The following is a 72,089-nucleotide window of genomic DNA, read 5'->3' on the forward strand; positions in this document are numbered from 1 at the left end:
CTATGTAAACTCGAATCGTAAACTCGACTCGTAAACTCGTACGAGTTACCTAAAATTAAAATTATATAAAATTTATTATATATATAGCATATGTAAGCTAATATTTAAACAAAACATAACCAATTAACCACATTTAAATAATAAACTCTAACAATAAAAAACAAAATTTACCAGTACATTTAAACTCTTTTTCATATTCAGTTGTAACTTTAACTTCAATTGTTTCATTTTCTCATTTAAATACTTGAGCAAGTAATATATTTGAATGATTTCAAAACAATCAATAATAACAAGCTTCTGAATGCATTCCCTAAAATTCAATGTATGTCATTCTCACGCATTGGCGTAGCTTCTGTACATAGTAAGCATGAAAAAACCGAGTTATGTTAACCGTAAAGGCAACATTTCAGCACCTTGGGATTAAAAAAAAATTTGAATTTTGAAAGAAAATGAGACAAAAAAAAAAAAAAAAAAATTCAAAGGTAAACTCGGACGAGTTTACTCCGAGTTTACACGAGTTTACCGAGTTTAACACGTGTTCACTCGGTCAAACTCGTCAAACTTTCCGATTTCACCAAAAATCGAGTTTACCTCCGAGTTAACACGTTTTTGCCACCTAAAAACGTAAACTCGGGCGAGTTTACGTGTTAACACTCGATTTGTGGAACAGTGATGCAAGCCATAAAACATAAACCATAGTCAGACTTTACAAAACAGTCTGTAAAAACAAGGTAAATGATTAATTCTCCAATACGAATAATAAAAAACGAACAAGATGTAATTAGCTTTCAACCACCAATATGTTTGAAGTTTGACTCTTTCAAGTAGAACCTCCAAAAGAGCACTTTGGTTTTGAAAAATCCTCCTGTTGCGATCTTCCCATATAGTATATAAGACCGAAATCCAAATGATAGTAAAAGCTTTCATAAAATTCTTTGAGAAACCACCTAAAGCGCAAAACTGATTAGCATGAGAATATAAATTGCCATTGAGAACCATAACAAAACCTAACCAATCCGATAGCATAAGCCATAAACGACCATAAAAGTCGCATTGGAAAAACAAATGATCCTTGTCCTCCTCCTTACCACATAAAGCACCACAAGAAACATTGGTAGCCTCAAGGACATTCCTCTTACGAAGATTATCCTTTGTAGCAAGTCTATTCAGAAAAAGCCGCCAAACATAAATATTGACTTTTAAGGGAACCGCTTTAAGCCATAAAAATTGATCAAAATCTGCAGTGATGTTAGTGTCCACCGCTGTTAAGTAAGAATAAGCAGAATGCACCGAGTATACTTGTGACGAGTGGAGTCTCCACACCCATCGATCAGACATGTCAACCTGAAAAACAAAATTAGTCAACCGCTCCACACACTCCGCCATCAACTCCTCCTCCCATGCAAATAATCTCCGTCTCCACCTCCAAGCACCCCCATCGACCCCCCATCCTAACAAAAACATCCCCCCCACCGTCACACCTTTATTTTCTGACAACTCATAAAGTCTAGAGAAAGCCACTGACAGAGGAACATTTAACAACCAAGAATCCTCCCAAAACAATGTGGTACTCCCATCACCTACCTTCCTGACTATGTTATCAACCAACCACGTAGACTCAACCAACCCCACACCATCTCTAACTTGGTTTAACTGACACCACCAAATCGATCCAACACCCTCACAAAACCGCACCCTCCCCCCAAACTCTCCGTATTTCGCACGCAACACCACGTTCCATAAACTTCCCCTATCCTCGAAAACCCTCCACACCCACTTTCCTAATAAAGACAAATTGAACTCCCGTAATCTTTTCACATCCAAACCTCCATTCTCCTTTTTCAAACAAATATTATCCCATTTAATCCAAGAAATTTTCCTAGAATCCTCACTACCACCCCAAAAAAAATTAATAAAAATAGAATCAAGGGAAGAAATGATACTGGAGGGAGCTTTGAAGAAAGAAAGGAAATAAATCGAAATCGACGACAGAACGGACTTTAGCAGAACTAACCGACCACCCAACGATAAATTTTTTGACTTCCACCCGAACAGCCGCCTACGAATTCTCTCAACCACATGGTACCAAAATAGAAGTTTACGAGGATCCCCACCAATAGGCAAGCCTAAATAAGTAAAAGGTAACCGACCATGCCTACAATGCATAACCACCGCTGCCTCATGTAACCAAGACTCATTAATATTCACTCCAAACAACATACTTTTGTGGAAATTTACTTTCAGTCCTGAAACAGCTTCAAATAACAATAAAACAGCCTTCATTGCTCTAACATTGGCCCAAGACTTAACACCAATCAAAAGAGTGTCGTCAGCAAACTAAAGATGAGACACAGACACAGAAACCTGCGTGCCAACTGTATAAGGTGTAAACAAACCGTTTGAACCAACCGCAGACATCATCACATCAAGGCCTTCAGCAGCTAACACAAACAAAAAAGGGGAAAGAGGATCCCCTTGACGGAGTTCTCTTTCAAAATGAAACTCATCGGTCGGACAACCATTCACTAACACTGATGCTGTTGCAGTTGTAACACACTCCATAATCCAACCACTTCTTCAGATTTAAAATGTGTGAGTTCTATATTACATAAAATAATGGTATGTGTTTCAGTTTTTTGTGTTGTTGTCTATTACTTTTAGTTGTGAAAATATTATTTTATTTTGTATTAAACATTCATGATAATAGTCTTTTTAATGATTAAAAATAAGAATATAGAAATCTTTATTAACAAGGCTAACAAAATTTGACGTAGTTTATCATATTTTCATATGAAAACAAATTACTCTCTCTATCGTAATGAGTAAGATTTTTTTTTAGTTACAAAAATATTGAATATTGTCTAGCTCCATCGATGTTAGTATGTAAAAAAAAGTAGAACAATGTTAGAGTATTAGAATTTGGGTAGTGTTAACTTGTGCCTTAAAGATATAAGGTAAAAATAAAAATGGAATGGAATTGAATTATAAATTATGTTTTGAAAAGATAAGATTTAAAATTTTCAGAATCTTGAATGCACAATTTCTAACAAAATATTTCTATCTTTAATTTTTTTAACTTATACTTCGAGGGCACATATTAGCACTTCCATCGTAATTTAAATATATAAAAGTGTCTACAAGTTTTTATGATGAAGTACAATTTGAGTTGGTACTTGGTAGTTATACACTTTTCACACTTAGGTAAGTTAGGTTATGCATATGAGTATAGTCATTAATGGTGTGTTTGATTTACGAGAGAAATTGTGAAGAGAGAAATAATTGAGAGAGAGTTTGAGAAGAGAGAAATAAGTGAGAAATAAGATGAATTTGATGGGTTGTTTGGTATAAGAGAGAAAGAAGAGAAATATAGAAAAGAGAAATATATTACTTTTTTGGATTGACAAATAAGCCCTAGTTTAAAAATATATTTACTTTACTTATATGTTTTCCGTTGAAATTTATTTTTTGTGTCACGTTAATTAACAACTTGTCACCATGAGTCCTTTTTCATGAAGAAAAAAAGTCAATCATTTTTCTTTTCTAAAAAGCTTGATAAGAAAATTCTAAACACGGAAACAGTAACCAACTCGCCGGAAAATCCATCGGAGTAGGTCGCCGGCCACCGGGAAACCCAACAAACTCGTCCAGGTTCATCTTTCTCCATTTTCGTAATTTCCTTTTCTTCTCCTGTATCACCCGCGGATACGATTCCTCCGCGATTCCCGTCCCCGACTTGCCGGAGAGCTCCATTCTCCGTACGGCGCTAAACTGACGCGACTGAGGATTCTAGCTTCGCACATTGCATTCAAATTTTGAAAATTGCGGTTTTACGTATAACTCTATATATGTGTATCTTAATTTAGGGGTTTTGAATGTTCAGGATTTTTGTCTCTTAAATTGAATTTTGGATTTTCTATGAATGGTTTACCTAGTTGTAATTTTTTTATTGATTGATTTTTCAAATTAAACATTGTATAAGTTCTTCGGCTTGTTGTTGCATTTGGATTCAATTCATAGAGGATTGTTCATAATGCATTGTTTGTATTCTTGACAAGTCATGGGTCTAAATTGCGATCACTTTACTCTGTGAATCATGATATTGCGGTCATGGTTACTCCTTGAATCATGATATTGTGGCAAATTGTGGCCGATGAGACCGAAGCTGCAATGCTATTGAGTAGATATCTAAAACTTTTAATATTGCTGTTGCTGATTGCAATTTAGAACCATTGCCTGAATGTTGAATATAAATCACTGTAACACCGACACTTCAGATGGAACTGGCAGGACATGGACATATGTGATACATTCGATTAATTCATTTTTTCAAATTTTAACATGTCAGTGTCGGGCCTGGTGTCTGTGCTACATATATAGAAATTGATATATTCTTAACAAGTTCTATAATGTCTTGTGATTGGTTCGAAGTTTCATGTAAACTTGAGCTTTGATCTGCGTTTTTTTACTGTTACAACGCATGTATAATTTTTTCTCTGGAACTCTTAGCAATGAACATGGGATTTTGTTCAAAATAAGTTCACTTCTCTGCATTTGGTATGATTCAGTCATTTCCACATTAGCTCAGAGTTATGAATTTGAGAGACATTATATTGTTTTACGTTTTATAAAATGGCTTGCGAGCTGTGAATACGGCGAATTATCTGTTTAAGACCTTAAGCTTTTGTGCATGCTAATGGCTTGTTTCTGGGATAACGGGGAAATGATTCTGATATCTGAACTTGTTTCTTTTATCCTGTTATCGATTAGGTCAAGAAACGATAGACCATTTACCTTTAAATTTCTCTCAATGGTTTGATCCGTAGTTTTATTTTGTCTTCATCTACCTCGAACTAGCTATTAGAATCATTGCTTGAATATTGAATAGAAACCATTGTAGCACCGACACTTCTAATGGAACCGGCAGGACACAGCCATATGTGATACATTCAATTAATTCATTTTTTCAAGTTTTAACTATGGTGTATGGTGTCGTGTCTGGTGTATGTGCTACATAGATAAAAATTGATATATTCTTAAAAAGTTCTATTGTGTCTTATGATTGGTTCGAAGTTTCATGTAAACTGTAGCTTTGATTCTGTGTTTTTTACTGTTACAAAGCATGTATAAATTTTTCTCTGGAACTCTTGGCAATGAACATGGGATTTTGTTCAAACTAAAGTTCATTTCTCTGCATTTGGTATGATTCAGTCATTTCTACATTAGCTCAGAAGTTATGAATTTCAGAGACATTATATTGTTTTACACTTTATAAAATGGCTTACGAGTTGTGAAGACGGCTAATTATCTTTTTAAGACCTTAAGCTTTTGTGCATGCTAATGACTTGTTTCTGGGATAATGGGGAAATGATTCTGATATCTGTTTTCTTTTATCCTGTTATCAATTAGATCAAGATAGACCATTTACCTTTAAATTTCTCTCAATGGTTTGACCCGTAGTTTTCTTTTGTCTTTATCTACTTCGAACTAGCTATTAGAATATAGTATATCTGGTCTATTCTCTCTACTGGTACTTTTATAGGTCTTCTCAATATATGTCCATGTTCCAAATCATCTAAGAGGAGATTCTACCATCTTCTCTACTATGAGGTTTATCTCAAATTTTTCTTTATAATTGTATTTCTAATCCTATATTGTCTTACGCAATCTCTCATCCATTGTATCATTCTCATCCCTTGCAACATTAAGTTTATTTTCCTTTTTGGACTCTTACCACATAATGTTTAGTTTCATTCACTTTAGCCCTAACATAAGAAATTTTTTATTCTTAGGTTTCATTCACTTGATACATGGAATCATCAGCTGAAGATTATGCTGCATTTGAAGAGAAAGTTCAAAGGACAGTGTACATTGACAACATGTCTCCACAAGTCACGGAATCCGTGATTAGAACTGCGCTTGACCAGTTTGCATCTGTGAAAAGTGTCAAGTTTATCCCCAACTCTCTAGGACCAAGCAGCATGCCACAATGTGCATTGGTGGAATTGGATTCTGCCAAGAAGGTCAAGGAAGTGATAGCAATGATTAAGCAGTATCCTTTCATGATGTCAGGGATGCCACGGCCTGTAAGAGCTCGTCCTGCTGTAATGGAAATGTTTGATGATCGGCCAATGAAGCCGAAGAGAAAGATGAAGTGTTGTTGGTTGGAGCAAAGTGACCCTGACTTTGAGGTGGCAGTGGAGCTGAAGAATCTTACACGTAAACATTCTTCAGAAATAGCACTCATGCACAGAGTAAGTTCATTCCTAATAATCATATTTTTCTTTCTCTTATTGCTATTACTATTCCAATAACTTATTCGATCTGCAGAGTAAGCCTCTAGAAGTAGATGTTGAACATATGAATGTCCAACTACATTTTTTTCTAACGGAATAGCAGTTAGTAGTAACCTTAAGCATGTTTATTGCAAGTATAAAACTTACTAGTAAGTTTGAGGGAGCAGCCGGTGGAAATGGTGATGTACCTAGTGATGCTGGATTTCTTTTAGACCATTAGCACATAGTCTTTATCACTTATACTGATGATAAGAGAGCTTAGGGTGAAATCAAAATAACAGAAAACTTTAGGTACAAAATTTTAAATAGGCAAAATGTCGAGATGGAAAAAAAATGGTCTTTTCATATCAAAAATATCAGAAACTATGGATTTCAAATTCTACGAGGAGGTGGAACTCAAAAAACTGTTTGGATCATCGGTTGATTTGTTAATACAGGATTGTGATAATTTATTTTATTTATTTTCAAGAAACTGGTTGTTACATCGGTTGATTTGTTTTATCACTACCATATGTCATGTGAAGCCAGTTTGCTCTATATAATCCATACCCTGACATTGTTCTGTGAGAGGAAATTACTGGAAGGAAACACTCATGTTTAAAATGTGTTTGTTGTGGGAGAGTTGAAGTAAAAAAAAAACCCTCCCTCTAAAAAAAAATTGTATGTTACTGATGCAAAAACTGAAATCAAAATGCATCCTTTTACTTCTTCTGGCTGAAGAACTCACTTTTTTCATATTTTTTAACAGTTGATAGTATATAAGTTTGAACTCTAAATGTTATTGCTTCGTAGTAGATTACACACACTCTTATTTTAATTTGTATGGAAGATCATCTAGTCACCTCTGTGGTGCCAAACTGACTTGTTAAATCATTAAAAGCATTGTTGTCAATCCGGATCGCAGATTATAACGGTTTATTCAAATTCCACTGCCCTATAGTGCTATATTGTAGCTAAAGCCACTATTTAGCAACACTTTATATTAACTCATGTACTGCCACGGATTAAAATTATGTTTGTTGATGTATTCTATGAGAGATTCTGTGTTAAGTTATTATTCTAAGTGTGTTTATTTGCATGCATTTTTTTTAGGTGCTGCTAAAAGAAGAAGAGAAGTTGGCAGCCCAGCAGGCTGAAACTCTTAAAGTACATTACAAAAAGTTTAGGATGATAGATGGCATTATGGGTGACAAAACTGCCCATACTTTGGCAAGAAAGTACAATCTGGCTGTTGCAGATGAGTGAAGGGTTCATTTGGATTAACTATTTGTGTAAATAGCATTTTCTTTATTTTTTTAGGATAAACTAATTTGCACCCTGTTACTGCTGCAAAAGAAATTCCATAGATACATGATAGGTATATAACATGCAATTTGATGCTTGACTAGTAATTGATTCTAATATTGTTTTCTTGTGATCAGATTCATTGTTAGTGTTTTGTGTAAATCGAATTTTTTTTCCATTGGAAAATACTAAAAATTGCCAAAAAATAAGACTCACACGAAATGCAATTATTGAAGTAGAGTTACTTTTCTATCCTTATGAACAGTTTTCTGGATTATCCTTTCTCTGTGCGTGGTAATCTATTCACTTAATTTGTAAAATTCTGCAGTGAAATTTTGGTACATAAAAAGATAGATGAGCTTTTAGAAGAACAATGTTATGAAATACACTAATTCATTTTGGAGAGTAAATCATCTTTCGGTTTTGCCATGGATGATCCATGCCCATTTTTTATATTTTTTATCACTGCTTAGTTTGACATCGAAATTTTTAATCTATACTAATAAATTACTCTGTTACGCACGTTCTAAAACATGGTTGAATATGGTCGAATTTAAGTGAAAGTGTTTTCCTCCTGGAACCTCATATCCCAAATTAAGGAACAACATAAAAGATTCATACCTTCCAATTACAAACATTTTGAAGAGCTGGAAAATATACAAACTTAAAAATAGTAGAATTTTATTTTGGTAGTCATATGTTTTGATGAAACTAATTTTTATGTGTGATTATTGCTAACAAAATTTAATGGCTTAGACCTTGACCTAGAGATGGCAATTCAACCCAAGTCCATCGGGCACCCGCAAAAAATACCCGCAATGGACGGGTAAATACCCGCACTTATGGGTATGGGGACGGGCTCGGGTAATTACCCGCAAACTTTAACGGGCATGGGCACTCTAATGCCCAGCCCGCATATATATATATATATATATATATATATATATATATCAAAAAGTCGCACCGCATATATGTATATACAAAAGTTAGTATGCAGTGGCAGAAATCAAGGATTAATTGGTTGAAGGAAGGCGACGCTAATTCTAAGTTTTTTCATGGTATCATGTCTTCCAGGAGAAGGTCGAACTCTATCATTTCTTTGGCATCTGATGGTGGTAGTATTGAAGGAGTGGAGCCTGTGCGTCAGTTGATCTTTCAACATTTTCAAAACAACTTCAAAAGGGGTGCACAGCCGCGGCCAGATATGGGAGGTTTGGTTTTTAAATTGTTGTCTATGTCGGAAGGGGCCGATCTCATCAAACCTTTCTTGTTGGAAGAAATTAAAGTAGCGGTGTGGGATTGTGATAGTTTCAAATGTCCCGGACCAGATGGTATTAATTTGGGGTTCTTCAAAGACTTTTGGGAAATATTAAAGATTGACTTATTGAATTTTTTTGCGGAGTTTTACCATCATGGTAAGTTAACTAAAGGCCTTAATTCTTCTTTCATAGCTTTGATTCCAAAGGTTGAAAGTCCTCAAAGGGTGGCAGATTTTCGTCCTATAGCCTTGGTGAGTAGTGTTTATAAAATTTTATCTAAAGTCTTGGCTAATCATTTGAGAATGGTGGTTGGAAGTGTGGTGTCTGCTTCTCAGTCTGCTTTTATAAAAGGTAGACAGATTTTGGATGGTATTCTGATAGCAAATGAATTAGTAGATGATGCGAAGCGTAATGATAAAGAGTTACTTATGTTTAAAGTGGATTTTGAAAAGGCGTATGACTCGGTGGATTGGGGTTACTTAGATGAGGTGATAATTAAAATGAATTTTCCAACTAAGTGGCGTGGTTGGATTATGGAGTGTGTTACAACTGCTACAGCATCAGTGTTAGTGAATGGTTGTCTGACCGATGAGTTTCATTTTAAAAAGTCGCACTCTAATGCCACATGATACATTGAACTCTAATGTTATTTCTGGATGACGGAGTTACCCACATAACTTTGGTGGTATGCTCTGCAATTTATGATATACATAATACATGACTATATTAAGTCAGAACAATATATTGTTGGTATTGAAAATAAATGTTTAAGATCTATGCAATTCATGTATATTTATATTATATCATGTAAACAACAAAATAAAATGTCCTATGTTTATTTTGTATCAAGTTCGCAATATTAGAGTTAATGTAATTTTTTTATCTCGCGATAAACCGCACCAACTGAACCAATCCAAGCCGTATTGGTTTGGTTTGGATGACTTTTTAAAAATCAACCTAACCAAATCAAGTCGCATGCTTAATTATCTCGTGGTTTGGATGACTTTTATGCTTAAAACCGAACCAAGCCGCACCGCGAACACCCCTACTATTAACGGTGCTGACGTAGAGTTCAATGTCAACTTCCACGCGTACAAGAACGATCATTACAAAAGTCATTACAAATTGATACACTGTCAAATCGATCCTTGAGTTATGTCACTCAAAATCAAATCGATCCCTGAATTATTTATCTTATATAACAATATAATCCCTGACAAAGTCAGATAAATGTTAAAAACTAAAATAATATGTTTAAGAGAGTAAATAAATTTTTTTTTTCCAACACTTAAGTTGCAACTAGTCACAATCAGAGTAAGTTGCATTTTTCACTTATTATCCTAGTTTATGCACATGAAACTGACAACTAGTTATACTACTATGGGTTAGAATGAATACATGCATACATACATACATACATAGATCATTATATCTTATTAATTTTCTGCAATTTAGACATGAAATTATTGTACACAGTATTTATGATATTTATTGATTTTTAGTGTGTTTTGGGGAACTTAGTAAATTCTAGGACTTCTGAATGGTGTTTTGGAAAAAAAGAAATGTGAGGTTAATATACATGAGCCTATGCATGTGTACTTAGATGTGTAAGCCCAGGATCATGCAAGCCCTAATTCTGAAACAAAAAGATATGAGTTATTTCAGTCATAAGAGCTGTAATGTAACGCTAAAAAGGAACCTCCTATTTCTACTAGAAGCCTAAAATAAAATAAGGGATTCCTCTAACCAGTTTCTTCACTACCTTATCGTTCCTTGTTTTCTATTGCCTTTTCATTGTCACTTCCTATTTAAAGTTTTACAATTCCACCAATATAACAAGGTTCCTTTGATTCCCCATGGCAGTCATTGTTTCTCATCTCATGTAGGATCACTTGATATTACGTAATTATACTTGATCATATATCAATATAAAAATTGCTTTGCAACGAGCAAAAACTTATCTTATAGAAAATTAATAAGATGCAATTATATATGCATTCTAACCCATAGTAGTAGAGCATGTTGTGAGTTCTATGTGCATAAACTATGATAATAAGTGGATGTTTAACCAAAATGAGTTTTGAACAATGTCCCTAAAGTTTTGATGATAACAATGTATAAAAGAACAATTAGATATGCTAATGTGTTCAAGTTTGCAGACCATATAATTAAATTCTAATCCTTAAGCCAAGTTTTGGTTATGAAACATCAAAACTCTAAATGTATAAGACAACATCTGAATCAAAAGAGAAGATTATAAGAATTTGAACAAGATCTAAAGAATGGTCAAGCAGAAAGTCAACATCTTGATCAAAAGAGGATTCTCTCTAAGAAGCGTCTAAAGATCAAATGTCTCTGATCAAGTTTCTCAACGACATTTAAATGATGCATTGACACTATCCATTTGAGGAAGCAGAAATTCAAATGACTACTCAACGACATTATCCATTTGAGGAAAAGTTTCTATGTCTCTGATCAAGTTTCTCAAGGACTCGTTTGATGCATTGACACTTCTTCAACAACAACTCTCTCATTCTCTCCTATATAAAGACCTGAACAATTTAAGAAAAACAACAGGACTTCCATCATTTAACAGGTGTCCTTACTCTGTCAAATTACACAACACACAAACACTTAGAGAAATTCTTACAAATTTCATATCTTAGAATTTCTTAAGTATTCAGAAGTCATTGAACTTAAATTTATTACACCTCTAATTGTATATCAAGTGTAAACACAATCTCTTTTCACATTAATCACACAAGATTATAATTTCTCAAACACACAGTAAGAAACTTCATTTTCTTAATCACACAAGAAATATACTTCTACAATCAGAGTTATTATGATTGTGTTTTTCTCACCTCTATGCTTCAATAGAAAATGCAACTTATTATGATTGTGCCCAGTTGCAACTTAAATGTTCGAAATTTACTATTTACTCTCTTAAACACATTTCTTTAGTGTTTAACATTTATTTGATAGTGTACCCTTCCTATTGGAGTATGACAAATAGTATTAGGGATCAAATTGATAAATAAGTTAAATAATTCAAGGATTGATTTGATAAAGAGTGTCATAATTTACAGACCAGCCTGATTTTTAATGAATAATTCAAGTATCGATTTGATAGTATAATAATTTGTAGTGACATTCGTTTTAAAAAAAAGTATAAAAAAACAATCATATTTTTTCGATCAAATTTGTCTCTGTACACATGGAAAGTGACTTGAAACTCCACAACAACGCATAATGTGACACATCAATATTATTAACGGCGAGACTTGACGAAGAGATTAATTCGATCGACATCTTTAAAATTCAAGGACCTATTAACTATTTCAAAAAATTCAAGAAAGAAATTAATCGATGCGTATATATTTTGGGATGAAATAAGATAGAGTAAATTATACTCCCTTCCCCTAAAAGAAGCTTGAATTACACTTTCATCCCCTCTTAAGTTAAAATATACACTCCCCTCCCTTGAAAAATAAAAGTTATACCCCCCCTCCCCCATGAGATGCTTGAATTACAACCTCATCCCTTAATAATTAAATATGCACTACAATATCTATTTTGACATAAATAAATATTTTTACGATATCTACTAATTTTAAAACACCATTCAAGGAAAACAAGCATTTATTTGTAATTTAAATGTCACTGATATTAAATTTAAATATTTTGTTATTAATTTTATAAGTGGATTCTCGGGTGAGGGTTCAATTAAGTCCCTCACCGGTGGACCATCTTAACAATAATTAAGAGTCATTTGATTAATCAAATACACAATTCTTATTATACACTGTATACACTGAATTACAATTCCATTCTCTGCTCTATTTCCTTCAGATCATATATGTTAAAAAAGGGGGAACAACTCCTTCCCCACCCAATTACTTCTTTACCTGTAACTTCTCTTTTATTTCTTTTTAATTTTGATGTTACTTATTCTGTTTTTTGGTTAGAAATTTGATTCTGCCAAAATAGAATGCAATATCAAATGATTCGTAGTTCACATTTTAGACCCTTGACTTTAACATGGGAAGTTGATATCAGACATTTGGGGTCTTCAGATTTTTCAGAAAATTAATCTTCCATTGGGTTGCATGCTTGATAGTGAAGATACAGTTTTCAATTTTACCATTGAAGCATAATGGGAAAAATCTGGAATTTGTAAAATTTTGCCATGGAATAAGGGACTGAATTTTCGTTTGTGTGGATGGACGAGAGATTGTGTTTCACATCAATTTTTAACCCAGAAATGGTTGTGAAAATAACCTGACCTTAGAGCCATGGTTTTTACTGGCAAGAGAGAAGATATTTGTGATATAGTGTAGATGGTGTACAACAAGATGTGTGTAATTTGATTAATCTGACGCCTCTTAATAGTGGTCCACCAGTGAGGGACTTAATTGGACCCTCACCCCAGAATCCACCAATTTTATAACTTAGAATATAAAATTCATTTTTAAATAATCATATTTTATCGACTTTGAGTAATTTTTCACTCGTTTTAGTTTTATTTTGTGTTGTTTTATATGTTATAATTTATAATATGGTTTAAAACTAAATGTTAATGAAAATGTGAATAAAAAATAGAAAAAAAAATATGAATATGAATATGAATTTGAATTTTGATTATATTAAAGTGGACCCACACTACTATTTTTCTTATGTGTACCTTTTTATTAGCTTAACTAATAATAGACCCGTGTTTTCGTATGAGTCACGTAACATTGAGGAAATCATATAAAAAATAATTACATTATTAATATTATCAAATATGTAAAAGATATTAAATGAAAATTATCAACATTATATTAATGTTCTATTAATTTTTTTTTTCTTATATATAAAAAGGTATGTTAAATATTTGAATCGTATGCAAGGAGTATAGTTTACTCACAACCCACAAAGAATAAAACATGTGGCAGTAGATAACTACCTCACCCACAAATCAGTTACACACATAGCATAGCCATAACCATAACCATAACCATGGCTACTCTAAGCTTCAACTCCACAAGAATCAAAACCCCATCTTTCAACTACACAAACCCCATCATCACCACCAAACTCTCCTCTTCAAAACCCATCATCAAATTCCCATTTTCCTCCAACAAAAACCACTTCCTTAAACTCCAAATATCTTCTGTCTCAGAAACATCATCAACAACAACAACACAGAAAGACATTGAAGAAGAAGAAGAAGAAGAAGAAGAGAAAGAAGACCCAACTGCTGAAACATGTTATCTTGACCCAGAAGCTGATCCTGACAGTATATTAAGCTGGGAGTTGGATTTTTGTTCTAGACCAATTCTTGATGCTAGAGGGAAGAAACTTTGGGAGCTTGTTGTTTGTGATAAATCTCTTTCACTTCAATATACTAAGTATTTTCCTAATAATGTTATTAATAGTATCACTCTCAAGGATTCTATTGTTGCTATTTGTGATGACTTGGATCTACCTGTGCCTAGAAACATTCGCTTCTTTAGGTAAATTCATTACTTTTACTACTTATTGTTTATGTTACTGGCTGTTTGGGTTGACTTATTTGAGCTTATGTACGTGCATAAGCACTCTGAGATTGTTTGTGAGAACTTATGTAAACAAGAAATGTTAAAACCCACTTGGGTTGGCCCGGTGGTATTGGCTTGGGACCTGGGAGTGCGGTTTCATGTTCGATTCCTTCTAGTGCCAATTTGGGTGGGGTAATTTAGCTTCCTAAAAAAAAATATACTTATGAAATGTCCATAAGTTGTTTTTAGCTTCTTTTCAGTAAACTGATTAGCTATGGACCTGTTTAGATTGACTTATTTGAGCTTATTTATTGACATAAGTTTTGTCAAACTGTTTGGGAGAACTTTTGAAAACAGCTTATGCCTTTTTTCATAAACTTTTTTCAACTTATATTTATAAGTTCTTCAAGACAGTTTATGAAAACAATTTAACTCTATTTTATAGTTTGCTGTAGAATAGCTAGCTTATGTTAGCTTATACAAAATAGTTTTTTTGTAGTTATTGTTTACTTATTCATTGGCAGTCGTGGTTTTAAATAGTGGTTGCGGTCCTTAATGTTACGGAGAATCACAGTCAAATGTGACTGATGAAGCTTCAATCGTGGTTGCGTTGCAGTTTCATAAATATAAAAAACCATTATGCCACGGCCTAGATTTTGGCTGCAAAACTTTATTTCAAACCCTGCAAGTGGTTACTTATTCTATTAGATACTTTTTGTTAGTTGTTACACTTGTAGGGTGAGAGTAAACCCTTAATTTAATTCCCAAAGTATATAAAAATAATTAGTCTTTAAAGTATATGAAGTTGTCACTGTATTCCTTGTTGTTGAGATGCCAGGGACTATCCCTAAAAAAAAAAAGATGCTACAAACTAATACGATGAGTTTTCATATACTTTAGGGACTAAAACGAATGATTTCATATATTTTAGCAGTTACTTACTATTTTTATATACGTTAGAGACTAAATTGGAAAAGCAATACTTCGTTAGAGCGACGATTACATGTGTGGTACTACTACTAAGCCCTCACCATAGGACACCATACGTCATCTACTCAACTACGTCTTTTGTATTTATTGGATAAAAAAACATGTCCCGTGTTGATTAGTGACGTGGCCTAAATAGAGTTTATAAAGTGTGTGCAATGCTCACCTTGCCAATCAGTTTTGTGGAGTTGAGTCAGGTCTAAAATCTAAGAATATTGTCTGAAAGCAATTTGGTTCAGTTTAAATAAGAATCATTCATTTATTTTCTCTGCATTTAGTTTCTTATGAAAAGGTATGTTCATGTGTGGTGTCTTTAAGACATGTAGGGATTTCACATGGGTAAAAAAGAATGAAAGTGTACTATAAGTTATTATGTTCTGCTCTATTTACTTTTAATATGCACCAAACATAACATGACTTACATGTTATATTTATAGTAAGGAATATTGATGAAGTGTATTTCTGTTGCATTGTAGGTCACAGATGCAAACAATTATTACAAAAGCATGTAAGGAGCTTGGCATAAGAGCTCTTCCCAGTAAACGGGTGAGTATGTTTCTGATTCTGCCGTGGATTTGACATTTCATTGCTCAGCAGAAAACTATATAGGTTTCCTTGCCGACAGAAATGAATTAGTTTGCTTCATGACTGACAATCTGAGACATTAATTGGCAATAAAACTAAGTGGTCTTGTAACGTGCATGCCAAACCTTGGATCAAAAAGCTTAGGGGATCAAAAAGCTTGGAAACAATGAAAATAATGTTTTGAAAGTTTGTGAATTTTCAAAAAGATTCAATCTATTTTTAAAACGTATTTTCAAAATCTTCAATATTGTCTTCTCTAATGTTTTATTTTATCAGTGGAAATGGAAACATGAAACACAAGAAGTAAACGGGCACTTAACTTGACCATTAGATGAAGGTTCCAATAATAGGTTCCATATGTACTTTTCTGTGGAATGTGGAATGTATGTATGCCCTCAAATTAACTTATGAAAGGGAAGGAGTTGATAAATATTGAACGAGATTAATGGCCATGCATTGTCAGAATAAATCAGTTCTACACTGACATCCAATGAGAAGCTTCCAATTTTCATGTCATACCATATACTCGAAAATACAGAGTGATGTCACTAAATAGTTGATTTTGATTTGATATCAGTATAAAACTTATTTACACTAACAATGTATAGCCTGAAAATCCATATTCAATTTAATCACTTTAACTATTTATATAAAGGAAAAATAAGGTTGGAGGGGTAGATATTTGATTGTGATGTGGCATCCTTGTAGAAAGGGGGAAATTTGTAATTGTAGTTGCATTGCAGCTGTTGTAGGTCGATGTTAGTTTGTTTGGATTGGCGTCGGAAAATGCCAAACGCTCAACAACTATTTTTTGTTTTGGCGCTGACATGCTTTGGAAAATTGCTAGTGCGCTAATAATAAAGCAACACACTGGTGATTTGTAGTCGCAATATAATGCAGTTTTTGTGACTGCTGTATTGTGGCTGATCACATTACGAGGTCTGCAATTTCAAACACTGTTTGGTAGACCGGTGCTAACTACAAAGTGTTGGTTAAGTTAGAGCATCCAAAAATCTGGTTTATTCCCCCCTTGTTTCTTTTTACATCTTAAATTGCCACATAATTTGTTGTTTGATTATGTGTCAGAATTCCCAAAAACAAAGAAGATCCATATTTGCCCCATCTTGTTGAAATCAGTAATTTTACATTTGAATTCATGTAACATATAGCTTAATGTTTCATCCAAAATATTGGAAAGCATACTCATCTAGACTGTTGGTTTTGATATTCTTAGACCAGAAATTCTAGTTGCTGTGTCAAACCAAGCTGCACATGGGTCATTTTTACAAAATCCAGAGTGCTTCACGAAATTCAAATTTACCAATAAAGTAATAAGAATATAGGTGGAATTTTCCCCACCTTCTAACATGACTTCGGATGTACACATTCGGAAAAAAACATAAATTTTGTGTAGTCCAGAAGTACACTTTCTGACAAAATATGTCGATCAGATGTACACTTCCAGAAACATGTGTAGATTTTTAGAAATGTGGGGGATTGGGGAAGGTCCTTCCTGACATCAGCTTTGAAATGTTTTTAAGTGACATTTGTTGCACAAAAGTAAAAGATAAAACATTTGAATCTTTTGGTGACTCTACTTCCTTTTCAGTGGTGCACCGGTGTATATTTTATACGCTTCATTTGATCATTTTCAGTGCTTGTCATTACTTTTATGGCTAGAGGAACGCTATGAGACTGTATACACGAAACATCCTGGATTTCAAAAGGGATCCAAGCCTCTTTTGCCATTAGACAATCCTTTTGCGACGAAACTTCCAGAAGATCTTTTTGGGGAAAGATGGGCATTTGTTCAGTTACCTTACTCAGGTAAAGTCATCAACTTTTATATCATCTCTTGCACATGTGTTTTCATTTTCATTTTCATTTTATTGATCATTTACTTTGCTTACACTGGTTTGAAGTTTAGACTGATAGCTACATTACATAGATTACAATTCTCTCATTTTTCGAAAGTCAAATGATATTCCTCTTGTTTTAGTACAAGGCTGTGCATGTTAATACTTTAAATTGTTTTCTTTAGATATATACATAGCTTAATTTCAATGACCTATTTTATAGCTGTTCGAGCGGAGGCCTCAGCTTCAGAGGAAAGATTTGGATACGGTTCTGGGCTAGATCTTGATTTATTGGGTATTGAAATCGACGAGAAGACCTTGATCCCAGGATTGGCTGTTGCATCTTCTCGTGCTAAAATATTATCAGGTAAGAAACTCCAGTTTTCATATTTTGTTCATATATATTATATTATTTTCTTCACAACAGATTCATTGTAACTATAATTAAAAATTACCTAGGTATTAAAAATGACTTTTATGCACTGAATTAATTAGTTATCATAGTCCTTCAACAAATTTATTGAAGAATTAAAACATTTCTTGAGCTCAAAAGTATTCAGCACAGAACTGCAAATACCTATGATGCTATCATACATTTTTAACATTAAAACTTTTAAATTTGTATATAAATGTTGACAAAAAAGCTGGACCAGTGTTCTCAATAAAATTTATAGACAATAAACACTTCAGTAAGTGCTTTATAGAGCTTTTTTCAACAAACCCTAAACTAACTTATGAAAACAATGAAAATAGATTATCCAAATGCCTCCTTTGATTGTAGAATTACATTATACATAAGCTCTAAATTAAGCTATTTACTCAAACACATTATTAATGTGTGCTATATCATGATCAAGTATGCTTCTTGTAGTTATCATTTACTTTTATTAACCCTCACCATTTACTGTCACAGCTTTTATGAATGGATTGGAGCTCTGTTCCATTGAAACGGACACTGCTCGCTCTAACCTGACTCTTTCAGTTGGAATTTCGACTCGGTATGTATATGCGACCTATAAGAAAAGTCCTACCTCAACTAAAGAAGCTGAAGCTTGGGAAGCAGCTAAGAAAGCTTCTGGAGGTTTACATTTCCTAGCAATCCAAGATGAGTTAGATTCTGAAGATTGTATTGGCTTCTGGCTTTTGCTAGACTTGCCACCTCCACCTGTATAATGATGATATCGTACAAATTATTATGACGGAATTTTGAAAGAACAAAATTATTACAATAGAATCACTAGATTTCAGAAGTTTTACCTAAGGCTACAAAGTTTTGTTGTATTATCATTTTCAACCTTTTACTACCTCTGCCCTTAAATATAAGCATCATTTGAGAAGGAAAAAAAATTTGTCCTTAAATATAAGTTCTATTTTAAATTTCGAAATTCATTATTATTTATAAGATAAATTATTCAACTTAGTAATATTCATATACAATGTGTGTACATTATTTATATTTCTAACTTTTCTTAATATTTGTGGAAAATGCTCAAAAGGGTTAGTATAAAAGACTTTTTTTACCAAATAAAATTTGTTATGGTACTCTTTTCCCAAATAACAACGGAGCCTCCTATGTTAAGTCGCTTTTGCAGTTTTGACCCCATGTTAATTTTGATCTAGTCAACGCACACGTGTGTAATTTTATGGATGTCAATATATGTTTTTGACTGTCTCTAGCAATTGTAGCCCGCCTGATTTCTACACATGCCTTTGACAGTCTCTCTTCTAATTTTTGCAAGACAAATGCTTCTATTATCCATTGTTACCATGCTCATCACCATCTCACTCAAAACTTTTTGTCAGTCAATAAAATGGTAGATTAGAGTCTCACTATCATCTTTCTTAGAAAGCTTCGATGAGTCCATTTTTCACGGCTAATCAAGGGTTTAAAAGCTTGTCTTTTTGCACAAAAGTTTTATCAACTTCTTTGAATCACATTCCTAAAGTAAAAATGTATATAAAGCATCTTCTTTTAAAAGATTCCGATGGCTTTAATTGAGTGTGCAACTTTTCCTTTTTCTTTGCATCAATTATTTTGTGGGATGTGGGTCCAATATTAAACAATGAAGCTTTGCTTTCCAGCTTTCAAATTTTGTTTCATACCTTTGCAATATATTTTAATTTTCACACAGGTGATTAGAAAACTGATAATATGATGGTAAAGGAGTAAACGTGTACATAAAGATTCCGATTATTTTAATTGAGTGTGCAACTTTTTCTTTTTCTTTGTATCAATTATTTTGAGGGATGTGGGTCCAATATTAAACAATGTTAAGCTTTGCTTTCCAGCTTTTCAAAACATTATATTGTCCATTCATTCACATGCTTAGTAGAGATACTTGCTTCAAAATTCTGCTATTAGCTACACATTTCATACTACCTGATTTGCTTTTACAAGATCAACAGAAGATGGCTGCAACTATGATTGGAGGCGCTTTTCTCTCTGCAACTGTTCAGACCTTAGTTGAGAAACTTGCTTCAACTGAGTTTCGTGATTACATCAAAAACACTAAGCTCAATGTCTCACTCTTGAGGCAGTTACAAGCAACCATGCTCAATCTTCAGGCTGTTCTAGATGATGCAGAGGAGAAGCAGATCAGCAATCCCCATGTCAAACAGTGGCTTGATAACTTGAAAGATGTTGTCTTTGATGCTGAGGATTTGCTCAACGAAATCAGTTACGATTCCCTGCGATGCAAGGTGGAGAATGCAAAAGCTCAAAACAAAACTAATCAGGTGTGGAACTTCCTTTCTTCTCCTTTTAATAGTTTTTACAAAGAGATCAATTCCCAGATGAAGATCATGTGTGATAGCTTGCAACTTTATGCACAGAATAAAGATATACTTGGTTTGCAAACTAAAAGTGCTAGAGTTTCTCGTAGAACACCTTCTAGTTCAGGGGTAAATGAATCTGTCGTGGTGGGTAGGAAGGGTGACAAAGAGACAATAATGAACATGTTGCTATCTCAAAGAGACACAACCCATAACAATATAGGTGTTGTTGCAATTTTGGGCATGGGAGGTTTAGGAAAAACTACCCTTGCCCAACTTGTTTACAATGATGAAGAAGTTCAACAACATTTTGATATGAGGGCGTGGGCTTGTGTGTCTGAGGATTTTGATATTTTGAGAGTAACCAAGTCTCTCCTTGAATCGGTCACTTCCATAACATGGGATAGCAATAATCTTGATGTCCTTCGAGTTGCGTTAAAGAAAAACTCAAGGGAGAAAAGATTTTTGTTTGTGTTGGATGATTTGTGGAATGACAATTATAATGATTGGGGTGAACTAGTAAGTCCCTTCATTGATGGAAAACCCGGAAGCATGGTGATTATAACAACGCGCCAACAAAAAGTTGCTGAGGTGGCACACACATTTCCAATACATAAATTAGATCTTCTATCAAATGAAGATTGTTGGTCTTTACTCTCAAAGCATGCATTGGGAAGTGATGAGTTTCACCATAGTTCAAACACAGCCCTTGAAGAAATAGGCAGGAAGATTGCAAGAAAGTGTGGAGGATTGCCAATAGCTGCTAAAACAATAGGAGGACTTCTACGTTCAAAGGTAGACATAAGTGAGTGGACTTCAATTTTGAACAGCGACATATGGAACTTATCAAATGATAATATTCTTCCTGCATTGCATTTGAGTTATCAATATCTTCCCTCTCATTTGAAAAGATGCTTTGCATATTGTTCAATTTTTCCAAAGGATTGCCCACTCGATAGGAAGGAATTGGTTTTGTTGTGGATGGCAGAAGGCTTCCTTGATTGTTCTCAACGGGGGAAAAAGATGGAGGAATTAGGTGATGATTGTTTTGCTGAATTGTTATCGAGATCGTTAATTCAACAATTAAGCGATGATGATCGTGGGGAAAAATTTGTCATGCATGACCTTGTCAATGATTTAGCTACATTCGTATCAGGAAAAAGTTGTTGCAGGCTTGAATGTGGTGACATCCCTGAAAATGTTCGTCACTTCTCATATAACCAAGAAAACTACGACATTTTCATGAAGTTTGAGAAATTACACAATTTTAAATGTTTGCGAAGCTTCCTATTTATTTGCTTGATGACGTGGAGGGACAATTACTTATCCTTCAAGGTGGTTAATGATTTGCTACCATCACAAAAAAGGTTGCGTGTGTTATCACTATCGAGGTATAAAAACATCATCAAGCTACCTGATTCAATTGGAAATTTGGTGCAGTTGCGGTATCTAGATATCTCCTTCACTAGAATCAAAAGCTTGCCTGATACAATATGTAACCTTTACAATTTGCAGACCTTGAATTTATCAAGGTGTAACAGTCTTACTGAATTGCCAGTACATATTGGAAATTTGGTCGGCTTACGTCACCTTGATATAAGCGGGACTAACATAAATGAGTTGCCTGTGGAAATTGGGGGACTAGAAAACCTTCAAACTCTCACCCTTTTTTTAGTGGGTAAGAGACATATAGGGTTAAGTATCAAAGAGCTCAGGAAATTCCCAAACCTACAGGGAAAACTTACCATCAAGAACCTGGATAATGTTGTTGATGCCCGAGACGCACACGATGCCAACCTGAAAAGCAAAGAGCAAATTGAGGAGTTAGAGCTGATATGGGGAAAACATAGTGAAGATTCGCAAGAAGTGAAAGTTGTGCTCGATATGTTGCAACCACCAATAAATCTGAAGGTGCTTAAAATTGACTTGTATGGTGGGACAAGTTTTCCGAGTTGGTTGGGAAGTTCTTCGTTTTATAACATCGTATCTCTCAGTATCAGTAATTGTGAAAATTGTGTGACACTTCCATCCCTAGGGCAGTTACCTTCTCTCAAGGACGTAGAAATACGTGGTATGGAGATGTTGGAGACAATTGGCCCGGAGTTCTATTATGCCCAGATTGAAGAAGGATCTAATTCTTCCTTCCAACCATTCCCATCCCTTGAGCGTATAAAGTTCGACAACATGCTCAATTGGAATGAATGGATTCCCTTTGAAGGCATAAATGCTTTTCCTCAACTTAAGGCTATAGAGTTACGCAATTGTCCAGAACTAAGGGGATATTTGCCCACCAACCTTCCTTCCATAGAAAAAATTGTAATATCAGGTTGTTCTCATCTATTGGAAACACCATCTACTCTGCATTGGTTGTCTTCAATAAAAAAAATGAATATCAATGGGCTTGGTGAAAGTTCCCAATTGTCATTGCTTGAGAGTGATTCTCCATGTATGATGCAAGATGTAGTGATTGAAAAGTGTGTTAAACTATTAGTTGTTCCAAAATTGATTCTGAGAAGCACTTGTCTTACACACTTGAGACTCGATTCTCTTTCTTCTCTCACTGCATTTCCCTCAAGTGGTCTACCCACTTCATTGCAATCACTTCATATTCGTAGTTGTGAGAATTTATCCTTCCTACCTCCTGAAACGTGGAGCAATTACACATCACTTGTGAGTCTTCAGTTATGGTGGAGCTGTGATACACTTACATCCTTCCCACTTGATGGTTTCCCTGCGCTCCAAACACTTACCATACTTGATTGTAGGAGTCTAGATTCCATTTATATTTCAGAAAGGTCTTCACCTCTGTCGTCGAGCCTCGAATCACTTATAATCGAATCCCATGATTCAATTGAATTATTTGAAGTCAAGCTTAAGATGGACATGCTCACAGCTCTTGAAATGTTGAATCTAAAATGTGCAGAGTTGTCATTTTGTGAAGGAGTTTGTCTACCTCCCAAATTACAATCAATTGCTATTTCTACCCAAAAAACAGCACCGCCGGTTACGGAATGGGGTCACCAATATTTGACGGCACTTTCCTACTTGCGAATTGATAAGGGTGATGATATATTTAACACCTTGATGAAGGAGTCGTTGCTACCCATCTCCCTTGTGTCTCTAAATATCAGGGATCTCTCTGAAATGAAGTCCTTTGATGGAAATGGGCTTCGACACCTCTCCTCTCTCCAATATCTCGATTTTTCGTTTTGTCCACAGCTTGAGTCATTGCCAGAAAACTGCCTCCCTTCCTCGCTGAAATCACTTATATTGTTTCAATGTGAAAAGCTTGAGTCATTACCAGAAGACAGCCTCCCTGACTCTCTTGAGCGTCTGAACATTTGGGGATGTCCATTGTTAGAAGAAAGGTATAAAAGGAAGGAACATTGCTCCAAAATTGCTCACATCCCTGTCATATGGATAAACCACCAAGTCAGAATATGATAGACAAGTTGTGTTCCCGTTTCAGGTATGTTCCACAGTTCCTACCAGAAAGCCAATAATCAATCCTCTGTATGAGATTTAATGATATCTCAGAAGTCAATTTTTTGTATACCTTTTGCTGCAACTTTTGATCTCTCATAATTCAGCTGGAATAACTCAATACATTTAGCTATGTAATGTGCTTGTGAATAAAACTAGAATTAATTTTTTGTTCTAATTTGTAATCTTAATTGAACTGTTTGAGGAGCCAAATGCATGGTTACCATTGATTGCCACAAGATTGGATTCACTTACCTAATATTCAGTCTTTATTTCATTATAATTTGAATGTATCTTTGTTACATTGCAGATGGGTTTGTAATATTCTTAATTTGTTGCTTTAAACTAAATGCTAATATGATACTGTTTGAAATCTTCTGTTCCGTTGCTTTGTTATCATGTGCAAAGATTGATGAAAGATTGTTGTAATTCCAAGAGTCATTTTCTGCAATTTTTTACAATACTTTTGAAGTCAAATACGATTACTTTTTTTCTTCTTCTTCTTGCGATTAGAAACCGACTATAGTATAAAAAAGAACAGTATGTTTTTATTCTTTATCTTTGTTAAAAATTCTTGTTCCTATAAACATTTGTTGAATAGTTACATACAGTACGTCCTTTCTCTTCAAAATGCATACATTGTTCTAATATTGGTGAAAGTTGTACTTGTATGTATCAAGCCATAACTCTAATATATTATTCTTTTCAATTGTCTTCGCATAATCTCCTGTATATTAATTATATTATCGTAAACCTTATGAGTAATATATCTCATCAGAATCTGTATGAAAGAGAAGATATATCTGCACTAAATCATGCTTTAATATTCAGGAGTTTAAACCCATTTGGGGTTGGTCTAGTGGTTGGTTTGGGATCTTGGAGTTTTCTCCTCCAGAGGTCTCGATTCGATTCCCACTGGTGTCAATTTCGTATGTTACAATTGTCGGAGCAAAAAACCTCCGCTCCATGAAATCCGTCACTGTCTTTATTTTATCATACATGCCTGCTTTGCCATAGGACTTTATCATCAAGTTGAATGTCTTCATGTTACACCCATTAGCTGAAATTTATCATATCATTATCGATTTTCCTACCGTTTCCATATGATCCTATCAAAGAGTTCAGCGTGAAAACATCTGGTTGGCAGTTTTCATTTTCAATCATATCTGTCAATGAATTCTCCATCTTCTCAAACATGTCAGCCTTACCATATCCATCAATTATGGAATTATATGTCACATTGTTACATTCAATGCCCAAATATGACATATCCGCAAGAACTCGTTCAATTAAATCAAATCGACGAAACTTTGCACAACAACTTATAAGAACAGAATATTTATATACATCTGATTTGCGATCAGCAACTGATTTCATATCTTCAATAGTAGAAAATGTGTGACGAAAGAGACCACTTTAACCGTAAGCACTTGCAAGAGCAATGAAGACATCAACAGTAGGTTTAAGCCCTTCAAACAACATGGTTTCATAGAGCTGACTAACCTCCTTAGGCTGCTTGCACTTGCTGTCAGACAACGAGGTGTTTTTTTTTTTAATATAATTGTGTATATAAGAATATAATTCCCTGATTTGTATCGATATAATTTGTGAAATATATACAACTATTCGGCTAATGAATGGCTAATCAATATTTACGAGTCCTTACAAAAAATATTTACAAGTCAAACAATGAATATAGACATATTCTAATAATGCTGTCACACAATCCAACGTGAAACGGTTCAACAAAGCTACATCGAAGTTTCCAACCCGAATCAGGAAGTATTCGTAGAAGCTATTCATAATGGGCTAAAGGCGGGGACACTTCAATGGATCCTTGGCTTAGAAATCAATTTATTTTTTAGATCTGAATTAATAAATAAAATTGAAAATTACCTCAAAAAAAATTTGAAATTAATAAAATGACATGAAAAATGGTTATTCCAAATCACAAATGTCATGTCTCTGCCACTTCATAAATGAAGTACCTCATCACTAAAACTGTTGGCGATCAAAAAGCTGATTTTATAAAAAGGGGACTAGAAGTTCAAAAAATATAAATAGGAGGATAAAAGTGCACTGAAGTCTATATTAAAAATGCAAAAAAATAATGTGAACTAATAAGCTTAAATTATCGAAAAAGTGGTACTACTACTAAGCCCTCACCATAGGACACCATACGTCATCTACTCAGCTATGTCTTATGTATTTATTGGATAAAAAAACATGTCCCGTGTTGAATAGTGATGTGGCCTAAATAGAGTTTATAAAGTGTGTGCAATGCTCACCTTGCCAATCAGTTTTGTGGAGTTGAGTCAGGTCTAAAATCTAAGAATATTGTCTGAAAGCAATTTGGTTCAGTTTGAATAAGAATCATTCATTTATTTTCTCTGCATTTAGTTTCTTATGAAAAGGTATGTTCATGTGTGGTGTCTTTAAGACATGTAGGGATTTCACATGGGTAAAAAAGAATGAAAGTGTACTATAAGTTATTAATGTCTGCTCTATTTACTTTTAATATGCACCAAACATAACATGACTTACATGTTATATTTATAGTAAGGAATATTGATGAAGTGTATTTCTGTTACATTGTAGGTCACAGATGCAAACAATTATTACAAAAGCATGTAAGGAGCTTGGCATAAGAGCTCTTCCCAGTAAACGGGTGAGTATGTTTCTGATTCTGCCGTGGATTTGATATTTCATTGCTCATCAGAAAACTATATAAGTTTCCTTGCCGACAGAAATGAATTAGTTTGCTTCATGACTGACAATCTGAGACACTAATTGGCAATAAAACTAAGTGGTCTTGTAACGTGCATGCCAAACCTTGGATCAAAAAGCTTAGGGGCCCATTTGCTTTCAAAGAACATTTTCAATTGTGATAGAGAGAAGATAGAAGTTAACTAGAGAGAATGCATTTTTGGAAACAATGAAAATAATGTTTTGAAAGTTTGTGAATTTTCAAAAAGATTCAATCTATTTTTAAAACGTATTTTCAAAATCTTCAATATTGTCTTCTCTAATGTTTTATTTTATCAGTGGAAATGGAAACATGAAACACAAGAAGTAAACGGGCACTTAACTTGACCATTAGATGAAGGTTCCAATAATAGGTTCCATATGTACTTTTCTGTGGAATGTGGAATGTATGTATGCCCTCAAATTAACTTATGAAAGGGAAGGAGTTGATAAATATTGAATGAGATTAATGGCCATGCATTGTCAGAATAAATCAGTTCTACACTGACATCCAATGAGAAGCTTCCATTTTTCATGTCATATACTCGAAAATACAGAGTGATGTCACTAAATAGTTGATTTTGATTTGATATCAGTATAAAACTTATTTACACTAACAATGTATAGCCTGAAAATCCATATTCAATTTAATCACTTTAACTATTTATAAAAAGGAAAAATAAGGTTGGAGGGGTAGATATTTGATTGTGATGTGGCATCCTTGTAGAAAGGGGGGAATTTGTAATTGTAGTTGCATTGCAGCTGTTGTAGGTCGATGTTAGTTTGTTTGGATTGGCGTCGGAAAATGCCAAACGCTCAACAACTATTTTTTGTTTTGGCGCTGACATGCTATGGAAAATTGCTAGTGCGCTAATAATAAAGCAACACACACTGGTGATTTGTAGTCGCAATATAATGCAGTTTTTGTGACTGCTGTATTGTGGCTGATCACATTACGAGGTCTGCAATTTCAAACACTGTTTGGTAGACCGGTGCTAACTACAAAGTGTTGGTTAAGTTAGAGCATCCAAAAATCTGGTTTATTCCCCCCTTGTTTCTTTTTTCATCTTAAATTGCCACATAATTTGTTGTTTGATTATGTGTCAGAATTCCCAAAAACAAAGAAGATCCATATTTGCCCCATCTTGTTGAAATCAGTAATTTTACATTTGAATTCATGTAACATATAGCTTAATGTTTCATCCAAAATATTGGAAAGCATACTCATCTAGACTGTTGGTTTTTATATTCTTAGACCAGAAATTCTAGTTGCTGTGTCAAACCAAGCTGCACATGGGTCATTTTTACAAATCCAGAGTGCTTCACGAAATTCAAATTTACCAATAAAGTAATAAGAATATAGGTGGAATTTTCCCCACCTTCTAACATGACTTCGGATGTACACATTCGGAAAAAAACATAAATTTTGTGTAGTCCAGAAGTACACTTTCTGACAAAATATGTCGATCAGATGTACACTTCCAGAAACATGTGTAGATTTTTAGAAATGTGGGGGATTGGGGAAGGTCCTTCCTGACATCAGCTTTGAAATGTTTTTAAGTGGCATTTGTTGCACAAAAGTAAAAGATAAAACATTTTGAATCTTTTGGTGACTCTACTTCCTTTTCAGTGGTGCACCTGTGTATATTTTATACGCTTCATTTGATCATTTTCAGTGCTTGTCATTACTTTTATGGCTAGAGGAACGCTATGAGACTGTATACACGAAACATCCTGGATTTCAAAAGGGATCCAAGCCTCTTTTGCCATTAGACAATCCTTTTGCGACGAAACTTCCAGAAGATCTTTTTGGGGAAAGATGGGCATTTGTTCAGTTACCTTACTCAGGTAAAGTCATCAACTTTTATATCATCTCTTGCACATGTGTTTTCATTTTCATTTTCATTTTATTGATCATTTACTTTGCTTACACTGGTTTGAAGTTTAGACTGATAGCTACATTACATAGATTACAATTCTCTCATTTTTCGAAAGTCAAATGATATTCCTCTTGTTTTAGTACAAGGCTGTGCATGTTAATACTTTAAATTGTTTTCTTTAGATATATACATAGCTTAATTTCAATGACCTATTTTATAGCTGTTCGAGCGGAGGCCTCAGCTTCAGAGGAAAGATTTGGATACGGTTCTGGGCTAGATCTTGATTTATTGGGTATTGAAATCGACGAGAAGACCTTGATCCCAGGATTGGCTGTTGCATCTTCTCGTGCTAAAATATTATCAGGTAAGAAACTCCAGTTTTCATATTTTGTTCATATATATTATATTATTTTCTTCACAACAGATTCATTGTAACTATAATTAAAAATTACCTAGGTATTAAAAATGACTTTTATGCACTGAATTAATTAGTTATCATAGTCCTTCAACAAATTTATTGAAGAATTAAAACATTTCTTGAGCTCAAAAGTATTCAGCACAGAACTGCAAATACCTATGATGCTATCATACATTTTTAACATTAAAACTTTTAAATTTGTATATAAATGTTGACAAAAAAGCTGGACCAGTGTTCTCAATAAAATTTATAGACAATAAACACTTCAGTAAGTGCTTTATAGAGCTTTTTTCAACAAACCCTAAACTAACTTATGAAAACAATGAAAATAGATTATCCAAATGCCTCCTTTGATTGTAGAATTACATTATACATAAGCTCTAAATTAAGCTATTTACTCAAACACATTATTAATGTGTGCTATATCATGATCAAGTATGCTTCTTGTAGTTATCATTTACTTTTATTAACCCTCACCATTTACTGTCACAGCTTTTATGAATGGATTGGAGCTCTGTTCCATTGAAACGGACACTGCTCGCTCTAACCTGACTCTTTCAGTTGGAATTTCGACTCGGTATGTATATGCGACCTATAAGAAAAGTCCTACCTCAACTAAAGAAGCTGAAGCTTGGGAAGCAGCTAAGAAAGCTTCTGGAGGTTTACATTTCCTAGCAATCCAAGATGAGTTAGATTCTGAAGATTGTATTGGCTTCTGGCTTTTGCTAGACTTGCCACCTCCACCTGTATAATGATGATATCGTACAAATTATTATGACGGAATTTTGAAAGAACAAAATTATTACAATAGAATCACTAGATTTCAGAAGTTTTACCTAAGGCTACAAAGTTTTGTTGTATTATCATTTTCAACCTTTTACTACCTCTGCCCTTAAATATAAGCATCATTTGAGAAGGAAAAAAAAATTTGTCCTTAAATATAAGTTCTATTTTAAATTTCGAAATTCATTATTATTTATAAGATAAATTATTCAACTTAGTAATATTCATATACAATGTGTGTACATTATTTATATTTCTAACTTTTCTTAATATTTGTGGAAAATGCTCAAAAGGGTTAGTATAAAAGACTTTTTTTACCAAATAAAATTTGTTATGGTACTCTTTTCCCAAATAACAACGGAGCCTCCTATGTTAAGTCGCTTTTGCAGTTTTGACCCCATGTTAATTTTGATCTAGTCAACGCACACGTGTGTAATTTTATGGATGTCAATATATGTTTTTGACTGTCTCTAGCAATTGTAGCCCGCCTGATTTCTACACATGCCTTTGACAGTCTCTCTTCTAATTTTTGCAAGACAAATGCTTCTATTATCCATTGTTACCATGCTCATCACCATCTCACTCAAAACTTTTTGTCAGTCAATAAAATGGTAGATTAGAGTCTCACTATCATCTTTCTTAGAAAGCTTCGATGAGTCCATTTTTCACGGCTAATCAAGGGTTTAAAAGCTTGTCTTTTTGCACAAAAGTTTTATCAACTTCTTTGAATCACATTCCTAAAGTAAAAATGTATATAAAGCATCTTCTTTTAAAAGATTCCGATGGCTTTAATTGAGTGTGCAACTTTTCCTTTTTCTTTGCATCAATTATTTTGTGGGATGTGGGTCCAATATTAAACAATGAAGCTTTGCTTTCCAGCTTTCAAATTTTGTTTCATACCTTTGCAATATATTTTAATTTTCACACAGGTGATTAGAAAACTGATAATATGATGGTAAAGGAGTAAACGTGTACATAAAGATTCCGATTATTTTAATTGAGTGTGCAACTTTTTCTTTTTCTTTGTATCAATTATTTTGAGGGATGTGGGTCCAATATTAAACAATGTTAAGCTTTGCTTTCCAGCTTTTCAAAACATTATATTGTCCATTCATTCACATGCTTAGTAGAGATACTTGCTTCAAAATTCTGCTATTAGCTACACATTTCATACTACCTGATTTGCTTTTACAAGATCAACAGAAGATGGCTGCAACTATGATTGGAGGCGCTTTTCTCTCTGCAACTGTTCAGACCTTAGTTGAGAAACTTGCTTCAACTGAGTTTCGTGATTACATCAAAAACACTAAGCTCAATGTCTCACTCTTGAGGCAGTTACAAGCAACCATGCTCAATCTTCAGGCTGTTCTAGATGATGCAGAGGAGAAGCAGATCAGCAATCCCCATGTCAAACAGTGGCTTGATAACTTGAAAGATGTTGTCTTTGATGCTGAGGATTTGCTCAACGAAATCAGTTACGATTCCCTGCGATGCAAGGTGGAGAATGCAAAAGCTCAAAACAAAACTAATCAGGTGTGGAACTTCCTTTCTTCTCCTTTTAATAGTTTTTACAAAGAGATCAATTCCCAGATGAAGATCATGTGTGATAGCTTGCAACTTTATGCACAGAATAAAGATATACTTGGTTTGCAAACTAAAAGTGCTAGAGTTTCTCGTAGAACACCTTCTAGTTCAGGGGTAAATGAATCTGTCGTGGTGGGTAGGAAGGGTGACAAAGAGACAATAATGAACATGTTGCTATCTCAAAGAGACACAACCCATAACAATATAGGTGTTGTTGCAATTTTGGGCATGGGAGGTTTAGGAAAAACTACCCTTGCCCAACTTGTTTACAATGATGAAGAAGTTCAACAACATTTTGATATGAGGGCGTGGGCTTGTGTGTCTGAGGATTTTGATATTTTGAGAGTAACCAAGTCTCTCCTTGAATCGGTCACTTCCATAACATGGGATAGCAATAATCTTGATGTCCTTCGAGTTGCGTTAAAGAAAAACTCAAGGGAGAAAAGATTTTTGTTTGTGTTGGATGATTTGTGGAATGACAATTATAATGATTGGGGTGAACTAGTAAGTCCCTTCATTGATGGAAAACCCGGAAGCATGGTGATTATAACAACACGCCAACAAAAAGTTGCTGAGGTGGCACACACATTTCCAATACATAAATTAGATCTTCTATCAAATGAAGATTGTTGGTCTTTACTCTCAAAGCATGCATTGGGAAGTGATGAGTTTCACCATAGTTCAAACACAGCCCTTGAAGAAATAGGCAGGAAGATTGCAAGAAAGTGTGGAGGATTGCCAATAGCTGCTAAAACAATAGGAGGACTTCTACGTTCAAAGGTAGACATAAGTGAGTGGACTTCAATTTTGAACAGTGACATATGGAACTTATCAAATGATAATATTCTTCCTGCATTGCATTTGAGTTATCAATATCTTCCCTCTCATTTGAAAAGATGCTTTGCATATTGTTCAATTTTTCCAAAGGATTGCCCACTCGATAGGAAGCAATTGGTTTTGTTGTGGATGGCAGAAGGCTTCCTTGATTGTTCTCAACGGGGGAAAAAGATGGAGGAATTAGGTGATGATTGTTTTGCTGAATTGTTATCGAGATCGTTAATTCAACAATTAAGCGATGATGATCGTGGGGAAAAATTTGTCATGCATGACCTTGTCAATGATTTAGCTACATTCGTATCAGGAAAAAGTTGTTGCAGGCTTGAATGTGGTGACATCCCTGAAAATGTTCGTCACTTCTCATATAACCAAGAAAACTACGACATTTTCATGAAGTTTGAGAAATTACACAATTTTAAATGTTTGCGAAGCTTCCTATTTATTTGCTTGATGAAGTGGAGGGACAATTACTTATCCTTCAAGGTGGTTAATGATTTGCTACCATCACAAAAAAGGTTGCGTGTGTTATCACTATCGAGGTATAAAAACATCATCAAGCTACCTGATTCAATTGGAAATTTGGTGCAGTTGCGGTATCTAGATATCTCATTCACTGGAATCAAAAGCTTGCCTGATACAATATGTAACCTTTACAATTTGCAGACCTTGAATTTATCAGGTTGTAGGAGTCTCACTGAATTGCCAGTGCATATTGGAAATTTAGTCAATTTACATCACCTTGATATAAGTGGGACTAACATAAATGAGTTGCCTGTGGAAATCGGGGGACTAGAAAACCTTCAAACTCTCACCCTCTTTTTAGTAGGTAAGTGCCACGTAGGGTTAAGTATCAAAGAGCTAAGGAAATTCCCAAACCTACACGGAAAACTTACCATCAAGAACCTGGATAATGTTGTTGATGCCCGAGAGGCACACGATGCCAACCTGAAAAGCAAAGAGCAAATTGAGGAGTTAGAGCTGATATGGGGAAAACATAGTGAAGATTCGCAAGAAGTGAAAGTTGTGCTCGATATGTTGCAACCACCAATAAATCTGAAGGTGCTTAAAATTGACTTGTATGGTGGGACAAGTTTTCCGAGTTGGTTGGGAAGTTCTTCGTTTTATAACATGGTATCTCTCAGTATCAGTAATTGTGAAAATTGTGTGACACTTCCATCCCTAGGGCAGTTACCTTCTCTCAAGGACATAGAAATACGTGGTATGGAGATGTTGGAGACAATTGGCCTGGAGTTCTATTATGCCCAGATTGAAGAAGGATCTAATTCTTCCTTCCAACCATTCCCATCCCTTGAGCGTATAAAGTTCGACAACATGCTCAATTGGAATGAATGGATTCCCTTTGAAGGCATAAAATTTGCTTTTCCTCAACTTAAGGCAATAGAGTTACGTGATTGTCCAAAACTAAGGGGATATTTGCCCACCAACCTTCCTTCCATAGAAGAAATTGTAATATCAGGTTGTTCTCATCTATTGGAAACACCATCTACTCTGCGTTGGTTGTCTTCAATAAAAAAAATGAATATCAATGGGCTTGGTGAAAGTTCCCAATTGTCATTGCTTGAGAGTGATTCTCCGTGTATGATGCAAGATGTAGAGATTGAAAAGTGTGTTAAGCTATTAGCTGTGCCAAAATTGATTATGAGAAGCACTTGTCTTACACACTTGAGACTCGATTCACTTTCTTCTCTCAATGCATTTCCATCAAGTGGTCTACCCACTTCATTGCAATCACTTGATATTGAAAATTGTGAGAATTTATCCTTCCTACCTCCTGAAACATGGAGCAACTACACATCACTTGTGAGTCTTCGGTTCTATCGTAGCTGTGATTCACTTAAATCCTTTCCACTCGATGGTTTCCCTGTGCTCCAAACACTTGACATTGATGATTGGAGAAGTCTGGATTCCATTTATATTTTAGAAAGGTCTTCACCTCGGTCGTCAAGCCTCCAATCACTTCGGATCAAATCCCATAATTCAATTGAATTATTTGAAGTCAAGCTTAAGATGGACATGCTCACCGCTCTTGAAGATTTGCATATGAAATGCCAAAAGTTGTCATTTTCTGAAGGAGTTTGTCTACCTCCCAAATTAAGAACAATTGTGATTTCTACCAAAAAAACAGCACCGCCGGTTACGGAATGGGGTCTCCAATATTTGACAGCTCTTTCATCATTGTGGATTGTAAAGGGTGATGATATATTTAACACCTTGATGAAGGAGTCATTGCTACCCATCTCCCTTGTGTCTCTAAATATCATGGTTCTCTCTGAAATGAAGTCCTTTGATGGAAATGGGCTTCGACACCTCTTCTCTCTCCAATATCTCTATTTTGCGGGTTGTCAACAGCTTGGGTCATTGCCAGAAAACTGCTTCCCTTCCTCACTGAAATCACTTAAATTTGTTGATTGTAAGAAGCTTGAGTTAATTCCAGTAAACTGCCTCCCATCATCGCTGAAATCACTTAAATTTGTTGATTGTAAGAAGCTTGAGTCATTACCAGAAAACTGCCTCCCATCATCGCTGAAATCACTTGAATTGTGGAAATGTGAAAAGCTAGAGTCATTACCAGAAGACAGCCTCCCTGACTCACTGAAGAGACTGGACATTTATGGATGTCCATTGTTAGAAGAAAGGTATAAAAGGAAGGAACATTGGTCCAAAATTGCTCACATCCCTGTCATAGAAATAAATGACCAGGTTACAATATGATAGACAAGTTGTGTTCCCATTTCAGGTATGTTCCACAGTTCCTACCAGAAAGCCAATAATCAATCCTCTGTATGAGATTTAATGATCTCTCAAAATTCAATTTTTTGTATACCTTTTGCTGCAACTTTTGATCTCTCATAATTCAGCTGGAATAACTCAATACATTTAGCTATGTAATGTGCTTGTGAATAAAACTAGAATTAATTTTTTGTTCTAATTTGTAATATTCAGTCTTTATTTCATTATAATTTGAATGTATCTTTGTTACATTGCAGATGGGTTTGTAATATTCTTAATTTGTTGCTTTAAACTGAATGCTAATATGATACTGTTTGAAATCTTCTGTTCCATTGCTTTGTTATCATCATGTGCAAAGATTGATGAAAGATTGTTGTAATTCCAAAAGTCATTTTCTGTAATTTTTTATAATACTTTTGAAGTCAAATCCGATTACTTTTTTTTCTTCTTCTTGCGATTAGAAACCGCAGAATCTGTATGAAAGAGAAGATATATCTGCACTGAATCATGCTTTAATATTCAGGAGTTTAAACCCATTTGGGGTTGGTTTGGTCTAGTGGTTAGTTTGGGATCTTGGAGTTTGCTCCTCCAAAGGTCTCAGGTTCGATTCCCACCGGTGCCAATTTCGTATGTTACAATTGTCGGAGCAAAAAACCTCCTCTCCATGAAATCCGTCAGTCTTTATTTTATCATACATGCCTGCTTTGCCCTAGGACTTTATCATCATGTCAATGAATTTATATGTCACATTGTTACATTCAATGCCCAAATATGACATATCCACAAGAACGCGTTCAATTAAATCAAATCGACGAAACTTTGGACAACAACTTATAAGAACAGAATATGTATATACATCTGGTTTGCGATCAGCAACTGATTTCATATCTTCAATAGTAGAAAATGTGTGACGAAAGAGACCACTTTAACCGTAAGCACTTGCAAGAGCAATGAAGACATCAACAGTAGGTTTAAGCCCTTCAAACAACATGGTTTCATAGAGCTGACTAACCTCCTTAGGCTGCTTGCACACAACAAGGTGTTTTTTTTTTTAATATAATTGTGTGTATAAGAATATAATTCCCTGATTTGTATGGATATAATTTGTGAAATATATACAACTATTCGGCTAATAAGAATTCTCATGAATGTAATTCGGCTAATTAATGAATGGCTGATCAATATTTACAGGTCCTTTCAAAAAATATTTACAAGTCAAACAATGAATATAGACATATTCTAATAATGCTGTCACACAATCCAACCTGAAACGGTTCAACGAAGCTATCGAAGTTTCCAACCCGAATCAGGAAGTATTCGTAGAAGCTATTCATAATGGGCTAAAGGCGGGGACACTTCAATGGATCCTTGGCTTTGAAATCAATTTATTTTTTAGATCTGAACCTGTTTTTTCGAAAGATTGATATGACTTGCTAGCTTGTTTAAAAGTCTATTTCATAGGAACATATTAAAATATTTAACAATGAGATTAAACCCCCTTTTAATAGGAATTAGAGGTCATGGTTTCAAATCTAGCCGAATTAGAAAGAAACAAAAAAAAAACTGATCTAACAACTAACATTTGCCATTTAAAAAAATCTCCCTTTTATTATTTAAACATGACATTTTTAAAGAATATATCCCCCCAATTATTGTAATTAATAAATAAAATTGAAATTAATAAAATGACATGAAAAATGGTTATTCCAAATAACAAATGACATGTTACTACCAGAGAGGCTACCGCATCACTAAAACTTTTGGGGACCAACAAAATTTGTTGACTTTGTTAACAGAGGATCAAAAAGCAAATTTTTAAAAAAAGGGGGCTAGAAGTTCAAAAATATATAAATATGAGGATTAAAAGTGCACTTATGTCTTTATTTAAATATACAAAAAAAAATTAATGTGGACTAATAAGTTTAGGTTGCGGGTTTTTTTTTTTTACAAAATTAATGTGAAGTACAAAATTTTATATACTAATAGTAATAAAAAAGTATTATTCACATTTGCTTAAATATGTTTGTTTGGTAAGTTTACAAAGCTTTTTTTTATTGGTCGTGACATGACATTTTTAACCAAATAGATTTATAAAAAAATAATGGCTAAAATATGATTTTGATCCCTGTAAATATAGCGAGTTTGGATTTTGGTCCCTAGTAAAAAAAAATTTGAAATTCATCCCTGCAAAATTTTAGCCAAAAATAATAGCCTTCATTATTTTAAAAAAGATAATTGTTTTGGTAGATCTGGGCCAATGTCTGAGTTGGCTAGATTGAATGCGTACTTTTGTAGACCGGTCTGACCTATTTTCAACCATAATGTTATCACACGTCACAATAATCATGATTACCATTTAGCGAGTGTAAAAAAATAAATAAAGAAAAAACCATAATTTTTCTTATAAAAAAATAAAATAAAGAAAAAAGTCGTCACATTTAAAAAGCAAAATTCAAATTGGTGAAGTTTGGACGGAATGTAACTTGGGTTTTCGAGGTATTATTTAAGGAAATAACTAGCGTATTTATCCGGCGTTGCCCAGATTACATATAAAGTACTATCACATTATTATTTAGGTTATGTATAATATTTATTTAAAATTCATATGTCTCATAGATAATAATAAAATGATTTTTTTTACAAAGTTAATTAAATGATTTTATTAACATCTATCTAAAATATAAAATACAAAAGGTCCTAATTGTATAAGCTAAAATGATAATCAAGAGTATGTGTTTTGAATGAATATATATAATGGACACATGTAAGAACAAAATTTCGTATATATAAAATTGATTAAATAAATAATTTAATTTTGACCAAATAATAATTTAAAGTTTTCTCTATCCATATATTATTTAAAATAAATAAATTATCTATTAAAAAATTTGGTTACAAAAAGTTTAGGTAACCTCTAGGTGTTCACCAGGGTCATGGCAAACCTCGAGTTAAAAGAGCATTAAAAAGCTACTTACGGATCACATCCACAATCTTTTGCGTGATTCAACTCCTTATCTTTGGTGGTGGTCAGGATTCGAACTCCGAACCTTGAATATATTATGCATTGTTCAAACCAACTAAGCTATGCTCACGAGGACAAATGTAGGATTATATTTAAAAAGAACAAAAAAATCTATATAAAGTCAGTTTTAAAAACAATAATAATAATAAAAGTTTACCCCCTTTTTTTTTATTATAGAGAAACATAGTTTAGGGTTTGCTATATATAGCCGAGTTTGCATGGAAATTAGGGTAGTCGAGTTTGTAAACGCATTCAATAAGAAGTGTACAACAACTTGTCAAAAAAAAAAAAAATCTAAAGAAACAATAGATATATACAAACGATGACACAACATGATATGAATGAAAAGCTCATCGGAGAAATATTAGGGATTTTTGCATTTTAGAGGAAATTTGTTAGATTAAATTGCTGTTAGAGGGAAATTATTAGGTTAAGTTGTTACAGATCTAATAAAATTAATAGATAAGGATACAAAATATTTTGAAATAATCCTTTAAAAAAAAACATAAAAGATTTTAATTCCTTTTCCCTAAAAAAAAAAAATTAAAAGATTTTTATTCCTAAAAAATCTAAAAATATTTTTAATATACTAGAAGCAAAAAAAAAATCCAATACAAAATCCTCATACTTGATTCCCAAGATTTACTCCGTACACCTCTGAAAAAAAAGATTTATTTTGTACCTATCACTTTAAAAGGTAATTTCTCAAAAAATCAATTTCTTGATTGCCAAGTTTTGCTCTATTTATATACGACTAACCCTATCTATCCCTCTTCTCTTTATTGCCAAGTCTTGCTCCGTTTATCCACACATCGATCAATTTCTCTTCTTTTTAAATACGACTAACCCTACCTCTCGATATTTGTTCCCAAACCCTCTCCTTTGTATTTTTGTACCAGGAACAAAAACTCTCTTTTCTACTCGCAAGTAAAATTCCAATTTATTCAACCCTCGTTATTTTTTCTTTTCAATTTCATCCATGGATGAAGAAGAATACCATTGCAGTGCACGCCCAAATATGCCTTCCACCGTTTTTGACACCAATAATATTTCTTCGCATCCCGGTGATAAGTACTTCAGGATAGAGTTTGATTACAAAAAAATATGGGTTCAGACAGATACAAATCATCAATCTTTAGAAAACATTGAACGTTACACCCTTCGTAAAGTTTCAGCAGATAAATTGATGGAAGAAACTACAATTCCATCGTGGCTTTCTCACATAAAATTCCCTAAAGAATATTTTGCCTTGATGGTAGAAGAAATCTTGCGATGTGCTCGCGATATGGTTAATGGGACGACTTATAATAACCTAAAGTTTCTTTGTATTCGAGTCGATTTTTCTCTTACAATTCCTTTGGAAGACGATAGCTGTGATGAAGGTGATTACGGAGATGAAGAGAACCTTTGTTTGGAAGAGGATAAAGAGGAAATTGAGGTTGGGGAGGAAGATAATGGGTTGGCTCTTCCTATTACAAGTGCTATTGAAAGTGAAACTTATGAAGAATTAGATTATGAAGTTTATTTTGAAGATGATTACCGAGGATATCAATGGAACAATGGTTTGGATGAATTTGAAGATGAAGAGGAAATGGAGGTTGAAGAAGATGATGAGTATGAAGTTTATTGTGAAGATGATTACGGAGGATATCAATGGGAAGAAGTTGAAGAGGAAATGGAGGTTGAAGAAGAAGATGATTATTATGAAGTTAATTATGAAGATGATTACGGAGGATATCAATGGAACGTTGGTTTGGAAGAATATGAAGATGAAGAGGAAATGGAGGTTGAAGAAGTAGATAATCGGTTCGTTCCAGCGGCTAAGTCATTTATTGAGGGATTGAAGATGGTAGAAGTTGAAGAAGTAGAGAAATGTGCTATTTGTTTTGAAGATTTTAATGTTGGTGTTAGAATACCATGTTCACACATGTTTCATATGACTTGTATCTGTGATTGGTTGGTGATAGGCAATTCATGCCCTTTGTGTAGGTTTCAATTGCCTACTTGATTTGTAATGTTTTTTTCATTCTGGTTTTTCAGAAAAACCACAAAAACTACAACGTTTTATTAAGGTTTATACTATGATGTTGCCATATACATTTTCATGCGATTTTCACTTTTTAACCTGATTTCGTGCCGGTACGCTGGTTCGGTGGATTGCACTTGTGATTAGTATTTTTTTGTTAGAATAAATTAGAGTTGATCCATTTTAGACTGTTTTCTCATGTTGTATTTTCAGTTGGGTTATTCCTGGATCTCAGATGCCCCCCAATCTTCCTAACTCTCTCCTTTTATTTTATATATTTTCTATTTGCCTAAAAAAAAACAGTAGTGAGTAAATTGTCTTAGCTTGCAGTTTTGATTTTTTAACTCAGGAAGTGATTTAAATGGCCTAGTGCAACTCCCACAAATCGTAAGTACACATCGAAGCACCCGAAAGGATGTAGTCAACTGTTGGTTGAAATTATAGCCAACACTCTTGAAGGATTAAATGCATTTTATAAACTCTAGTTATGTTCGTCAAAAAAAAAAAAAAAAAAACTCTAATTTTGAATTGATCAAATCTCTTTGCTTTAAGAATTAGAGAATTATAAAGCTATACATTATTTATAGTGTTTTATATATTAAAAAAACAAAAATTGATGAATTGTTCAGTAGCACCTGAATTCGACTGTAAAGTAAAACAATTATTGTTCAAGAAGAATTTGGTCCGTTAATATAAGCCATATGCAATAAAAAAAATAAAAAAAAAAGTGGAAACAATAAGCCCTATCCACAACACAACCCCTCAATAATACTACGATATCTTAGAATATTAAAAACACTAATCACAAGCGCAATACAGCGAACCGACGTACGGGCGCAATCCAGCGAATTGATTAAAATGCCCTGTTACATCATGAGGCAATGTCATGACTACTCCAAGCCATTAAAAAATGTAATTCCAAACCGAACCAAAAAGATTACAATGTAAAAATAAATGATTGGATGTTTGGATAAGTCCACATCCACCAACACAAATTTGAGCATCAAAGTCTAAAACATGACGCCTGTGAAGATTAACCTTTGTAGGAAGCCGATCCCGAAACAGACGCCACACAAAAAGCACCACTTTCAAAGGAACGTCCTTATGCCAAAAAGAAGGCGTTGCCACCACATTATCAACATAAACCTGAGCAATGAAAGTATTGTATGCACTTTGAACTGTGTAACAAGAAGAAGGATCCGCGTTCCACTTCCAAATATCCTTTTTGTAAATCTGTAAAGAAACATTTTGAAGTAAAAGTCTAAGTTCCCCTACCGACTCTTCCTCCCACGCAAACAACCTTAATATATGTGAAAAAAACTAAGGGCTTCTTGTAACTAGTGATAACTAGTGAGAGGGTGAATAGCAACGTATTCAATAAGGTAGAGACTTTTGGAGAACCAAAAAGATGAAATCACGCTCAATTAGCTCCATTAGATATTAACCACGTAGTGATTTAAATGGTCAAAGTTGTAGGATATTTGATTGACTTGCGGCTTAAATGCAATTTTAATCCTTTATTTTCTAAATTATCATTTTTGATACCTTTTTTTAAACAACCTTTCTCATCCCCTAGTTAGAAAGTCATTCATATATCCATCTTTCCGTTCTTTTTATTGCGATAACGTTTAAAAATCATGAACAATATTTTTTAATGAAATTTTGATTTTGATTAAAACAAAAAATATAAATGTTTGTTGTTTTCAAGTCATAACAAATCAAACTAACCATGATTATCTATTTGATTGACACCAACAATATAACAAAAAAATATAATCTAAATTCTTTTTTTTAACGACACTAACAACAATCTTTATTTTAGAAAAAATTGATTAAGGTTATAATTGAGATAATTAAAGTAGGTATAAATATATTCGTCTAGTTTGTTGCACTTTTTAAATGATAAAGGGAAATAAAACAGACATATATATATATATATATATATCGTGTTTGTTACATTTTTTTAATATTTAAATATATTCCTATCTATTTGTTACATGTCATATTTGATTTGAAAATTGAAGGCATTTTTGGAAAGAAAAATCCAGACCAAAAGAGCTGAAAGGGGTAATTTTCTTTAGATATATTAGGGAAAGAAATTTTGATTTTGATTAAAACTAAAAATATAAATGTTTGTTGCTTTCTAGTTTTTTTTTTTTTTTGACAAGGTTGCTTTATAGTTATAAGTTATAACAAACCAAATTAAACATGATTATCTATTTCAATAACACGAACAATATACCAAAAAAAATATAATCTAAATTATTTTTTTATGACACCAACAACAATCTTTATTATAGAAAAAGTCGTTTAAGGATATAATTTGGATCGTAAAAAAGTAAGTATAAATATATTCATCTAATTTGTTACACTTTTTAAATGACAAACTAAAAAAAAAAAAAAACAGATATATATAGTGTTCTGGACCGGTCAGAGACCTAGGCCCACAATGCTTAAGCCCAATAACAAATCAAGCCCAAATGCTGCATTTGGCAGTTGACTCGCAACAAATGTACTGAGCAACCAAGACCAGTTCAAACGGATTGTAACATCTCTTTCCCATGTTCCCGCGAATATCTCACCGGCAGTTACACTTCCCCCGATTTTGTAACCGTTGGACACACGTGTGTCATTACTACGACTCTGCATTCACCCACCTCTATAAATAGAAGACTCCCCGCAGCCTCCAAGGTATAATCTCTTTCACTTCAAAACCCTCATTCTGAACCTCTACTGACTTGAGCGTCGGAGTGTCTACACGTACTCACACCCTCGTCGTTCCAACACTCAACTGACTGATTTCCACCACCATCAACCACTGCATTGAAGAAGCACCGACAGCCACCTTCTGATCAGGTTCGATCATATATATTCATATCGTGTTTGTTACATTTTTTTAATATTTAAATTTATTCATATCTATTTGTTACATTTGTTATTTGTATTGAAAATTGAGGGCATTTTTGAAAAAAGAAAAACTCAACCCAAAAGTGCTGAAATGGATTGTTTTCTTTATATATAGAAGATATAGATAGCATAGATATTGTATGTAAAGAAAATAGGCCCTTTTAACCTTTTTGGGCTAACTTTTTCACTTTCCCAAATTACCCTTGATTTTAAATACAAATAACACATATAACAATTAGATAAGAATAAATTCAAATATTAACAAAAAAATTGTAACAAACTCAATCTTTATTGTCCATGATATATAAATATTTTCCTATCCTTTTTCCTTTAAAAATTATATTGGATGAGAGTGAATTTAATATAAAAAAAATGTAAAAAACACAATATGATTATATGTTGAGTTTTTTTTTCCTTTATGCTTTAAAAAGTATAACAAACTAGATTGAATATATCTATATTATATTATAAATCTTACTATATATAAAGAAAACAACCCCTTTCAGCTCTTTTTGGCTGGATTTTTCTTTTTCGAAAATGCCCTTAATTTTGAATACAAATAACTCATGTAACAAATAGATAAGAATAAATTTAAATATTAAAAAAAACGTAACAAGATATGAATATCTATATATGTCTATTTTTTTTTCTTTATCATTTAAAAAGTGTAACAAACTAGATGAGTATATTTATACTTGCTTTTCATTATGCCAATTATACCCTTAAACAACATTTTTCTGTAATAAAGATCCTTGTTGGTTAAAAAAGAGAATTTAGATTTTTTTTTTTTATATTGTTGGTGTCATTGAAATAAATAATCATGATTAGTTTAGTTTGTTATAACTTGAAAACAACAAACATTTATATTTTTAGTTTTAATCCAAATCAAAATTTCATATAAAAAACACCGTTAATGATTTTCAAACGTTAGCGTAATAAAAAAGAAAGCGGAAATATGGGCCCGTGAGAACCCTTCTTTTTGCTAGTAAAATATAACATTTTGGCCTGACTTTTTCATTATCTCAATTATACTCTAAAACAACTTTTTCTATTACAATGGTTGTTGTTGTCGTCACTAAAATGATAAGAATTTAGATTATAGATTTTTTTTTATATATATTGTTGTTTTCGTTGAAATTGATAAATAATATTAGTTTCATTTGTTATAACTTGAAATCAACAATTATTTATATTTATATATTTAATCAAAATCAAAATTTCATAGGAAAACACCGTTCATAATTTTCAAACGTTAGCGTAATAAAAAGATAGAAAAGATGGACATGTGAGTAACAATCTTTTCGACAGTATAATATAGATAAAATAGATGTCAAAAAATTAATTAAGATTAGATTGTGTCAAACAAAGTTAAGGTTTGAAAGAAGAGCGACAATTATCATCACGAAGGTATCGCGAGGCATTGAGGAGCATTGGATTAGTTTAGATCCAGAAAACAAGGGTGGGGTACAATGAATAAAGGGATCTAGTGTAGTTATAAGCAGAGAAATGATATTTGAACAACCATTTTTTGTCAACTTTTGTGACAACTTTCTCTCTCATATTAACATTGTCCTTTTATTTTTTCTCTCAATTACTTTGATTTTTGTGCCACTATCTAAACTATGTTGTATAATTTGGTTGCATAAGAGGTTGTCACAATAAAAGGTTGTTCAAATAAAAGAACAAACAATTAACATACTAACCTTTCTTGTTAAGAAAACAAATCTCCTTTACAAATCTCATACGATATCAATCCATATCTATTTTGAATTTGTTGATGAAAATAGTGAAAGCAGTGAAAACAGCGAAGATGAAGAAGATAATGGATTGGTTCCTGCGGCAAAGTCATGTGTTGAGGGATTGGAGGAAGTTGAAAAGGAGAGAAAATGTGCTATTTGTTTTGAAGATTTTAAAGTTTGTCTTAGTATGCCATGTTTGCACACATTTCATTCAAAACCCTCTATGTAAGTTTAAGTTGTCAACTAGAACAAGTGAATGAAGGGTACCTTTCGCTAGGTTAAAATATGGTTTTAGTCCCTGCAATATGCCTCGTTTTGGTTTTAGTCCCTATAAAAAAAAAATTGTTTTTGATCCCTGCAAAATTTTTTATTTTTGAAAATTGTCCAGGGACTATTTCCAAAAATAAAAAATTTTGCAGGGACCTTTTTTAAAAACAAAATATTTTGCATGGACCAAAAACTACAAAATTGGTTCAATTATAATGTGTCACGTATGCAAATCATCACAAAAAGTGGTGTCAGGGACTATTTTCAAAAACAAAAAATTTTGCAAGGACCAAAAACTATTTTTTTTTTTACAGGGACTAAAACCAAAACGAGGCATATTTGCAGAGACTAAAACCATATTTTAGCCCCTTTTGTTATTACTAGGCTTTGTTTTTTTGAACAAGATTACTAGGATTTGAGAATGAATTATCATATGTGCTTATCTTTATATTTGAATTGTCATTCGTTACTGTCTATTAGGATTTGGATATAAAACAGATTTGGTGTATTGAAATTTTATTTTATTTTATTTTTGGTGATGTGTTGAATTTTTTTTATAATATATAAAAAAGCTAGTTTCTTTTGTATATGAATACTTTTTGTATTGGCAATATCATTTTTTTTGTAATCAAACTTTATATTGATTTTGAAAGTTTTTACAAATTGGCGAATGGCCATATTGTTTAAGCCACGTGAATTTTTTCAACAATTTAATGACATATATATAAGTATGTAGTGAATTAGTGATAGGGATGAAACGTTACATTTGCGATGTATCCATGTTTTACGGTTCATTGCTTTCCACACAGTGTATGTCTCAAAGATCCACTATCATATCACCTTGTATGTCTTTGATGTCCTTAGAGTGCTCCTCTATTTTCTCCTTAAACAAAGCTAAGAAATAACAACCATTGGCTTTCACAAAAACATTTTTTTGACAATTATTCAATACCTAAACAAAAGTTACAAGGAAAAAGGAAAATGTTGTCCTTAGTGATTGAAACTTCAAAGAAAATGAAGAAGAAAAGAAACAAGATAATCTAGACAAAGAAATAAAAGAAAGAGAGGTTGATTTTGGATTGTCAATATGGCAGAAGAACCCTCTCAATGTCGTGAAAAGTTGACTAATCTCACTGTTGAAGTAGGAAAAAACTTTTTTCTATTTATGGTTATGGTGATTATGTGCAATGGTTTGCATTTTCTGACAAAGCCTTATTCACATCCTCGAATCACTTCTGACATACTTGTAAGTTTCTATATCTTAAATCGATTTTCATTATATGATTGTTTATGCTGCATATAATTGTTTCGAGTTTGAGATCTCAACATAGTCGAGACGAGATCTCTTTGTCCGATAATGATGTCTCTGCATGACTAATCTTCTCTATAAAGCTTACTTTATTAGACAAAAATGTAGGATTTGAAAATGAATTTTTTCTTATAATGATTATGATTTTTTTTTTCTCTCTTGTATATGAATGCAGGTAGGAATAGTTGTTGGAAACATAGGAATTGTACGCAATCTATTTGAGAAATTCAACAGGACATTTGGATTTATAATTGATTTTGGTATGATGTGTTACATGTTTGCATTAGGGATAGAAATGGACCCTTATATACTATTAAAAAAACCACCAAGACATGTTAGAGTTGCTTATCCAGGAATTTGCATAACAATCTTACTAGGAATTATTTTCTCCCCTTTTGTAACTTACTTCCCAAACAGAGATAAAATATTAGAATTCACAACAGCTCTTTCCCTTCTACTAGCTAGTACAGGTTCGCCTGTGTTGACGCGTTTACTAACACAGCTCAAAATCGGAAAGTCAGATATCGGGAAGCTTGCAATCGCGACGGCAATGTACTCGGATTTTTTTTGCTACTTTTTACTTTCCATTTGTTACATACTCGTTCCACTACCCGAAACTTGCGATGATTTGGCCTTGGATGTTGAGACTGAAAAAAAGATCAGAATGGGTTTTGGAGTTTTGGGTGAAGTACTATTCACACTATTATTTTCGCCGTTTTTTATGAGTTGGGTTGATAATGAAAATCCAGAAGGCAGACATATGAAAGGTCCACATTTGATACTTTCACTTGCATTTGTGGTGTTAATGTGTGCCTCTTCATCATTAAATGGTTTTAGTCCACTTTTAAGTGCATTTTTGGTAGGTGTTAGTTTTCCTAGGGAAGGTAGGGTTTCAAAATGGGTTATCACCAAAATCAACTATTTGTTGAATACAATTTTTTTTCCAATTTTTTTCTTGTGGGTTGGGTTTGAAGCTGATTTGAGGCACTTTGAGGCAGGTAATATTAACACATGGACACAGATACTTATGCTTATAATTTTATCAATAATTGGAAAAGTCGGTGGTGCACTTGTTTCTGGTGCCACAGAGGGATTTCGTTGGCCTGAAGCAACTGCTATAGGATTGCTTCTTACTACAAAGGGTCATTTGCATATCTACTTGGCTATCAAAGTGGTAAATCCTTATGCCTAGATTCCATATTTTTTACTATTTTCATCTTGAAAAGATATATCATTTTCAGAATGAAAAAATAGGCATTGATTGTTGTTGTGTATAACACAAGTCACTGAAATCATGTTTTGCATATAAGTTACTTCAGTATCATATAGGCTCATTCATATCTTGTTCTTGTACTATATTAACAGATGGGTTGTGGTAGAGCAACAAGTAAGTCGACGGTCATTGGGATGATATTGGCAATCTTTTTCACTGTTTTGTACATACCATCAGTCGTAGCGCAAATTATAAGACGTGCAAGGAAAAAGGTGCCTACGCATCGCTTAGCACTTCATTCACTCGATCCATCGAGCGAGCTAAGGATCCTCTTATGTGTTCATGGACCACACAATGTTCCCGCTTCCATAAACTTTATGGAGATTTCAAAAGGGGAAGCTGATCCTGGTATTCTAGTATATGTCACTGACATGATAGAACTAACAGACGAAATATCGGAAACTTTAGAGAGGGATGAAGGACTGCACACAGAAACTGTAGAAGACACGGAAGTAACAAATGCATTTCAAGCGCATGTTTTAGATAGTGGTGAAGGTATTACATTGAAAAGAACCATGGCACTATCAACAATTAATAACATGCCACAAGATATTTGTATTTTAGCAGAGGACTTGATGATTGCCCTTGTCATATTACCATTCCATAGGCGTCAACGCCAGGATGGAACAATGGATATTGGTAATCAAGGGTTCAGATATGTGAACAGAAAGGTAATGTCTTTAAAACTAGAGTTGTCATATTTTGACACAAATTTGACAAAATCGACAATAATTTGGATGGCTATCGGAATTCAAATTGATGGTTTGGTTAATTACATTAGATGGACGACTAATGAATATACCAAAGTATCATAACTCGGTAATCATTCACTGAACGTAATTAATCATGGTTTTCAGTGTATATTTGAACACATGGAAATCATATATATTTAATCGTAATTAGGAGGGTTAGTGAGTATCATTTATATTTAAACACCTGAAAATTGTGACTACTGATGTTCAAAATTGTGGTTAATTACGTTCAATAGATGGTTAATGAGTTGCGACACCTTGTCATGTTCATTAACAATCCACTACGTAATTAACCACATATTTGAAATGTTTTAAACATCCAAATTATTGTCAAAATTTGTGTCGACATATCATTATGTCAAAACTAAAAGTTATTATCTCCATTAGATACCAATGATAGTTAGACACTTATACATGTTTAATATGGCATCATTTTCAGTACATGTAGCAAACCCTACAGATAATATTGTTTTGAACAGGTACTAAGAAGTGCCGTATGTTCGGTTGGGATTCTAGTAGATAGAGGCTTTGGATCATTCGAAGAATTATCAAGAAGTCAAAAGACAGTAAATGTGGCAGTCATATTTATTGGTGGAAAAGATGATAGAGAAGCACTTGCCTATGCCAGCCGCGTCACTCAACATCCGGCAGTAAAGCTCACTGTAATAAGATTCCTAGTAGATACAAGTGCAGAGTCATCAAGATTAGTCGGATACAGAATCATCCTCCCTGACCAAGAGAAAGAGATGCAGTTAGACGATGAATGTTTTGCACAGTTCTATGAAAAGCATGTGGTAGGAGGCAAAATTGCATACATGGAGAAACATCTTGCAAGTGCTGCTGAGACATTCACTATTTTGAAATCATTTGAAGGGAAATACTCATTGGTTATTGTAGGAAAAGAAGGAGGAGTGAACTCTATATTAACAAAAGGTATGAATGATTGGCAACAGTGTCCGGAGCTTGGACCTATAGGGGATGTTCTTTCAGGACCAGATTTCTCTATGACTGTCTCAGTTTTGATAATCCAACAACATAGACTTAAAGGAGATATAGATGGATTAGATGAAGACTTTTCTATCATGTCATATAACAAGTTTTAGATGGTTAGATGGTAGCCATAAGAAAAAAATAGAAAAATTGATATAGGTAGTGTAGAAGTAGAAACAACTGTATGTAGCAAACAAGGAAATAGAAAACTGGTTAGTCAATTCTTTATACAGGTAATGATTCTGAAAAATGCAAATGATGTGTAATTAGTAATAGATAATCCACTCAACCATTCATTAAAATGATGCCAGTTAATATAAGAAATCTTCAAAATATATAAAAAGTGTTTGGATGCGGGAGTGTTTCGTTGTAATGTAATTTTAAATTCCTCTGTTAAACTTTATTGTTTGAAAAATATATTTGGAGAATTTTCAAAATGAAGAAATTTATAATGTATTTTGTCAAAGTTAAATAAAGAATTTCAAATACCACCAAAAAACTAAGAATTTTAAATTTCTTCTTTGCTCAATACATTGGTAATCTTAAACTGACGCTTATAATTCTTTCGATTTTGCAAACCAGTCCCTATTTTAGGATTTGCAAACCAGCCCCACCAAAAAAGAAATGATAGTGAGATAAATAAAATTTAAATCGAGATTAAAGCAATAGGTCGTAAGTAATGTGTGGAAAAGAATATATATGGAAAATTAACAGAATTAAGTTGTTGACAACATATTTACATTTTACTCTTGAGATTTTCAATATCAAACCTTGTCTTTTCAACAACTTTCCATCTCCACAGAGCATCTAACAGATGAATTTCCAATGACACATCTCTCGGTAATATCTCTCCTATATATAACTCGATATTTCCTTATTTTTTTGAAGCACCTGCATTGCTATTCTACTGTCACAATACTCAAACTACATTAGTTTGCAAGTAAATGTTACCTTCACAAGTAATATTTTTCAACATAGAAGTAATGAGTGAAAAAAAAATAAAGAAGTAATGAGTGAAAAATATATATAGAAGTAATGAAAAATTCACCGTGAAGTTCACATAAAAATGGGAATGTACATGGCAAACAGAAATTACCATACATGTCCACAAATTAAATATCAATTGTTTGAAGAGGCTATATTGTAAAATGGTAGACAGACTTGTATAGGTTTAAAATGGCGGCAATTTTTAGTACATTTAGCTCATAATTAATTTCCTCATCGTTACCAACAATAGTTAGACAGACTTATATAGGTCTAATATGCCAGCATTTTTAACACATGCAGAGGTCTTGGATCATTTGACTGTTTATCAAGATGTCGAGCAACATGATTTAGCAGTCATATTCTTGGTGGGACAGATAACAAAGAAGCACTTGCCTGTGCAGCTTTGCTAGCCATCTTGCATGACATCTAGCAGTAAAGCTCACTATAATAAGATTCTGAGTTGATAGAAGTGCAAAATTCTAGATTAGTTGGATACAGCCTGCTAAATTTATGTCCTTCATACAGCATCATCCTCCCAGATCAAGAGAAAGAGGTGCAGTTCTCCAATTGAAGGCATAGGTCATTGTAGGAAGAGAAGGAGGGTGAACTCTATTTTAACAAGAGTCTCTCTATGACTGTCTCAGTTTTGACCATACAGAAACAGACATTAAGGAAAAATACACGAAATAGATTAAAAAAAAAAAAAAATAGAAAGATGGATATGTAGTGTTGATGTAGACACAATTGTATGTAGCAACAAAGAAATGGAAAACTCCTGAGTCAGTTTTGTAGGCAGGGATTCATAAGAGCGTAAATGATGCACAATTAGTGCTATATAATATATAAGAAATCCTCAATATATACAAAAACTAACTTCTGAACTATTTAATTCAAGGAATAGAAAAAATATGGTTAGAGTCATAAATCTGATCCATTCATGCAAAACTTATTCAAGTTCAGAGACATCAAACTAAAATGAAAAATCTGCAAGACACAGATCAAAGTTTTACAGAATAACAGCATAGAAGCCACCTAGTTTACTAATTCATAAAATTCCAACTACATTGTAATGCAATCAAACGAACAGTCTAGTCGTCGTCTTCTTCAAAATCTGATAACTCTGCATCCTCATCATCAGACTCATTGTCACTCTCGGATTCACTGACTACATATTTCATTTGAGTACGATTGGCCCTCTGAGGTCTAGCCCTTGCTGGCTGAGGTGCAATCTCAACCACCTCATCCTCTGCAGTAGGAGAGTTAGAAGTAGAGCCCTCGGACAAATCTGCAATTGGACTTATATCCATGTTAGCAGTTTTGCCCAATATAGAACCACTCTTCTTGTTAAATGGTGACTCCCTCATTTTTCTCACTTTCTTCTCTGGTGATGTACCTATACTTTCAGCTGGCTGCAACATATCAGTTAACAATTTTTGACCCAATGTTGATTTGCTGCCTACATTTCTTTTCTTGGGAGCTGCAGCTGCTTTTGCAGGTGGCTTGGCATTTTGAACAGCCTTTCTCCCTCCCTTCTTAGCCGGGGCAGCCTTCTCTTGAACTTCAAACTCATCATCCTCAGCAGCAGCCTTCTTGGCATTTTGAGCAGCAGGCTTTCTCCCACCCTTCTTAGCTGGAGCAGCGTTTTCTTGAACTTCGAAGTCGTCATCGTCATCTTCAACATCATTAACTTCGTTATCACTGTCTGATTCCAACACTATGGTATTTGACTTCTTTTTAGCACCACCCCTTTTGTTAATCTGTTTCTTCCCAGCAGGCGGCACAGGGGGTTCTTCTTCCATGGCTGTGGAAGAAAACACTACATCAATAATAGGTGTAACCATATGGACTTTATATGTACAAGGGTCGGAAATTAATTGATGATTCAGAACACATTTAACTAATTCATCCCAAAAAAATAAAATTTACCTTGTGACTTGTAATCATATGTACTTTATATTTACAAGCGTCGAAAATTAATTGATGATTCAGAACACATTTAACTAATTCATCCCAAAAAAATAAAATTTACCTTGTGACTTTTCACCAGATGATTCTAAGTTATACACAGCTAGGCGTTCTTGAAGAGAGAGAATTTCGTCATCAGCTTCCTGATGATATATATAGCACAAGTGTAAGTGCTCAACATGATTGGAAGAAAAACATTCAATACAGGAAATTGTCAATTGACATACCGTCTGAGCATTCTTCTTAGAACCTGCTCGTCCTTTTGGTTTTGCAACTTCAACTGGTTTTACAACTTCAACAGCATTCTCTGATGATGCGAATTGGGACAGTTCATACTCGAATGGATGTCAAAATTCAAAAGATTACACATAATATTAATATTAATTAAATTATAAAACTCAGGTTTACCAATTTCCATTGAAGAATTGTCATTCTCTGGTTCAACATTTGCTTTCTTAGTATTCTTTCGCGGCTGTGGTGGCTTTTTTGCAGGTTTTGTAGCCAAACGATTCTTTTTATTTGACATGGTTGATCGCTTTTGACCCTCTTCTGCCTCTATTCTATCAAGCTCCTGAAACACAAGTAAAATATATATATGAATAAAAGAAAGTAATAATACTGACATTCATTATTTTAAATACAACTAAGCAAAATAAGTAATTGTCTCTTACATCAAGTTTCTTTTCAAGCTCGTCTAGATCCTTCAACCACAGTGACTTTGATGGGGTTCCCATCAAAATCTCAAACTCGTTTTCCTTGTCGGCCTTTTCATCTAGCAGCTTCTGAACACTTTCAAGGGTCAAAGTACCAATAGACAAGGATAAAAGATACTCGTAGTCACCCCATGTTGCTCCTTCAACATTGACAGACTTAGATGCAGTTTCCCGCTCACTATCTTCCTGATCTTCTGAATTTTCATCATTAGCCCCTGCAACTTGTGGTTCTGCAGATTTACCTTTCTTCGGGATGGGAGTAAAACCTTTCTGCTTCAGCTCAATCAACAGTTCAGTTCTTTTCCGGTTGCTTACAATAATTTCACCACTCACAACCCCTAATATGAACCTAACTTTGTTGTCTAAAATCAACAGAAGTCGTTCAAGGTTGGCCAATATATATTTCTGCATAATTGCACAACTTTAATTTCAGATCATATATTAATATGCACAGGATATAGAGAAAAAACCACATCATTCCACAATAATTCACCTTTCTCTTCTCATAATACTCCAGCCGAAGTGGATAGAACTCTTCAAGAACTGCATTAGAAATGACACAACAAGTGAGTGGCATGAAAATCATTACATAATATTATGATTCAATAATTATGCATAGTGAAGGGCATACTTTGTTCTGGGGTGTCAAATTTCTTTATTTTTCCCTCTGCGTCAAAAAGATGCATGTTGCTTGTGCTAATAGTGCTGGTCAATTTAAATTTCTTGAACAATCCTTCTTGCATTATTGCAGCTACTTTTTCTGCCTTCATCCTGACTTCAATGTCTACGATTGCATCATCCCCATTTTGCTTAAAATCCTGCAAAAAAGAAAATTTACATATGAATACAGCATAAATTATCCTATGGTGTGTTTGGTGAGAAAGGTATAGGTCGTATTACTTCAATGAGAGGATCCTTCACATTAGGCGCCCCTTCAGTTGTTAGTTCAAGGAACGTCTTATAATCTTGAGTCCACTTTCGAATAGGAAGCTCCGTGATTCTGAAAGTTATATCATCTATTTCCTCCACTGAGCCATTGACTATATAGCCTCCTTCCTTGGCGCTTTTCTCAATGGTTCCTCTGAATCCTTTGTACCATGGATCCATAGGCACCATTTCCTCGTCATTCAACAAACGTCGAACATTGGCAATAATTTCTCGGGGATTATAGTTAGGAATGAAAGAACTCCAACCTGTCCCAATTCCCTCACTACCATTGACAAGAACCAAAGGAATAATTGGTATGTACCTGCGTGGTGACAAGCAGAATTTGAATCAGCTCTATGTCGATGAGGTTCCTTAGTTGTTACATACAAATCACAATCAAAATAACCGTTGAAAAGGAAAGAGAAACAAAATACCAGTTTGGTTCAATGGATCTCCCATCCTCATTCAAGTACTCAAGAAGCTTATCATCATCAGCATGGAAGAGGCTACGGGTTACAGTATTTAGCTGAGTGTAGATGTATCTGGAACTTGCATGGTCTTTTCCACCCTGAAAAAGAAAATAATTCGGTAAGTACATGTTTAAGAAAGAAACATTATGAATACAACAAAAAAAACTATGCCGGTTCATCTCACCAAGTTACGGGTCCCAAATTGACCATTAGGTGTGAGAAGATTGATATTGTTGCTGCCCACAAAATCCTGTGCCATTCCAATAATTGTGCTGGCAAGACTTTGTTCACCATGGTGATAAGCAGAATGCTCAGACACATAACCAATAAATTGGCCAACTTTTACTTCTTTGGACAAATTTTTCTTAAATGAGCAGAAAAGAATCTTCCTTTGACCAGGTTTAAGCCCATCAACCATAGAGGGAATGGACCTTTGGAGATCTGCTCTTGAGAACAATATAAGCTCTTTGTCAACAAAATCCTTGTAGCTTATAAGTTTGGCTTCATGATCACGACAAGTACCGGGCTGTCACATCAGAGAATGGTAAACTGTATGTTAAATATACACCCTAGAAGAGTACGCTTATGTAAACAGATTCTCATATTTGTAAAAATCAAACCTCAAAACTACGCATCCAGTTCTTCCTATCTTCAGCTTTTTTCTTACTGAATGCCAGCTCAATTGCATTTCCATCGAGTTCATTTTCCCAAATGAAGTCTTTTCTGTGCTTATCAAGATCTTTAAAGTACTCTCTTCCTTCCTGGGGAGTACTTGTACCCAACCCCTATACAAACAACAAAAACAATTAGCAAACATTGAGAAGGAGAATTATAAGGGCAAAAAAGAAAATCTAAAAAGGATCAAATTGTTGATCTCCTACAACTCAAACTTGCAATTGTTTCATATGTCGCGGGTTGCTGCAGAGCAATGGCAGGAATAACAGAATTATTCATGAAACATATTCAATTAGTTTTATTTTTGAAAAGCAAAACTTAGTGATAAAAATTTAGCAAATTAAATGAGCAAAATGTACACAGATTATATGATGCATAACCGACATTACAACAACCTCCCCAACAAACAAGTCAACTTCACAACAACCAGCCTAACAAATCATAACGGAAGTCCAACTTTACAGCACCAACAAGCAAACCAATCTACTAATAGTGCAGGCAAAGGGTGATATGCAGAAAAAATACACCAATATATGGAAGCAGAGATATCCCTTCTGATGTAGAACACACTCTAAAAGAGGCTGGAAGCAAGCTTAAACAAAAACTGATGCCAGCCTTTTCGAGTCGCACCAACAGACTAAAATTTTCCCATCGATGTCAGGAAAACAGCCCCCGTATAGTGGTTTATGCTTTTATAAGTGTAAAAATATATGGAGGCTCTCCATGCTCACAACAGCTAACCTTATAGTACTTTATTGCCCAAGCATTCGCAGTGTTCCCCAATCTTTCTCTCCACGCATCATATTCTGGCATGGAATAAAATGACAATTTTGTCCCATTTTTATGAGAAGCCTGCATAGCAAAATAAATGTATCTCATCATAAAAAAGAGAGAAAGGGATAAATGAAGGATGAGAACAGAAAGGGATCTACTACTCAAGGGCATGTACAGCTCAGTGTTTTCATTATCAAATATACAACATACAGCATTAATAATACTAACCCTTATAATGGGAGTGGTAAACTCAACCATGAAAGATGGAACTTTAAGCAGTGATGGCCAGAATGAATGAATGAAGTTTATCAGTAGTCCTTTGATGTGAGAGCCATCATGATCCTAAATCACACATAAAGTTAGGCTATTATAACCTTGGGGGAATAAGAAAACCACACATAGAACATAATCATGCCTCATCATATCCAACTGTTACCGACAACACTAAAATACTATGAGTTTTTAATAGCTCTCACCTGATCAGCCATAATCATCAAATGACCATATCTCAAAGACTTCACATTTGTGTACTCTTTGTTTTGCTGCAGTCCAAGAATCTTCTTTATATTTTGAATTTCTTCGTTCTCCATTACCTGTTTATTGCTAGCGTCCCGCACATTGAGCAATTTGCCTCTCAATGGAAACACACCATAGTGGTCTCGACCCACAACAGAGAGCCCAGCCATCTTCATGGAAAAAAAAAATTGTCAAATTACATCAAGTAATTTTTTATTCTTTGTACAATAGTAGGAATTTGTGTTGGGCTTTAATTAAATGTAAAATGACTATATGCTTCTACATTTTCTTCGTGTACTAAAACGAAAAAATGGTCAGACCAAACTTTGAAAAATACTTTTACTATTTGTATTTGTTTATAGACAATAGATAACTTACAGCAAGAGCCTTGGCAGAATCTCCCTCTGTCAATATCAAAGTACACTTATCAGAGTTCTTTCCGCCAGCATCATTGGCATCCTCGAGCTTTACAATCCCACGAAGCCTCTGAGTCTTTGTTCCATCAGTTTTCTTCAAATCTTTACTTTGCTTAAAATCTGCCCATGATAGGAGGGTGTCCACTATTCCAGATTTTTCAACTGCAGAGATTTACAATACATGTGAGACACCATTTCCTGTTGATCAATCACAGTACAAAAACACAAATGAGGAGCTACTAACCATCCTTCAGCATCGATTCTGGAACATCACATTTCGAACCAAAACTAGCTGGTTTAGTTGTCAGTGTTTCCTTGGTTTGAGAATCAAAAGCAGGGTTGTCAATCAGAGCATTGACGAAAACCCACAAATGATTCTTCACAGTGTGAGCTTTCACATTGGCATCCTTCTTCTTCTTATTCACTTTGTTCATTATATAGGTAGTAATCTGATTGGTGATGTAATCAACATGAGTCCCACCCTTGATTGTAGCAATGGAGTTAACAAAGCTGACCTGGTGAAGAAAAAAATTAAGGTGTGTAAGACAAGAAATAAACATCAATGAACCTGCAAGTTACACAATACTTAAGAAGTTCACTAGTCACCTGTTGAAACTGCCCATCACTTAGACTCACGCAAATCTCCCACCTATCACCTACTTTGGTATGAGTCCTAAAAACAGAACCCAAGTCATGTCAGATAAAAACAAAGGAACACCAACCCAAACGCAGATTGAGTTCTCAACTACATATCTCTATAGCAACAAACCTTGGCAGGGGACTGGGTTTGGACTTCTCAGCACATTTCAGGAAGAGCTCAGCATAATCTTTGAAAGACTTAAAACGAATCACTGTGCCGTTGAGTTCAACCTTAACAGTCTTTCCAAGGCACCCTGCCATGTCCAGCACACGCTTTTTCATCAAAGCAACAACGTCCTCTTCAAGATAGGTCATTTTAAACTTCTCCAAGTCAGGCTTAAAGGTCACCTTGGTCCAGTTCTCATTAGCTTTACATTTGGTTATCACTGGATCAGACTTCTTCCCCATATTGTCTGTGAACACCTTCATAACACAAATTTAACCCAAACAGATTCATTAACTGTCCAAAAACTCATACATAGAAGGTGAACTTAGTATCAGATAATTAGGCTTTTTTATTAACAGACAAAGCAACAAGAAACCATTCATCAAATGAAAGAAAAACTAAAACAAACATCCGAATAATTCTGCAATGTTAGCACCAAATTGAGAGCACTAGCCGAAACAATGATAGCACCAAAAACCAACAATTCAAACAAATACTGCAACGATACTGGGTTGTTAACACAAAGATGATAGCAGAAATGTAAAATTGAAAATCAACCTAACAGTAATGGTCAAATATTCCAAACCTTAGTTCATTTCCTTCAAAATATAAACTGTAACAGGATTCTAAACCCACAATTAATATACCTAACTTTACACATAAAATGCAACGATTCTACATTGTATGCACTAAAATGGAGGCACCTTATTGAGCATATACCAAAATATTATCAGACCGACAAAAACTTGAGTTCATTAATCAAACACTACAATATCTAGCCTGATTTTAAAACAGCAAATTCAAATTCCGTTCATCGTCTAAAGTTAAAAACTTTAGCAAAATCCTATACCAACATATTCAATCCCAGCTCATTTCACCATACATCAAAAAGTAGAAACCCTACCAAAATCCTAAATCGACAAGTACATTTCCAGTTCATAACACCAAACATGAAATAGTAAATACCCTAGCAGAGTCTTGAATCAGGAAGTTCAATTTAGTTCAAAGCACCAAACATTTATTAAAAAGTAAAAACCCTAGCAAAATCCTAGGTCAACAAATTCAATTACATATCATTATAACATCAAACCCTAGCAAAATCATAAATCCAAAAATACCTTTGTAAATCCACAAACACTAAAAACAGTAGCAGAAGCCTAAATCAACAAATTCAAAATCAATTTCAATTCACACCACCAAAAATTAAAATTCCAAAAAAAATTAAAAAAACAAACAATTACAAATTAAACTCAAGAAAACAATTCAAATGCAAATCCACCTCTAGAGTCAACAACAAAATCAAAATCATTTTCAGTTCATACACCAAACACTAAAAACCCTAACAAAATCATCATAAATCCACAAATTCAAGTTTAATTCACAGTACCAAACACTAAAAACCTTAACAGAACCCTAAATCAACAAATTCAAAATCAATTTCAGTTCACAGCATCAAAACTAAAAACCCTAACAACATTCTAAACCAAAAAATTCAACGAAATTCAAATAACAAAAAAACTCAATAAAACAAAATTACCGAACAATTAACAAATCAAAAATCAAATCCACCACTAAAATCAACAACAAAATCTTGAACAACAAAAAAATCAAACAAGAAACGAATCACTACCTGCTTATACTTCTTCAACCTCCGTCCATCAGCAGTTTCAATAACAAACTCAGTCGAGAAAATATTCGTGAGCTTAGCACCATAACCGTTTCTTCCACCAGTAGTTTTCTTCACATTATCGTCATAATTACTACTCGTAAGAAGATGACCAAAAATCAACTCCGGAACATAAACCTTCTCTTCTTGATGAATCTCAACCGGAACACCGTCACCGTTATTGTAAACAGAAACCGTATTCGCCTCAGGATCGATCGTTACTTTCAACGAATCCATGGATGGATCTCGCTGTTTGTTATCAGCAGCATTGACGAGAATCTCGTCGAAGATCTTGTAGAGACCGGGAACGTAGGAGATTGAACGGTTAACCATTTCTTCGTTTTCGTAAACCCATAGATTTTGAGTGTGTTTTTCAATTGAACCGACGTAGGTATCGGGACGGAGGAGAATGTGTTCGAGCTGTGTTTTCTTTTGGTACATTTCTTCAATTGTTTTCGAAGGAATGTTTGCGGTGGTGGACGGTTGGAGAGGACGTTTTTCCATGGTGGTGAAGTGGTGGTTGACACGGAGGTAGTGTCGTCGGAGAAGAAGTGTTTAGAGAGAGAAAGTTTCTAGAGAGAGAGAGTTGAAATGAGAAATGAGTTTGTTGGAATGAAAATGAAAGAAAGGGTTTGATTTATTGAAAATGGAAGAAAGAATCTAACGGTTGTTTTTTTTTTGGGGTTTGAAATTTGAATCGAGGGTTTGAAGCGGGAGAATCAAACTTGAACGAGATTTGTTTCGATTCGGGTTTGGGTGATTCGTTAGATTGTAACGTTCGTTTGTGTAATTGTGTGAGTGAATTTACCGGGTTTGGATCGGGTCTTGTAGTTATAGATGTGGGTGGGTTGAAAAAAGAAGATACTGGAAGAAGTGTGTAAGGTTTATGGAAATTGATTTTGAACCGGTGTGTTGGTTTTGCAGCTGTGAAAATTAGTTTTGATTTATTTTTGGAATTTCATAGATTTTCATCAATAGAGTATCTTCTTCCTCTACAAAAATCACTAGAGTATCTTTTGAAGTATGTTAGGTGATGAATTAGAATATTTTTTACAATTAGGATTAAAATTTTGGTTGGGAGCAATTTTCTTTTTTAACAAAACTAGTTACAAATTCTCTAAGAGATGTTCAAATTTCGGAACATTGTTATTCTTCGTAAATTTGATATTGGCATTAAAGTTCACATAAGTAGACACCATTGTGATGATTTCAGTGTTAAGAGAAATACCTCAAATTCAAGTCATTGTAAAGAGTCAAACTTAAAAAATTCTACTTTGATTTTCAAACCGTAAGCAAACAAAGTGAAAGTACACAGCACATTACAGAAATTCAAAGTGACTCTAAACAGGGCCGTCCCTAAGAATTCAGAATGAAAAGAGGTCAGTGATAAAATCTAAACGTATTTTTTTTAAAAGAGCAATATTCTATTTATATTTTTTAAAAGATAAATATAAGGTGCAGTATATATGCGGTACACCCAAAGGTGAAAATGACTATCGTATACATAAGGAACCCCCATCTAACGCCAAAAGCAAGAGGACCTAATTCTAATAGGCCTAAAAGACTAAAACAAGGGGACAGAAAATGGCTGGGGGTATTAAAAAAAATTGGAGGGCAGTAATACTAGTGGGTATTAAAAAAAATTGAGGCCCATGATTAAGGGAGGCCCAGCTCTGTTGAGCTGTTTGCACCCCCTCAGGGCCGGACCTGACTCTAAAATAAAATAATGTTAATGGAGTAATAAATGGAAAGAAAAATTTACTTTGAGTAATTCGCAGAAAGAAGTAGGAAAAAAAAACTCAAGCATAGAGTTCGTTGTAAAAATTAAAGATTAAGATGTTAACTTACAAATTCTAAGCTGCCTGTTTTTTTTTTTTTTTTTTTAAGAAAAGTTGCCTGCTATTATATTTTAGAGATTGACATTTAGTTGCGGAGTATTTTATTGGTGGCATATATACAATAAGACTTCATTCACTTAATACAGTGCACAAGTCTATGTACATTCACTTGATGACTAATGTAACTTTAAAGGAGTTTTTCACTAACATTAATTTTTTCGAATGGAACCAGTATAGAAACTATGGAAACAATCACTAATTGTGTGATGAATATAATTTGAAAAGTAAAATCATAGTTATATTAGAAACTCATTAAACTTGTGAAATCAAAATATCAATTAAGACATACTGATCAGGAGCTATGTACAATAACTGTCTGATTGTCTGCTACTGCTGCCGCTATGCGATTCCTTCTATTTATCTTCCAATAAAGTATAGATGTATGCGAATATAATTACATATAATTTATAAAATGAAGGTAGCATAATTGATTTTAAACTAAAGAAAATGTATCATCACTTTTAATTTATCTTCCTATAAAGTCTAGATAAATGCATGCATGTGGATTATATGTACTCCGTTGACCAATTAACATTGTTGAAACAAATGGAAATTAAGCATCACTCCCGCATGTGCATCTATAGCTAGCATCATTTGACATTAATGTCTTAGAACATTTGGTGCAACTGTCATAATACCATCCAAACTGGTTATGATTGAATTTAGTTGTTTTCCAAATAGTGATGCAGTATGTATCCTAACACAAATTATGCACATGAAATAAAGAATAATGCAATATGTATTTTTAATTTGTGCGTAAAAAAACTCAAACCATGTTTGTCCATAAAAAAAAAAGAGCAGACCTTGACTAAGTTTATAAATTCAGTAATTGGCCTAACTTGAGACAGATTGAAAAAATCGTCTCAAGTTCTGACTTAAGTTTTGACTATAAGCTTGAGAAGTGTTAAGGTCACAACAGTAATTCAAGAAACATGGTCAAAAAACAATCAAATTAGATTGTGAAATAATAAGTTACTCTAACACTGTATTGTGAAATCATAATGCAAACTTACTAAGTCTTAAACTTCTCAACAACCCGATGATGTAGGTTGATGAGCGGTCTCGAACCTGACCAACTGTTACATATATTTGGGTCGCCATTGACTACAAAATGGAAGTAAAGAACTCAAGGTAAATAGATGGTAAATGATTAAGCTACAAAGTATTTTTCTCATAATGTTACATCAACCATATTCCCACCGCATAAGGAAAGACATCTTTCAGGTCATTATCAAACTTATACAAAATTCTACCATCTGATGCTGACAAATTAGAAAACAATACCTTTTATCTTTCAACACAATGTTCATACACGGTTTCTTTCCAGTCCCAATTGACGTTGCCTTGACAATCTCATGAAGAAGCCAGATGATTTCTTAAAAAAAAATTACATCTATAAGAACATTATAATCGGAGAAAACACAGAAATAAATTAAAACACATAACTATACTATATAAAACGTCAGTTTTGAATTTTCCATCTTGAATTTTCTTAAATGACTTAAAGCGAAATTCATGAGTAAGAACATTAGTTAACTTGTCATACTTCTGCACCTTTGTACCAGAACCAAAAACAACCTTAAAGGGATTAAATGCAATGTCATTATCAAACACATGACAATTATACAAAGTATAGGTCTTGTTTTCCTCGATCAAAGCCTTCCAATGCTCCAATTCTCTATGGCGAGTGACTTGCTCGTAGTGGCGAGCAACATCTGGGTTCACTCGCGAGGCGAGAGAAAACGGCTCGCGAAGCGAGCGATGAAGATCATCACTCGCGAGGCGAGGCTTGCTGCTCGCGAGGGCGAGCGATGAATATCAGCTTGGGTGGAAACGCAGATTCTCATAAAAATCACCCAATCCCATGGTTCTATCCTTAAAACTGATTCTAATCATCATCCTATGCATTATCTAATATCTATACACAGTTTCTACCTTAATTCAACACATTTTCACCATCTAATCACCAAATTATCACCTTTTACTGTAACACCCCGTTACCCAAAAGCAATTAAATAGCAAATATACATCAGAGTAATTCCACATACGGGCATGCTACACGTCATTTCAAAATTTTTAAATAGAAAATAAAACTATTTAATCAAATCAACTTATTATATATGAAAACATAGCAGCGGAATAGTTTTCAAAATCCATAACCTCATGAACATCCAACAACAGTCTATGGCATTAAAGGCCTTAACATAATTCAACATCATAGTTCAAAGACAACAAAAGGCTCCACACCACAAGTTCCAAAATTTGATACATGGAAAGGAAAAGCAACAACATTAAAAATGATAAATTCCATCCCACGTATCAGAGCCCTAGACACGACTTTGAGCCACCACCTACTACTCAGGATCACCTGCAAGTTACCCATACGAAGGGCAACATTTTCAAGCAGAAGGGGTGAGATTCACAACAATAAATATAGATATTAAAATCATCAATTGAATCTAACACCCTAATCAATAACACATTATCTTGTAAGCATATATATGTATAAGTCACAAGCAACCACAAACATCAACAATACACCATGATCACAATGAATATATATATAAATGCATATTCAACACCAACATCCTCCATCAGGTAATAACTGAAATCAACACCCAAGACTCATGCAAATGACATGACCACTGCTAAGACACCATCTTAGACTTCTTAATGAAATGCAGTATGCATGTGGTACCAAACAGGACCGAGGCCCTCACCGCTTTTGAATGGTTAAAGCATTCATCAGAACCGAAGCCCTCACCGCTGTTGAGCAACTAGTACTCCAGGACCGAAGCCCTCACCGCTGTTTTATGCATATGCAATGGACCTACTTGTGTATATCTACATACAACTGACCATGCAATGCAACTCTATGTGACTCCACTTAAACAACATGTATGATTCAATAATTAGCATACAATTCAACCATCATCAGTATTCATCAACCCAGCAATCCAATCAACCAAAACAATGCATAGTTATATATAACCATGCCCAAAAACAACAACATCAAACCACTATTATTCAAGCAAACAATTCAACACTCAGAAACTGTGCAGCTCGCCTCGCGAGCACATCTGCTCGCCATGGCGAGTTCACAAAAACACTAGCTCGCCATGGCGAGTTCAAGGCGAGTGAAAATTAGGTGCTCTCGGGAAAAAGCCATTTTTCTCACTCAAACTCCAATTCTAAGTTCCCTATTCATCTTCTTAACCTAAAACTTTCACCATTCATCATTAAAATCATCTAGGTACCTTAAACCATCCCCAAAACATCTTATAACAACTTTTCAAAAATCAAGTTTTATTATGGGCTACTCGCCACGACGAGTTGGACTGCTCGCGAGGCGAGCTATGAAGTTGCTCACTCACCATGGCGAGCACAGCTGCTCGCGAGGCGAGCGATGAACTTCTGTACGGGCAGAAAACTGGTTTTACCCAAAAATCCCATTTTCCTTCCAATCACTCCCCAAATCAGTTTACAGATACATAATTAAGTGTTCTATGCAACCAGAAACCAATTATAACATCAAAAACATGCTTACAACTTCAAAATCCTCATTCTATCATAAAACCCCAAATTCCCAATTCCTCACCAAAACCTGTTAAATACAAAATCAGAATTCAATAACTACATTCTTGAAGTAAACCTCACCCTTACCTTAGAAATGCAGAAAGAAATGCACAGCAATAATCAACTCTAGGTTCTTCCTGGTTCTCTCTTGCTTCCTCCCAAAACTGGTTCTACGTGAAACTGTTTTTCTCACTTCTCTGTATTAACTTCCCACTTAATGTAACTCCCTTCTATTTACACTTAACTCCTCATAATTTCTAATAACTCCTATTAATTCCCCAAACACCAAAATAATTATTATTTCATACTTATTTTAATTATTATTAAATAAACCATATAATAAAATAATACACCACATAAAACATCCAAAAATCACATATGTACAAATATATGCATATATATACTCCGCATAAATCATCAAACATCATATATAATAATATATATACTTCACATAGATCAAATCAATTAAATAAACAACTAGGGCGTTACAACTCTCCCCAAATCACAGAATTTCGTCCTCGAAATCTTACCTCAAGCAAACAACTCCGGATACGACTCCCACATCTTACTCTCCAGCTCCCAAGTCAAACTTTCACTAGTCGCTCCACCCCAAACGACTCTCACAATAGGTATCTCCTTACCTCTCAAAGACTTCACCTTTCTATTATCAATCCTCAATGGCATAGTCTCAACTGTCAGGTTGTCCCTAACCTGCACATCATCCCTTGGAATCACATGAGAAGGATCCGCAACATACTTCCGAAGCTGAGAAACATGAAACACATCGTGCAAGTTCGAAAGATGTGGTGGCAAACCAACTCTATATGCCACTGTACCAACCCTCTCTGAAATCTGATACGGACCAATGAACTTATGAGTCAACTTTCTCGACTTCAAAGCACGACCGACACCCGTCAAAGGAGTGACCCTCAGAAAAACATGATCACCCTCCTGAAACTCAAGATCCTTTCTTCGCTTGTCATGGTAACTCTTCTGTCGACTCTGCGAAGCTTTCATCTTTTCCCTTATCAACATGACTTTCTCAGTAGTCTCATGAACCAAATCCGGTCCCAACACAACACTCTCACCCGACTCAAACCAGCATAAAGGAGTCCTACACCTCCGACCATACATGGCTTCGAACGGTGCCATACCAATACTCGAGTGATAGCTGTTGTTATAAGTGAACTCAATCAAAGGCAAGTGACTATCCCAAGCTCCACCTTGCTCAAGCACACACACCCTCAACAAATCTTCCAATGATTGAATTGTCCTCTCCGACTGACCATCTGTTTGAGGATGATAAGCCGAACTCAACCTCAACTTCGAACCCAAGGCGTCCTGTAAACTTTTCTTGAACCTAGAAGTGAACCTCGGATCTCTATCCGACACAATGCTAGATGGAACACCATGAAGCTTCACCACGCTGTGAATATAAATCTCTGCTAACTGCGCTACCGGATAACTGATATTGATAGGAATGAAGTGTGCCGACTTCGTCAACCGGTCGACAACAACCCAAATAGCGTCATGCCCTCTCGGAGTGTTCGGTAAACTCGTCACAAAATCCATAGAGATACTATCCCACTTCCACTCCGGTACATCTAACGGTGTCAACAACCCTGCAGGCTTCTGATGCTCAACCTTGGACTTCTGACAAATCAAACAGGCATAAACAAACTGAGCAACATCCCTTTTCAAACCGGACCACCAAAATAGTTTCTTCAAATCATGATACATTTTTGTAGCTCCTGGGTGAATACTCAACCTACTCTTGTGACTCTCCTCAAGAATCAACTTCTTCAACCCTTCATTGTCAGGAATACAAACTCTACCTCTGAACCTCAGCACACCCTGATCATCAACTTTAAAATCACTATCCTCAGTGTCATTACCTGAAGTCATCAAATCAACAAACTTCAAATCCACTTTCTGAGCTTATCGGATACTGTTCAAGAAGTCATTATCAATCTTCAACATTCTCAACTGTATACTCTGAGATGACAATTCACAGACAAGACTCATGTCTCTGAACTGTTCTAACAATTCAAACTCCTTCACCATCAAAGCAGACATGTGCAAAGTTTTCCTGCTCAAAGCATCAGCAACAACATTGGCCTTACCAGGATGGTAGTTCAAGCCAAAATCATAATCTTTCAGTAACTCTAACCACCTCCTCTGCCTCATGTTCAGTTCCTTCTGGTCAAATAAATACTTCAAACTCTTATGATCACTGAACACCTCAAATCTGTAACCGTACAAATAATGCCTCCAAATTTTCAAGACGAAAACCACCGCAGCTAACTCTAGGTCATGTGTAGGATAATTCTTCTCATGAACACGCAACTGCCTAGAAGCATACGCTACCACCTTACCATCTTGCATCAGAACACCACCTAAGCCCAGCTTAGATGCATCACAGTACACAACAAACGGTTCTTCTGGTTTAGGCAAAATCAAAACAGGAGCAGTTGTCAATCTACGCTTCAACTCATTGAAACTATTCTCACACTGAGCATCCCACACAAACGATTTACCCTTACAGGTCAACTGTGTCAACGGAAGAGCCAATTTCGAAAACCCTTCTATGAACCTGCGGTAATAACCAGCCAAACCTAGAAAACTTCTGATCTCAGTTACCGACTTTGGAGTCTCCCACTGTGATACCGCATCAACCTTTGAAGGATCCACTGCAATACCACTACCAGAAATAATGTGACCCAGAAAACTTACTTCACTTAACCAGAACTCACATTTCGATAACTTAGCATACAACCTCTTTTCCTTCAACACTTGCAATACAATTCTCAGATGCTCTGCATGCTCCTCCTCATTCTTGGAATAAATTAAGATATCATCAATAAATACCACAACAAACTTATCTAGAAAAGCATGGAAAATTCGGTACATGTACTCCATAAAAACTCCAGGCGCATTAGTAACACCGAAAGGCATCACTTTGTACTCGTAATGACCATAACGTGTCCTAAAGGCCGTCTTCTGCATATCTTCATCCTTCACCTTTATCTGATGATAACCAGACCTCAAATCAATCTTACTGAAAATCTTAGCACCAACCAACTGATCCATCAAGTCGTCAATTCTAGGAAGCGGATACCTGTTCTTGATCGTAACTTTGTTCAACTGACGGTAATTACACAGTCTCATACTACCATCCTTCTTCTTGACCAACAACACCGGTGCTCCCCAAGGTGAAACACTGGGTCTTACAAACTTCTTATCCAACAGGTCCTCCAACTGTTTCTTCAACTCAGCTAACTCAGAAGCTGACATACGGTACGGTGCCATCGACACCGGCTTAGTTCCTGGAACAAGATCAATTGAAAATTCAACCTCCCTCTCTGGTGGCACATCAGGGATCTCATCAGGGAATACTTCTGGAAATTCATTCACTACAGGTAAACCATCAATCACAGCTTGATTTTCTAACGACAATTGTGCCATTAGAGAATACATCAGAATACCATCACGTTCAAACTGTTTCATCTGTTTTGTAGACAGAAGCTCAACTTCACCTTCTTCCTCAGCAGAAGAAAAATGCACCGTCTTACTATAGCAGTTGATATGAACTCGATTATACTCTAACCAATCCATACCAAAAATTACATCCATACCCGTCAACGGCAGACAAACTAAATCAATCACAAAATCTCTACCAAACATAGATATAGGACACCGCAGACAAACAAGAGAAGTGGTTACTGAACCCTTAGCTGGAGTTTCAACAACCATTTCCCCTTTCATATCAGATATATCCAAACCCAACTTATAGGCACATTCAATAGCAATAAAACAATGAGTAGCACCAGTATCAATAATAGCAATTAAAGGAGTACTATTAAAGAAACAAGTACCTCTGATAAGTCGGTCCTCATTAGGAGTCTGCGTACCAGTCAAAGCAAACACCTTCCCACCAATTCTAGTCTTCTTCGGCTCAGGACACTGTGAACTGATATGACCTTCCCCATTGCAGTTGTAACAGACAATGTCCCCACGCTTGCATTCAGCTAAACTGTGACCCTTCTGACCACACCTGAAGCACTTCCTATCATCTCTTCCACAAACATTACTCTTGTGGCCTTTCTCACCACACTTGTAACAGACAATCTCAGCTGGAGCATCTCTCCTCTTGGGCCTCCTATCATCACCCATCTTCTGCTTTCCTTTGTCAGCAGGAGCACTGTAAGGCTTAGGACGATTCTGCTGTCCCTTACCCCTCCTCTCACTCATTATCTTATAATGAGCTTTGGTGTCTTCTTCATAGATTCTACACCTGTTAACCAACTCAGAGAAGACTCTGATCTGCTGATATCTAATAGCTCTCTTGATGTCAGCCCTCAACCCATTCTCAAACTTGATACACTTGGAGAACTCAGCTGTCTCCGCACTGTAATGAGGATAGAATGTGGCAAGCTCCACAAACTTTGCAGCATACTCTGTGACAGACATGTCACCCTGCTTCAACTCCAGGAACTCAATCTCTTTCTTTCCTCTGACATCCTCTGGAAAATACCTGCCCAGAAACTCCTTCCTGAACATGGCCCAGGTTACCACAGCATCACCCTGTTCCAACACAGGCAACAAACTAATCCACCAATCATCGGCCTCTTCGGCTAGCATGTGCGTCCCAAACCGCACCTTTTGAATCTCTGAACACTGCATGACCCTGAATATCCTTTCAATCTCCTTCAGCCATTTCTGGGCACCGTCAGGATCATACCTACCCTTGAAAGTTGGTGGATGATTTCTCAAAAAGGTCTCTAGCATCCTGGTTCCATCACCACCAGTCTCAACCTTAGGTTGCTGTTGAACAGCTTGAGCTACAGCCTCAAGCGTAGCAACAAGAGCAGCATCACTACTTCCAGTCATCTCGAGATTCTACATGACAAGCAACAGCTCAGAACAACAACAAAAGCAACATTAAAGTTGACACTCTATCCTAGGTGGCTCAACACGACTCTACTACTTGGCCGGACGGACCAACCTGCTCTGATACCAAATTCTAACACCCCGTTACCCAAAAGCAATTAAATAGCAAATATACATCAGAGTAATTCCACATACGGGCATGCTACACGTCAGTTCAAAATTCTTAAATAGAAAATAAAACTATTTAATCAAATCAACTTATTATATATGAAAACATAGCAGCGGAATAGTTTTCAAAATCCATAACCTTATGAACATCCAACAACAGTCTATGGCATTAAAGGCCTTAACATAATTCAACATCACAGTTCAAAGACAACAAAAGGCTCCACACCACAAGTTCCAAAATTTGATACATGGAAAGGAAAAGCAACAACATTAAAAATGATAAATCTCATCCCACGTATCAGATCCCTAGACACGACTTTGAGCCACCACCTACTACTCAGGATCACCTGCAAGTTACCCATACGAAGGACAACATTTTCAAGCAGAAGGGGTGAGATTCACAACAATAAATATAGATATTAAAATCATCAATTGAATCTAACACCCTAATCAATAACACATTATCTTGTAAGCATATATATGTATAAGTCACAAGCAACCACAAACATCAACAATACACCATGATCACAATGAATATATATAAATGCATATTCAACACCAACATCCTCCATCAGGTAATAACTGAAATCAACACCCAAGACTCATGCAAATGACATGACCACTGCTAAGACACCATCTTAGACTTCTTAATGAAATGCAGTATGCATGTGGTACCAAACAGGACCGAGGCCCTCACCGCTTTTGAATGGTTAAAGCATTCATCAGGACCGAAGCCCTCACCGCTGTTGAGCAACTAGTACTCCAGGACCGAAGCCCTCACCGCTGTTTTATGCATATGCAATGGACCTACTTGTGTATATCTACATACAACTGACCATGCAATGCAACTCTATGTGACTCCACTTAAACAACATGTATGATTCAATAATTAGCATACAATTCAACCATCATCAGTATTCATCAACCCAGCAATCCAATCAACCAAAACAATGCATAGTTATATATAACCATGCCCAAAAACAACAACATCAAACCACTATTATTCAAGCAAACAATTCAACACTCAGAAACTGTGCAGCTCGCCTCGCGAGCACATCTGCTCGCCATGGCGAGTTCACAAAAACACTAGCTCGCCATGGCGAGTTCAAGGCGAGTGAAAATTAGGTGCTCTCGGGAAAAAGCCATTTTTCTCACTCAAACTCCAATTCTAAGTTCCCTATTCATCTTCTTAACCTAAAACTTTCACCATTCATCATTAAAATCATCTAGGTACCTTAAACCATCCCCAAAACATCTTATAACAACTTTTCAAAAATCAAGTTTTATTATGGGCTACTCGCCACGACGAGTTGGACTGCTCGCGAGGCGAGCTATGAAGTTGCTCACTCACCATGGCGAGCACAGCTGCTCGCGAGGCGAGCGATGAACTTCTGTACGGGCAGAAAACTGGTTTTACCCAAAAATCCCATTTTCCTTCCAATCACTCCCCAAATCAGTTTACAGATACATAATTAAGTGTTCTATGCAACCAGAAACCAATTATAACATCAAAAACATGCTTACAACTTCAAAATCCTCATTCTATCATAAAACCCCAAATTCCCAATTCCTCACCAAAACCTGTTAAATACAAAATCAGAATTCAATAACTACATTCTTGAAGTAAACCTCACCCTTACCTTAGAAATGCAGAAAGAAATGCACAGCAATAATCAACTCTAGGTTCTTCCTGGTTCTCTCTTGCTTCCTCCCAAAACTGGTTCTACGTGAAACTGTTTTTCTCACTTCTCTGTATTAACTTCCCACTTAATGTAACTCCCTTCTATTTACACTTAACTCCTCATAATTTCTAATAACTCCTATTAATTCCCCAAACACCAAAATAATTATTATTTCATACTTATTTTAATTATTATTAAATAAACCATATAATAAAATAATACACCACATAAAACATCCAAAAATCACATATGTACAAATATATGCATATATATACTCCGCATAAATCATCAAACATCATATATAATAATATATATACTCCACATAGATCAAATCAATTAAATAAACAACTAGGGCGTTACATTTACCCTAATTCTCAAATTAAGAACAACTCACAAGAAAAATCCAATTTCAGAATTATAGACTTAAGATCACTGAATGATAGTCCCACCCTTACCTTAGATTGATGAACAAAGCTCTACACGATCTTCTCTTGAATACTATTGGCTCTACTTGCTCTTCTCTCCCTTTTCTCCCAAAAGTTGGTTTTCACGTAAACTGCTTCTGACTTCTCATTTCTTAACTTCCCATTACTTAACTCCCCTTATTTCATTTAACTCCCCCTTAATTCTATTAACT

General features: G+C 34.7%; 7 protein-coding genes across 8 annotated transcripts; 6 read left to right on the forward strand and 1 right to left on the reverse strand.

The window, feature by feature from the left end:
- The first annotated feature begins 3,494 nt into the window (after positions 1-3,494).
- LOC11446796 (uncharacterized) lies at positions 3,495-7,739 on the forward strand. Of its 2 annotated transcripts, none has more exons than XM_024778030.2 (3): positions 3,495-3,648; positions 5,790-6,251; positions 7,386-7,739. In XM_024778030.2, the coding sequence occupies exons 2-3, from the start codon at positions 5,808-5,810 to the stop codon at positions 7,536-7,538; spliced, it is 597 nt and encodes a 198-aa protein (XP_024633798.1). In that variant the 5' UTR covers positions 3,495-3,648; positions 5,790-5,807; the 3' UTR covers positions 7,539-7,739. The 2 variants fall into 2 exon arrangements, with proteins under 2 accessions (XP_024633798.1, XP_003599262.1); XM_003599214.4 differs by lacking the exon at positions 3,495-3,648 and adding an exon at positions 3,663-5,607.
- A 5,973-nt stretch (positions 7,740-13,712) lies between these two features.
- On the forward strand, positions 13,713-19,067 carry LOC11443810 (protein TAB2 homolog, chloroplastic). The gene is made up of 5 exons (XM_003599215.4): positions 13,713-14,334; positions 15,822-15,891; positions 17,586-17,757; positions 18,010-18,153; positions 18,700-19,067. The coding sequence occupies exons 1-5, from the start codon at positions 13,838-13,840 to the stop codon at positions 18,957-18,959; spliced, it is 1,143 nt and encodes a 380-aa protein (XP_003599263.1). The 5' UTR covers positions 13,713-13,837; the 3' UTR covers positions 18,960-19,067.
- Positions 19,068-19,920: 853 nt separating this feature from the next.
- LOC11445582 (putative disease resistance RPP13-like protein 1) lies at positions 19,921-28,533 on the forward strand. The gene is made up of 3 exons (XM_024778367.2): positions 19,921-24,027; positions 26,640-26,709; positions 28,463-28,533. Exon 1 carries the CDS (start codon positions 20,055-20,057, stop codon positions 24,000-24,002), a length of 3,948 nt encoding a protein of 1,315 aa, XP_024634135.2. The 5' UTR covers positions 19,921-20,054; the 3' UTR covers positions 24,003-24,027; positions 26,640-26,709; positions 28,463-28,533.
- LOC25488779 (protein TAB2 homolog, chloroplastic) lies at positions 26,448-29,836 on the forward strand. The gene is made up of 5 exons (XM_013603736.2): positions 26,448-26,455; positions 26,640-26,709; positions 28,463-28,634; positions 28,887-29,030; positions 29,577-29,836. Exons 1-5 carry the CDS (start codon positions 26,448-26,450, stop codon positions 29,834-29,836), a joined length of 654 nt encoding a protein of 217 aa, XP_013459190.2.
- A 734-nt stretch (positions 29,837-30,570) lies between these two features.
- LOC11445583 (putative disease resistance RPP13-like protein 1) lies at positions 30,571-35,238 on the forward strand. Its single transcript, XM_003599218.4, has one exon. The coding sequence runs from the start codon at positions 30,933-30,935 to the stop codon at positions 35,019-35,021; it is 4,089 nt and encodes a 1,362-aa protein (XP_003599266.4). The 5' UTR covers positions 30,571-30,932; the 3' UTR covers positions 35,022-35,238.
- A 10,849-nt stretch (positions 35,239-46,087) lies between these two features.
- LOC11405224 (cation/H(+) antiporter 28) lies at positions 46,088-49,437 on the forward strand. Its single transcript, XM_003599222.1, has 4 exons — positions 46,088-46,246; positions 46,485-47,483; positions 47,675-48,253; positions 48,814-49,437. Exons 1-4 carry the CDS (start codon positions 46,088-46,090, stop codon positions 49,435-49,437), a joined length of 2,361 nt encoding a protein of 786 aa, XP_003599270.1.
- A 1,733-nt stretch (positions 49,438-51,170) lies between these two features.
- LOC11405225 (DNA topoisomerase 2) lies at positions 51,171-59,858 on the reverse strand. The gene is made up of 19 exons (XM_003599223.4): positions 59,203-59,858; positions 57,537-57,829; positions 57,374-57,440; positions 57,012-57,282; positions 56,730-56,929; positions 56,312-56,521; positions 56,064-56,177; positions 55,803-55,913; positions 55,007-55,171; positions 54,571-54,912; positions 54,351-54,484; positions 53,890-54,238; positions 53,621-53,807; positions 53,483-53,532; positions 52,948-53,394; positions 52,685-52,847; positions 52,504-52,583; positions 52,341-52,419; positions 51,171-52,112 (listed from the first exon to the last, which is right to left on the reverse strand). Exons 1-19 carry the CDS (start codon positions 59,740-59,742, stop codon positions 51,400-51,402), a joined length of 4,515 nt encoding a protein of 1,504 aa, XP_003599271.2. The 5' UTR covers positions 59,743-59,858; the 3' UTR covers positions 51,171-51,399.
- Positions 59,859-72,089: the final 12,231 nt, after the last annotated feature.

The sequence above is a fragment of the Medicago truncatula genome, chromosome 3, assembly GCF_003473485.1.
Source record: "Medicago truncatula cultivar Jemalong A17 chromosome 3, MtrunA17r5.0-ANR, whole genome shotgun sequence".
NCBI classification, from domain to species: Eukaryota; Viridiplantae; Streptophyta; class Magnoliopsida; order Fabales; family Fabaceae; genus Medicago; species Medicago truncatula.

Bases quoted from the DNA above. Each gene is read 5' to 3' on its own strand.
- LOC11446796 (XM_024778030.2), top strand. From the start codon at position 5,808: ATGGAATCATCAGCTGAAGATTATGCTGCATTTGAAGAGAAAGTTCAA. The intron at 6,252-7,385 runs GTAAGTTCATTC...CATTTTTTTTAG, and splicing joins AAATAGCACTCATGCACAGA to GTGCTGCTAAAAGAAGAAGA.
- LOC11443810 (XM_003599215.4), top strand. From the start codon at position 13,838: ATGGCTACTCTAAGCTTCAACTCCACAAGAATCAAAACCCCATCTTTC. The intron at 14,335-15,821 runs GTAAATTCATTA...GTTGCATTGTAG, and splicing joins AGAAACATTCGCTTCTTTAG to GTCACAGATGCAAACAATTA. The intron at 18,154-18,699 runs GTAAGAAACTCC...TTACTGTCACAG, and splicing joins TCGTGCTAAAATATTATCAG to CTTTTATGAATGGATTGGAG.
- LOC11445582 (XM_024778367.2), top strand. From the start codon at position 20,055: ATGTTAAGCTTTGCTTTCCAGCTTTTCAAAACATTATATTGTCCATTC.
- LOC25488779 (XM_013603736.2), top strand. The intron at 26,710-28,462 runs GTGAGTATGTTT...GATCATTTTCAG, and splicing joins GAGCTCTTCCCAGTAAACGG to TGCTTGTCATTACTTTTATG. The intron at 28,635-28,886 runs GTAAAGTCATCA...CCTATTTTATAG, and splicing joins TGTTCAGTTACCTTACTCAG to CTGTTCGAGCGGAGGCCTCA.
- LOC11445583 (XM_003599218.4), top strand. From the start codon at position 30,933: ATGTTAAGCTTTGCTTTCCAGCTTTTCAAAACATTATATTGTCCATTC.
- LOC11405224 (XM_003599222.1), top strand. From the start codon at position 46,088: ATGGCAGAAGAACCCTCTCAATGTCGTGAAAAGTTGACTAATCTCACT. The intron at 46,247-46,484 runs GTAAGTTTCTAT...ATATGAATGCAG, and splicing joins GAATCACTTCTGACATACTT to GTAGGAATAGTTGTTGGAAA. The intron at 48,254-48,813 runs GTAATGTCTTTA...TGTTTTGAACAG, and splicing joins TCAGATATGTGAACAGAAAG to GTACTAAGAAGTGCCGTATG.
- LOC11405225 (XM_003599223.4), bottom strand. From the start codon at position 59,742: ATGGAAAAACGTCCTCTCCAACCGTCCACCACCGCAAACATTCCTTCG. The intron at 57,441-57,536 runs GTTTGTTGCTAT...TTCTGTTTTTAG, and splicing joins AAACCCAGTCCCCTGCCAAG to GACTCATACCAAAGTAGGTG. The intron at 53,808-53,889 runs GTAATACGACCT...TCTTTTTTGCAG, and splicing joins TGAAGGATCCTCTCATTGAA to GATTTTAAGCAAAATGGGGA.